At 36.0% G+C, this 72089-nt stretch overlaps 1 protein-coding gene across 6 annotated transcripts; it reads left to right on the top strand.

The window, feature by feature from the left end:
- The first annotated feature begins 12534 nt into the window (after nt 1–12534).
- On the top strand, nt 12535–64102 carry LOC140154894 (E3 ubiquitin-protein ligase RNF13-like). Of its 6 annotated transcripts, none has more exons than XM_072177549.1 (11): nt 12535–12660; nt 32901–33152; nt 34065–34179; nt 38378–38458; nt 39321–39452; nt 40733–40820; nt 41299–41383; nt 46415–46517; nt 53966–54059; nt 54822–54902; nt 57009–64102. In XM_072177549.1, exons 3-11 carry the CDS (start codon nt 34078–34080, stop codon nt 57491–57493), a joined length of 1251 nt encoding a protein of 416 aa, XP_072033650.1. In that variant the 5' UTR covers nt 12535–12660; nt 32901–33152; nt 34065–34077; the 3' UTR covers nt 57494–64102. The 6 variants fall into 6 exon arrangements, with proteins under 6 accessions (XP_072033650.1, XP_072033649.1, XP_072033648.1 ...); XM_072177548.1 differs by having other exon boundaries at nt 53966–54062; XM_072177547.1 differs by lacking the exon at nt 46415–46517 and adding an exon at nt 44651–44756.
- The last annotated feature ends 7987 nt before the right edge of the window (nt 64103–72089 follow it).

The following is a 72089-nucleotide window of genomic DNA, read 5'->3' as shown; positions in this document are numbered from 1 at the left end:
ACTGTACATGGGTATAGGGTATAGAGGCCCTGCATGCTTTTATCGATTGGCTCCAAACAAAGGATTTGAACCGGTGTCCTTCACCGTAATCACGGCGCAGTCCATTCAATCAAATGTCGTCAGTGTGCGAGACGAACGATGTATAAATCTGGAGGTCACATCATCACTTATCATGCTTATTGTAAAAAGTTTGTCCAATGCATATACTGTGTGTATTGTTCCCGGGTATTGTCAATGCAGTCAAGCAAACAGGTATTATATTTTGAAAAGGCCGCTATAGTATATTCACAGGGGTGTCTTGAATGGCCAATCATATGGGACATAATCAAATTGCAGTGACTGCTTCCTTTGTTACCACATGTCAGTCATCTTGTGATTATTGGACCATGTAAACCTGCAAAAAACGAGCCAAAGTGCAGGCCCTATCAGTACCCAAAATATGGTATTCTCTACCTTTTGGACCATTTCACCTATAGACATGTGTAAACATTTGAAATTGGCTTAATTTAGGGTAAGAAATTCATTTTTGGGATTGTTTTGGGAATCCGTAGCCATTTTGACCCTCAAATCCAAGATGGCCGCTGTCCGCCATCTTTAAAATGGGCGTTTTTACAACTTTTGAACCATTTGAGCTACAAACTTAAGTGACATACCGTAAACGTTCGCCTAATGGCGCTTTTGGATTCTTAGAAATGTGAGTGCGCCATCCTTGTAAAATCTCAACAGCATTAAGGATACGTGTATGTTAAATTGAGCAACCTGGAAATAATGCCTCAGAAAAAAATATCGTGACATGACCCAATACTTTAGGTCACTAGGTTAGTTGTTAAAGCAGCAAATGTTTTGGGGTTTCTTCAGGTATTCTTTCTCAAAGTGCCATTGGACTTAATTTGTAAATCGATTCATACGTTATACCTAACTCATTTTGGTAAATATTTTTATAACATTGTAATTTCTTCATATTTTTTTAATATTCTTCAGTTCAAAATTACACCCTTCTATTGTCTGACCCGTTAGCTCAGTCGGTAGAGGGTGCGCCTTGAATGGTGAATGGTACTTGTTCGAATCTTGATTTCTGCCCCCACTTTTATGTGAAGAAGGGTCAAGAAATGTTTTTGGATTTTGTCGAACGAATATTGTGACTTTTTTAAAATTTAATTTTAATTTTCTTATTTTTTTTTTTATAGATAAATAGGCACTGCGAACAAACGGCAACAAAAACCGCTGACAAAATTTGCACCACCTGCTACCTATCAATGCGTGATATATTCCACTACATTTAACAGTTAAATGACCTTTGAAAAATAGAACAGCCTCAATGTTTCAAATTGTGTAACTACATTACTTTATTCATTTATGCATTATAAATGATCAGCTATGTTTTCTTTTCTTAAGGGAGGTATAATGAGCGTGAACCTGGTTTGGATGCAGAGGGAGTGTGCCTGTAACAGACACAGCCACCAGAAAAGGACCAGCTCAGATCGCGCGCCAAATAAGTTTGCAGTCCAGAAATTTCATTTTTTCTCAGCCTTGCAAAAAATAGGCAGAGGTGGGAATCGAACCCGGGACCTCCGTGTTGTAAAACCTACTGCGTTACCACTGAGCCAACTGACAATTAGCTATGAGAAGTTTGATAGTAATCCTTGATATTGCTGAATAGAATAAATCAATACTGATAGGTCTATTTATCTAACGTACGATGCTATTCAAATTGGCCTATAAACTAGGAATATAATGTGAAATGACTATCAATCGATCAATTAATCAAGTTGTCAAGTTATCAACAATCAATAATAAACCGACGTAGGCCTATCATGGAATATTACTATTAAACTAGGCCTACTAACTAATATACCAAATAAATAAAATAAATAAATAAGTCAGTAAATAAATAAATAGGCATAGGCCAAAATAAATAAATACATAATACAGAATGCAGTTAGTATTTTAGTTGCAAAATTCCAAACATTCTATTCACACATTCTATTATAATTTTCTGCTATACACGCAAAGGACATGTGCCTTTAATATGTCCGCGCCTAATCAATAATGAGTCTTTCACCATGCTCACACACCATGTTAAAGGGGGTAACCCTATTGGTTTTGGATATGGATTGTCTTTAAAATTACATAATAATATCAAATATCTCCCCTTTATGCTGCTTTGTGAAAAAACGAGAGCATTTTCAGCGTAAATGTGAATAAATAGCCAAATTTGCAATCCAATACCTTGTATACGTGAATTGCATTCTGGGTAGGCATGCAACAACAACAATTCCCGTTCGTATGACGAATGCTGACATGCTGCAATGCCCGGCCCGTATTGAACGGAAAATATTTGGTTTTTTTTGTTTTTTCGTACCGTTTCAGAAAAAAAGGAAACAAAATATATTTCCCCTTGCAATATGTACATTTCAAATTTCAAATGAATATAAAAAAGTTTGGGTTAAAAATGGAGAGGAAAAAACCTTCCGATACCGGGTTTTGAACCGGGTACCTCTAGGGTAAAAGAACGGCGCGCTAGCCAATTGAGCTATTTCACCAACTGATATAATCAAGGAATTGTTTTAATTATATACGGCGGACCGTCTCCTCAGCACTTAGCGTAGTCTCGAGCCAGACTGTATGTGGCTATCGACGAGGATCGACGAGTGTCAGACCGACGCAAACTGGCTGTGTAGGAGACTACACTTAGCGTAGTTCGCTTTTTTCTCTTCCCATGATCCGAAGTAATTTTTATTGTTTACAAACTGGTATACCTGTAAAAACCGCTGTGATTCATGATTTCTCCGGAAATACATCGACTTGGAGCGTCAAATTTCAGGATAGTAATGAGAAAAATAGTATCTATTATGTGATACCAAAACCTCATCAACAATGAAAAAATCGGGGGATGATGCTGTCGATCGGGTTACGGACCTTTAAACTATTGTATCCCTGTATAGTATTATCTACTGACCAAGTCCTAACAAGTCAATGAAATGGATGCTATAACGTACCCAATCAAGCGAACATATCAAGGTCATATCAGGGCGTTATACAAAGAATGGTCAAAGGTCAACGTTTCCAAAGAAGTATAGTAATAGATGTAGACACAAGCTTTCGTGCGGGAAACATAAACACATAGTCGTCAGTCGTGTGGTTTTTATGAGATTTGATACGGCGCTGAAGTCTATGGCTGTCCCAAAATCAGTACCAGACCCGGTTATCAGACGGCAATGTGTGTGTTGTTACAAGGAATACAAACTCATTTTATTAATAAGTGAACCACATAGAGGAATACGACATCTATCGTGAGCCGATCTGCATTCTGTTGCCTGCAAAAGCCGACGATCAGGTAAAAATTCTAAAAGCAGCGTGACTAGATATTTGCGTTAATTTCATGATACGTGTAAATCGCATTGAAAACGCCAAATTGCAGTCATAAAATATATAATATTAGTAAATCACCCAATCGAATGTTAACGTAGGTATGTGGAAAAGAACTGCAATAACAATAACAAACTATGTGCCCAAAGAGTTGTCTTTGGCATGTCGCTTTTTTGAAATATCACCAAAAATATCAAATTTGGGAAAAACGCCCCAAAATTTAAAACAAACACGAACCTTCCAAAATAAATATATAGTAGCACTCGGCGGCCCAGTCACTACCTGCCGCTGTGATTTGGGGTAACTCATTGCTTCCTCTCCAGATACCGGTACTTCAAGGTCGCTCATACCCCAGCCCTTAAAAGGATCGAACCCAAGTAGATCAGACCATTGATCATATAACTATCAGACCACGAAGTACTACGTAACTCCGTGATGGTATCGGAACCAAGCACTGTTTGTATGGCGATCATTACGATCACGCTATTTTGGTATGCCTTTTTTGTGAACTGATTGTTTCGATCGTGGTTCATTACTTAAGCGCGTGATCCCGTTGACATAGTAACATTACGTAACTTCGATACCGGGCTTCGATACTGAATAGTTGTTGAGTGCACATAATATGGAAAGCCATTGGGGTATTGTGTACCTTCCAAAGCGCCTTATAACATGAGCTAACATGTTCTCATTGTGTTGTGGAGTCCTAGCCAGTATTCAATGATAGCTATAGAGGCCTTGCGTTTATCGATTGGCTCCAAACAAAGGATTTGAACCGGTTTCTTCCCCATAATCATGGCGCAGGGCAGTCCATTCAATCAAATGTTGTCATCTCAACCTATTTGATCGTAGTGCATTTGTTATGTGTGTAAGATGAACTGTCGCGGTAGATGCACTCATGCTTTTGTTGAATGCATTTGAGTAGTCCGCCATATTTACGGGATGATACGTCATATGCACAGCCTCTATTCAGTTGGTCGTTGTATGATTTTGTTCGTTCACTCATTCAAATTGTATTTATATCATTTGAAGACTGAGCCTATTATGATACATCCTCCGTGGAACAGTTTCAAACAAATATAGCTAGGGATTATTGGGGCAGAGGTTATCTTTTGAATCCTCTTAGAGGGTTACCATTTTTTTCGGAAGGGGGGGGGGGTCCCAAATTTACAAAAAGTCTGCGTCAATAAAATTGCGCACCCCCTATTTCGGCAACAAAAGTTTTATGATCCCAAACCCCAAAATTGTATTGAAATCAGTCTTTTTGAATAAAATAACACACTTTCTGTGGTCATCGTGTGACTCCCTATTATTCTTTCCAAGACTTTATGACCCCCGTATATTTGGGACCCCCCCTTCGAATAAAATGATATACCTCTTATGAATTGAATTCTCGCGAATTGAAAAACGTGTCGCACGCGACAGTTCGTCTCACACACACATAACAAATACCTATACAATCAAATGGGTTCATTACAACATTTGATTGAATGGATTGAGTTACTCTAAAATGAAACGATAAAAACAAAGAATCATGAAAAAAGACACATACAAGATAAAATAATAAAATTATATAAACAATGTTAAAGATAAAATCAAGAAAATAGAGAATAAAATTTCCTCAAATCAGAAAAAAAACATTGACAGACATCATAATCTGTCAGAACTTACTGCATGGGATTCGAACCATCAATCTTCTCCACAAGTTCTCTTTATCCTCGCACTATAGTCTAATGCTCTGCTCACTGGGCCACAATGTATCAGGTGAATGATTACCGTATTATCATGAACAAGTTTGTTCGATCTTGTTCATAATTGTATGTGTCGATAGGGTTCACCCTTTAACTACACGTACCCTTAATGATCAGTGATAATAGTCGGCTTTTACAGGGATGGCGCTCTCTCATTTCCATGAACTCTATAGCGCCATTAGGCGAACGTTTACGGTATCAATTTGTACTAATTTTGGCTGGGAAACTCACTTCTGGCACTGTTTATGTGATAGGAGGTAATTTGAAAAAGGTACAAGGGTTTTTAAATGTGAATTCCATGGTACCTGTCATTGTAGAAGGATGGACATTAAACTTATGTTTTAATATACCTTAATGTTTAGCACCATTGGGGACACACTTTATAATGCATGTTTGGTTTTTGAATTTTCAGTCCACTCTATTGATAGTAGCAAGCGTTATTTGATTTAAAATGACCAGTATGGATACATATGACTGGAATTTGTTTTAATTCTCCGTTAGTCAGAGATGAACCAATTAAGGATCCAGCATCATCTGTAAAATTATGTGGGCAACCTAAAAAAATAGAAGCTTGTTACACAGAACTGCTGAAATATATATCGGATATCTGTGAGTATGACATTTGCCCAGCTTTGTACTAGTAGATGATATTCGTGGTTGTGGTGGTGGTGCGAGCCCGAGCAGTGCAGTAGTAGATAGAGCCAAGGAAAACTAAGCTTATACCGTATGACATAAAAAAACTGCAGAAGCGCTGTCAACCAACAGAAGGTGAATCGGGCAAGCAAGGAGAAAGGCTGAGAGGACTACATTATACATACCAATAGCATAGCTGAATGAGCTTCCTTCATTATATAATGCCCTTATCCGATCAACAGAAAGGACATCAAAGGTCGAGAGCAGGACATTCAACTCCATCAGTTCATCATCAGATCCCTCCTGATGAAGATGTGTGTTGTACACATCGAAATATTGAGGTAAATATCTCAATATATTTGTGTTGAATGACAGTTTAAATCTACTTTGCTTGTTTATCTACCAACCAAATGAGCATACACAGTGATATCAGGCGAATGAGCTCTGGTTTGTGAATCCCAAGGGACAACAACTGCAAATAAGGATTCTTCTTAAACAAGGTGCTTCTATTGATGGGAGTCTGGAGACAAGAAGGACTTTAGAAAATCTTCTTATTTGGCACAAGCAGTCAAGATTCTGTAAAGGGATATTCTTGATAAAAAACAGATGTTTTTAACTCTCAAATTCCTCAGAAGCAGACTTTGTTGTTCCAACATTGAAATCTTTCCTACATATGCTAGCTGTTAGATGGAACTTGCATCGATGTCGCTATACGTCCTGCTTCTTCACAGAAGATTGTGTTATTACTGGCACAAACCAATATGTACACCTCCATATATGCAAAAAATCATCGAATCCCAGAGTGTGCCATGTCATCTGCGTCAGCGACAGGCTCCATTATCTCTTATAATGGTTATGAAGGTGCATATGAAAACGGTTATAAATGAGAATCTTGTTGACATGCTGGCAGAACGAAGACTTAAACCAGAAGTCTGCTTCGGGATGGAAAAGGATTGACCCCACTCTTTCAAGGGTTGATGAGCGGCAGCAAATGGCAAGTCAGGAGCAAGGCCTGTAGCAGCTATGAACAGCTGTGCCTGATACTTGGTGCACATATCTAGTCCTGCAGATGTGAGATGAACTAAGGAAGGACTATGCTCTCCCACTGTTTATTCATAGGTGTGGTTCCCTCACTGCCCTCCAACCTGTCACCTAAAATTTACCACAACATCTTTTAAAGTGTGCATGGCCTCAAACAAGACAAGGTAATTAACTTAAGTATAAAGTAATGTCTGTATCTGAAAACTTCCACTGCAAACGCTTTGCAAGTATGTACAGTAGCTGATCAGCGAGTGTCTGTCCTGGATTGAGGTACTCATACAGTGAAGCATATTGTAATAGGACTGTTTGCTGACTCTGTCAGCACTGGGAGCATAGAGGGCTTTGAAATGAATAAGGGGGGACCTGGATGAACGCTCTGCGTGGAAGGGAGCCCAAGAACCCCAGTCGTCACTATAGTCAGCGGCGTTTCCTAGTGATCATCTACATAATTCAACCACTGATAGCCATCTTGGAGGACCTGCTGCAGTGTCTGGATGCAGGTACTGGATGGCTGTTAATGTCATGCAGTGATGGAACATGAAAAATGTCATCCTTAGGCAAAGATATATCCACTGGGAGTGATCGCAGTCTTTTGGTACATGCTGATGCCAGTCCAATGGAAAACAAACTGAAATGACGCAGTTGTTGATGAGGGATTATAATCAATGCTGTTACTTCCGCCAGTCGTGAAGACTCCTTTGGTGGCTTCAAGAACTACAACACCATCCCATTTCCAATGAGTAATGAGTTGGCAATATCAATGCTCAGCCTCATTCTGCCGGCATGCCAACAAGACTCTCCTTTATACCGTCATCATAATATACCTTTATTACAATCATAAGGGATAATGTAGCCTGTTTCACGCAGATAGTGTGGCACACTCTGGGCATTTGCTGATCTTTTGTATACACCGTTGAACATCGGGTAGTTTAAGCCAGTGATAACACAAGCTTATCTGAAGCAGGATGTATATTGACATCGATGCAAGGGCCATCTAACAACATAATAGTAAAGATCTCAATGTTGAAACAAGAGAGTCTGCTTCTGAGGTATTTGAGAAAGAGCCTGAAAACATCTGCTTGACTGAGATCTTCATTAAACACCAGATCCCAACAACCAGATGACCTTTGTACTTCCTTGATGTCAGGGATCAAATTGACCATATCCTGTCGAAGAGGAATTTACCCGTGATCAAAGCAGTGCCGGCTAGATGATCAGGTTCAAGTTTCTTGAAACCTTAGGCTTTTATAATTTAGGCAGTGCGGGTTTCTTTCACCAACTATATCTGCCTTTCTATAAAGACTGCTAAAGGTATGCAATGTGGGATTCATAAACCATGCCACAGCTCATTTATCGTAGGGAGGCTATCCTCCTACGATACTTGAATTTGTATGTGGCCACGAGCTTGCTTCATTTTCAGTGAAATAGTGTGAGTGCTTGGGTACATGGTATTAGGTTTCGATAAATTGTGGTGTAGTAATTAATGGATATTGAATTGTTTTTTCTATTGCGATTTGTGTAGTGGAGCGTGACAGGGTAGAAAAATGTGTTTTGGGAAGAGTTGATGATTTAATGAATGTGGTGTTAATGAATGTTTGGACTGGTTTTTGTGGAGTTTCAAGGGTTAATATTAATTGGAATTTGCAGTGGGAATTGTTAAAGTTTGTTTAGTTGAACTTGGCCAAATTGTTTGTTATCAGTTGATGGAGATTAATGGAGAGTGTATTGACATATGGATTGATTAGGTTGTGAATGCACAATGATCCCTTGGGAGTAGTAAAAGGTGTTTACTAGAAGTAAACTACCAGTAGTGATTTTAGGAGTTGTAAGTGCAGCAAGTAAATGTGATATTGATTGAATGCACTTGAACCGAGTTCAAGGTTGTAGGAGGTTGTAACCAAATAATTTAGTTACTTTGAACTCAGAAAGTTTTGTAGATGACTTGTGTGATAGCTGCTGTAAGGTGAGTGGGTGCTGTTTGTGTTATTCTTAATTGTGCGTAATATGGGACGTTTGTTTTAAAGGAGCTGTTATATTAGTGGCAGGATTGGTGTGGCTGTTTTGTAATGAAGGGAGTGGTGTTCACACTAGCTAAGGGGTGTTCAGTTGTAAGTATGCGAAGGTACTTTCACACTAGCTGTATTGCGAGAGGGGTATTTGACTCGAGTAAACTGGGTATTTATACCTCGAGTAAAGTGCCCAGTTGTTGTAAGCGTGTGGTACAGTAGGCTTACCCCATTGACTCATTACAAAACGTTTGTTTAAGAGCTTTAAAGACAGATATTACTAGTACTTGAGGAATATGTCACTAACCATTTGCTTGCCTCATCAGGGTATAGATAGTACCCGGGAGATAGTAAACCTTAGAGGAGAAGGCCCTGTAAGAATGGGTGACCATTGGGAGAGTCTGTTTAATATTCAGTAGTAACACTAACATCAATCCCCATCGCACCAGTTCTTTTGCCCAATATTTCTGTACAATAATTGAATGACCTTTGAATGTGCTAGGTACAAAAACTCATATTCCAAAAGATGAGGTCAAATTTGAGCAATGATTGGTATTATGCTGGTGAACGATAGCCTTTACGGAGATGGTGTCACTGTACATACCCACAGATTATAGGGACTGTGGTATATATGAATATGAACTTGACCAGGTCAGTGACTTTCTCTGTCAAAACATATTATGGTATTGTTTCAGTGCGAAAGGGAGATATCTGAACAAAATGATCATAGTGCAATTATCTTGATTGTATCAAACAGTCAAAAGTCTTTTTTGAAACCAGTTTTATGATGTAAGTTGATGTAACAACTTAACCTTTGTTTGAGATAAAGAGGTATTGCAACAATGTTAATATGTCTTCACATCCGAACTGGATAATATTTTGATGGATTTGGACAGATTTGTTGGGTGATTTGTGTTTGTAATTTTTGCTATTCGTGATGTGTATTTTGAGTTGTGTTGGTGGAAAAGGTAAGCTTCTGAACCAAGTTTGAACTGATGAATGCCAATGGAACATGTAGTATGAAGTGAGGGAATCATTCTAAAAATTGTCAATTGATCAGAATTTTCAGCAGTAGGCCTATTGATCAGAATGAAATGGGGGAAATGATAAGTACAATCAAGATCGCTAGTTCTTATTGACAGAACGAACTCATAAGAGTCATAAGTTCTGAATATTGGGGAAAATATCTCAGGTTTGGGCATATAGCCACAAAAAAAAATGGTATTTATAAAGAAGCAACAAGTTAATAATAGGTCATCACTGGAGTGATTGGTTTCTGGCCCCCAAGTAAACCATAACAAAGCTATTGTGGCACTCGACTGCCCATCTATATGCTTGTTCAGACGATCGCTTGTAAAGTCGCTTGTAACTACATTCAAATGTAAACTTCTAAACGCACTCGCATGTAGCTACATGCAAGTTACAAGTGACGATTTTACATGTAAGATATCTTACATGTAGCGAGCCCGGGGGGCACTCCCACTTTGGAGGTCACGCATATGTAGGGCTGTTGAGACCCCCTTTTTCAGCGTCGCTCTACCCAAAAACCCCATATTTTTTACGAACACATGTTCTGTCACCCGAAGGCCCCTTATTTTTCCATTTGATCTGTCACCCAAAGACCCTTATTTTTCAATTTGAACAGCAATTTTCATTTATCACTGATTTTGTTACCTATTATTTGACAAAACAAAGAAATTTGAAGCCTTTTTGAACAAAAAATTTGATTTTTGAGGTTTTTTTGACACTGTTTCGGCTCTCACCCAAAGGTTCCAAAAGTCATGTTCTCACCCAATGACCCCATATTGTTTACATTTTGCTCTCACCGAATGGCCCTTACTGCGAAAGTGCCAGCCCTACACCTATATCCATTTCATATTGAAGTGCCCCCCCGGGGGTAGCGAAGTACATTTGAATGTAAGGCCAGTGTGAACAAGACTTGCTTGTAAACTCGCATGTAAGCATGACCTTGATGACCCAATTCTATTCTGATTGTGCATAATCATGGCATAATTTACCAGTGAAGGTCACTCTTACTTTTGAGTTGGCTCATAGACCATGTTGGCTTACAAGTAAGTCCCATGTGGACACACACTCCCTTGCAGCCTAGCTCACTTCCCTGGCATAATTTAATTGCCGGCTTGCTTGTAAGTAGGCTACCGTCTAAACACACCTAATTTGCAGTTGGTGGTGCAATAGGAAAGGTTTTGGGAAGGATATCAGCCTTTGGTAGGGCATTAGGCACAACTAACCACCAACATCCTAACAACCAAGCCCCAACCCCACCTCATCCCCGCCCCCATCCAGAGTTACAACAGCCATCACAGAAAAAACCTACGATATATGTGGCTCGAGAGCCACAGCGGCTCTAGTTCACTTTGTTTTCACCAGGCTGTTTCGGTATGTACTCCTCTCAGCCTTTATCAGCTTTGTCTGACCTCTGCAATGGCGCTACTACTACACTACTTGCACGACCGCCACAACCAGAGATACCATCTACTACTACAAAGCTCAGTGGCAAATCGCCATACTCACTGAGATTTGAGATATTTTTCTGCCGTTTTGTGGAACAAGCTTCTATTTTTTTTTAGGTCGGCCACATAATTTTACCGATGCGGGATCTGTGATTGGTTCATCGCTGACAAACTGACAAATAAAACACAAATTTCAGTCTCATGTATCCATACTGATCATTTTAAATCAAATAACGCTTGTTGCTATCAATAGAATGACTTGAAAATAATAGTTGAACTGTGTAAAAATATGCATTATAAAGTGTGTCCTCAAAGGTGCTTAAAATTAAGGTATAGGCCTACATAGGCCTATTCATAAAAAAAGTTTGATGTTCATCCTTCTACCATATAGCCAATGACAGGTACCTCGGAATTCACATTTAAAAAACCCTGGTACCCTTTTCAAAATACCTCGTATCACATAAACAGTGCCAGAAATGAGTTTTCCAACCCCCAATTAGTACAAATTGATATGTCACACAAGTTTGTAGCTCAAATGGTTCAAAAGTTGTAAAACGTTTATTTTAAAGATGGCGGCCAGCAGCCATCTTGAATTTGAGGGTCAAAATGGGCACGGATTCCCAAAACACCCCCAAAATGAATTCCTCACCCTAAAGTAAACCAAATTCAACTATTTATAGTTGTTTTTAGGTGAAATGGTCCAAAAGTTAGAAAATACCTTATTTTGGGTACTAATTAGCATAATTTATGCTAATTAGGGGTTTTATGCATAGAGACAGAGTGTCTCTTTGGATGAATCTTTTTCTCTTGACCCAAGGAACATCCATGCCAAGTGGGACCTTTGTTCTAAAAAATGCAGTGTTCAACCTCTTAGCAAGTCTACTATTAAGGCACTTTTTTAAACGTGTTGTAATTTTGCGACTTTTCTTCTTTTTTTTTAAGAATTCCAGCCGCACATCCCAAAACTTGAATCAAAACTCATGTCAGGAATTATTGGACTGCTTGGAACAAATGGGAGTTGAGATAAATGTATAAACTTCAGGGTCCCAATTCTTAAACATAAATAGGAATAAAGCAGGGAATAAACCCCCAAACCTTGCAAAAATATTAATTAGCGGGTAGAAAACCACAGCCTGCTGAAAATCTGTAGCCCTATTATTTGTCTCAGCTGAAAATGAAAATCAGCAGGCCTGAAAATCAGCAGCCAACGTGATAACGCCCTCTGTAGTTTATTTGGCAATGTTTACTCACGTGACCTTTTCAGGAAAATAAATCGCCATTCTGCTCATAAACTCTGGAGGAGGAGAGTTAATTTTCGTGTTTTAGTAAACTAATATCGTAGCTTTAAGAACAATGACTGTCTGGTTTTGGCAATCAGTGGATTAATAGGTAAGTTTTCTTTATTCAGTTCGTGGCATGGTCATTATGGAATAAGTTAAAAGCGTAAATTATTCAGTTGATCTCGATGCCGATATCGATATCAGCAACAATGTCATGTAATGAGATTTAAAGCTTAATAAATCATGATCGTCAACGTAGTCCCAGGTGAAACCTGCCGACATTTATTTACATTGGGTATTATCTGCTAATGGTTGGTCTCAGGAACCATTTTAATATGGGCCTATATAAATAAGCACACACGGTGAAATTGGATAGTGTACTTGTTGTTCTACAAATTCATTTCGAACGTTTGAGCTGAGCTGAGGACTTGTTGTTCGAAAATTTCTAACTTTCGTATGAACAACCGATAGCTTGTACTTGTGATACGAAGTTAGAACGTGCAAGGATTTGCGCTCATGTAACGTACCTTCACTGACCTTGTTTGGTACATGTACACGTACACGGTTGGCATACAGGTCCCAATATCATGCATATGAATAAAAACTTCTTCCTGAAGTTTCTTATTGTCTCAAAAATATGAGGATATTGTTCTTGACATATTACCGACACACTGTGCTATACTCCAGTCCAGCATCAGTTCGTCATTATTGTACTTACTAAAATCGTCATTTTGTGTAAATTTTTCTGGAGTGATCGCCGGACATAAACAACATGTAGCGGCCGCCATATTGTAATTAAATACATACACTGCAAGATTCTCATCTGTGTGACGCCGATGTCACCACAATGTCACTCCATCGGAAAGTACACCTCGGTTTTCCATATCGCCGGTCCGAAATAGCCGGGTAGCCAGCCTTCTAGGTTTCTACAGAGCATGAGAGTGACTTCGCGGCGCGTTGACTTCGCAGGAGAGTCACACCGGTGTGACTACGCGACTTGGCCTGGGTGCTCAGTACTGGCGTTGGGTTGCCGGTTTTGCTTTTATTGCCATATTTTTTATATTCTCTTGATTTATTCAAATAATATTCTTTATTTCTTGCTTTTTTAGGGGATTAGGCCTACTGATGAATTAAAATATTAAATGTGTAATAAATAAATAATTATAACAATAATAATTCATAACAAGCATTAATATTTGCATGATAAAAAATAAGACACAATTTCAAACAAACACGGCAATAGGCCTATACATGTATATTGATGTGACACCGATTTACAGGCATAAGTTGATAACGTAAAAAATCAACATGAAAAACAAATCAAACTAATAGGCCTATAAAAACACCATTTTGAAAAACGGAAAAAGAAAATAGCACAAGCCAAAGTTTTGCATAAACTTACTGCAGTAAAAGTATAAATTTGCAGTAGACCTTTCAGGAAAGTGACAAGAAGTAATTAGCAAAATGCATGCTAGGCCTATAAATCAATTTTAAATATAACAGAACAATTCTTGCTTCAAAATAAGTAAAGTTTTGGCAAATCAAAATGTATAAATTGAAAATGCTAGGCCTATAATAGGCATACTTTGTAACTTCGCTGAAAATTAATATCTCTTTTAAAACATTTAAAAACGCAATTCGTTTTAAATAAAAAGTTTCAATAGGCCTATATAACGTTATCATGCAAAATATGAAAAAAATAGGCCTAATTTGATAGCAAAACATGTCATCTAACCACTGAAGTAAACAAAGCAATGATGTAAGTTTTGTGGGAAAACAAGCAAACAAATAAACAAAATAAAAAGCGTTTGAAATGAAACAAACAAATAAACCAAGAACAAGAACTGCAAATAAAACACACACAGTTGATGAGATTATTAAACAGGCAGCACGAAAAGAATTAAAATATTATAAAAGAGAACAATAAATAAATGAAACAAAATGAATTGGAAGTCTCACAGTTGAAATATAAATGATAAAGAAAGCAAAATCACAATAAAAAACAAAGACGGCAGTAGAACCACAGACCCACTGTACAGCATGCATCAATCAATTAATTATAAAACCAACTCATTCCATTCATGCGCGTATACAAGCAGTAAACAAGCATGATACGCGTATTTGTCATCATCAGCGCAGTATTTGGTAGATATCGTGGCCCCCAGAGTGTTCGAACTCATAACAGGGTTCGGTCAACGACCTTCGCAGCGTAGTCACCTTGAAGTTCGCCGACTGGGCACCGAGCAGGCGACGCATGGGGCACTGGCTACGGAAGTCACTTTGATGTGACTACAAGATGTGGACCACTGTCGGAATCTAGTCGGTGGTGTACATCATGAGTCGCCGATGCGGCATCGAGCAGGTAACGCATCGGAGGCTAGCAGTTGTACATGTAGTCACTACGTGATGACACTGCTGCATAGTACCCTACTGCCCTGTTTCTGATGTAGTCACTCTCCTGTAGTGACTCTGTCGGCCACCATAGGGTAGGTTATTCTGGAGTGACGGCGGTAGTGACTTCAGAGTTCCAGTGCGATGTAGTCACTCTGTCGCCAGGAATTTTGCAGTGTACTTGCAACACTGCCAATTGCAATTGATGACGCGCAGCCAAATTGTGTTATCTATAATTTTTCACTATCTTTTGCAAGTTTTCTGAGGTAATTGATTACAAATATTAAAAATATTGTGATTAAAATAAAATAGCATTGGTATTTTCCTTTCTTTGAATTTACAAAAATTATTTTATTATAAGTTTTTTTCGTAAAAAAAACCCCAGGTGACCTATGGTACCTTGCAAGCTTGAGGCTCCATGAAGCGGGTGGGGAAAAAGTTGTGGGGGACCGGCGAACCAGTCAGTCGTCAAAACAACTGCGATCAAGAAAGATCGCAGAACTACATGACCTAAATTACCGTTTTCTAAATGGTCAGAATTTGTACTTCGGCACCTGTATTTCCGGTTAAAAGTAAGCAAATTATCTTGCGAAGATACATAAATGTTAGCCAAACTAAATTGTAGCCAAATTTGATAATTTAAAAAATTGTTTTAAAGCGTTTTAAAACAGTCGACGAATCTCTGACTCGGGCAGGTATCATTGCCCATTCTAACTTTCGTATCACAAGCTATCGGTTGTTCATACGAAAGTTAGAAATTTTCGAACAACTGAGGACTTGTTCTCTTGTTCGAAAATGTCTAACTTTCGTATGAACAACCGATAGCCTGTGATACGAAAGTTAGAACGTGGAAGGATTTGCGCTCATGTAACGTACCTTGTTTGGTACATGTACACGGTTGGCATGCAGGTCCCAATATCATGCATATGAATAAAAACTTCTTCCTCAAGTTAATTATTGTCTCAAAAATATGAGGATATTATTCTTGACATATTAGTGACACCATGTGCTATATTCCTTCATCAATTCATCATGACTTTACTCACGAAAAACATCATTTTGTGCCAATTTTTTCGAGTGATCGCCAGACATCGCATAGTCCCCATTGTAAATAGGTGATCAACACGTGTAGTGCTGGGCTCACATGTTCAAGAACCGGAAGGGTATCACCATCAGTTTGCAATGACAAGTCAACCTTTGCAAATCGGGAGATGGTTTGATTTGCCCAGCACTGGATTTTCTCAAATCTTTAATCACCGACGCAGTTGGCAGTTGTCAAAACATCTTTGATCAAGCAAGGTTGCAGAATTAAACAAGACTCATAATATGGTCGGAATTTGTACTTCAGCGCCTGTGTTTCCAGTTAAAAGTAAGCAAACACTTCAGCTAAGATACATAAATGTTAGCCAAGCTAAATTGAAGCCAAACTGGACAATCTAAAAATTGATTTGCTGCGCTTTTAAAACTGAAGACGCCTACGATGACTGACATGACCGTGTTATACTAGCAATCTCTATCTTCTATTCACACATTAACTATCGTGTCGTCGTGGATAGTAGATAGATTTCTCGATCAATTGTTCTCAAGTTACTATAGGCTAGCTAAAATAACAGTTTCTCGATCATGAGAGCTCAATAGGCACACAATGACAATTGCGTCGGCGTATAACGCCTACCACACACGCTTTGGGTATCGCTGCATTTCCTGTGCGTGCACAATCAATCGCGCTATCGTGTCATTTCACTAAACTTGCAACATTACGCAGTGCACGCAGTACATGTACATTCATAGCTAAATTGAAGCCAAACTGGACAATCTAAAAAATTGATTTGCTGCGTTTTAAAACTGAAGACGCTTCGATGACTGACATGACCGTGTTATACTAGCAATCTCTATCTTCTATTCACACATTAACTATCGTGTCGTCGTGGATAGTAGATAGATTTCTCGATCAATTGTTCTCAAGTTACTATAGGCTAGCTAAAATAACAGTTTCTCGATCATGAGAGCTCAATAGGCACACAATGACAATTGCGTCGGCGTATAACGCCTACCACACACGCTTTGGGTATCGCTGCATTTCCTGTGCGTGCACAATCAATCGCGCTATCGTGTCATTTCACTAAACTTGCAACATTACGCAGTGCACGCAGTACATATACATTCATACTCTCATGATCGAGAAACTATTATTTTAGCTATAGTTCCAGTAACTGTAGCTCGGCATACCGATGTCATTATGATAAAGATAAAGACCGAAGTCTTGCTGGCAGGACTACTCAAGTTACTAGAACCTTCTGTGCAAATGACTACCATGATGAGATGACTACGTTACGGCATGGAAATAAGAGAATAAGGTTACGGGATATTGCATTACTTTCAGTAATCTGGTAAAATATTAATATTGACCACCTGTATGACCCATCAAGTCATATCATACTTCAATGCAAGTTTTAATCATATTCTGTCGATCAGACATCCGGGCCGAACCGGCTTGACAGGATCACCAATGAAGGGGTGGAGAAATTACTCAAAGATCTGCAGCTGCAGAAAGCGCCAGGTCCAGATGGTATCACTCCTCGCATCCTTAAATTATGTGCTGCAAGTATTGCTCCGATCCTCAAATGTATTTTTCAAAAATTGCTCAATACGGGTATCCTTCCCGCAGATTGGTTGCACGACAGCTCCCTCCCATTGAACTATCGCCCGATCTCGTTAACCTCAGTGGTTTGCAAATTACTTGAGCATATCATCTGCCACACAATAATGAATCACTGGGAAGACAAGGAAGTTCTCGTGGATAACCAACATGGATTCCGGAAGGGGAGATCCTGTGAAACGCAGTTAGCAGCCACAATCGAAGACCTTGCTGAAGTCCTGGACCAGAAGGGCCAAGTTGACTGTATTATAATGGACTTCAGCAAGGCGTTTGATACAGTTCTGCATCAGAGACTGTTAAAGAAACTAAAGCACACCGGAATAACATGATCTTTACTCTCGTGGATGCAAAACTTTCTTACCCGGAGATCACAACAAGTGGTATTAGATGAAGAGTCATCAGAAAGGGTGCATACATGTGTCTTCTGGAGTTCCACAGGGAACTATTGGGTCCCGCCATGTTCCTATTGTACATCAACGATCTGCCTAGGAAGGTGAAGTCAACAGTTAGACTGCTAGCAGATGATTGCATTTATGTACAAGAGGATCAACTCATCAGCAGACAACAGTATGCTGCAACAAGATATTAATTCCCTGTGCTCTTGGCAAGACGATTGGCTCATGAGATTTAACTCCAAAAAGTGTTTTTCAATAAACATCACCCACAAGAAGAACCCCGTTACATTGTACGTACGCCTACAACATGGGAGGTGTTCCACTTCAGTCTACAGATAGTCACACCTATTTGGGGTTCAACATTAACAATAAACTCAATTGGAATCAGCATATCAATAAAACCACAACCAAGGCCAACAAAACCCTGGGTCTGCTTCGCAGAAACTTATATCACTGCAGTACAGCAGTGAAATCAATTGCCTACAAGACTCTTGTGCGCCTGCAGCTTGAATATTGTGGCACAATTTGGGATCCCTATCACCAAGTATCCATTGATCGCATTGAAGCGGTGCAAAATCATGCTGCCAGATTTGCTACAGGGAACTACAGCAGGGAAAGTAGTGTAACATCCATGAAGAAAGACCTTGAATGGGCCACATTAGAAGAGAGACGCCTGAGAGCCCGTCTTATCCTTCTTTACAAAGCTACAAACCAATTTAGCATCAAGGGGGGGGGACCAGTCATCACAGAGTTACTAGACAAACATCTGCTACTTCATTTAGGAAAATTCCCACTTAGAAGGACTGCTACAAGTATTCCTTTCTTCCTAGGACAACGGCACAGTGGTCAGTGGAACTCACGTCCACCTTCAATTAGGCATTCCCCAACTACGGAAAGTTTCAAACGTCAGCTGCAAGCTTGCAACCCTCTGGAGTTAACCAGGAGGGCCCTTCTTCGTTAATTGCCCGGTGCCTTGCTCCGCATCAGCGCCCTGTGTTGGACATCCTATTGGAGATTACACAGTAGCTAACAGATGCAGATGCACTGGAGTGAAAACAACATTCGAGTGTATCACAAGCTATCAGTCACTATTGTGCCAGGTTCGACTCTCTGCAAATAAAAATATGCGATAAGTTGTTTTCACGCCAATGCATGAATTGATGTGACGTGGTACATGGATCGAATCCATGGGTTCCTACAGTCAGATACATGTAGTGTTGTAAACTTGATTGCATAACATTACAATTGCCAACTGATATCCTTTGTATTCCAGAATCTGTGATTTGAGTTGTCATTTGATGGTATTAGAACTGTCACAATGGATGTAAACATTAAAAATGTCAACAAAACATGCTGCTGCAGAACTCTATGCCTGTGTGTGTGTGTCTGAGGGCCGATGACCGGGCCGATGACACACATTCGATGGGTGTAGTGACGTGGTCCCGACCGAGAGAATAGATTAAAAGAAAAATTCTTGAAAGTGATGTTTTTGTCCCTAATTCAATAATTAACCATATTTTACTGGTAGAATATAATGAATTTTTAATGGCGGTAAAATACTGGTAATTTACCATGATAATTTTAAACCGGATATTTACCGACTCACAACACTGCCCAATGCCCATTCCACTTAGTAGTAACTACAAATTTTGAATGTTTGAGGACTTGTTAGTTGCAGCAGGTGCCACTTCAGTGTTTAAAATTGTTTTCATTATAAATTTTGGAAAATATTAAGGGGGTACTACACCCCTCGATAAATTTGTGTCTATTTTTGCATTTTTCTCAAAAACTAATAACACAGTGGTAACAATTTTAGTTATGTATATTATAGGGGCAAGAAATCCATTTATTACACTGGAATTTCAGTGACCCAAGCCAAGCGGTTTGTTATTTATGACAAGAAATAAGGTACCGCTAGGATGTACCTTATTTCCGACCATATATACTGAACCGCTTGTCTTGAGTCACTGAAATTTCGGTGTAGCAATTTGGTTCCTTGCCCCAATAATATACATAACTTTTGTTACCACTGTGTTATTATTTTTTGAGAAAAATGCAAAAATAGTCACAAATTTATCACAGGGGTGTAGTACCCCCTTAATATTATATTGTCAGTAAATATAAATATTGACAATAATTAACAACCTGTTTGACCTCTCCATATACCATATTTCGTCAAATAATCGCCCCGCCTCAAATAAACGCTTCCCCACCACTTTTTTCAACCAAGATGTTTCAAAATGCCGATATTTCCATGCTATCTTGTGTAGTAAGCTTACCAAGTTGCCCACATGGTTGATATAGCGTCAATAATTGGCAAAAATCTGGATTGGAAACCCGGAAGTGAACCAGATGTCAGTGTTTCTAGTTCATAGTTTGTCATTTTAGCGTGAGTTTTAAGTTTACCTGATGATTTTAACGGGAATCATCGTTCTAAAATTGACCTTGAATAAACGCCCCCCCTTGGGAAATGTAACGCTCTAGGGCGTTTATTTGACTAAATACGGTATTCATATACATTGCTCACCTGTGTTTTCATATATCATATTTATATCACAATTACCGTACTGACGTTAAGTATAGTCCCACCCCATTTTGGGTGAACATTTTTCAAAATTGGGGGGTGGGACTATACTCGAATTTCTTTTTTTTTTTTAAAGTTACCGTATTCATTCCAATAAGCGCCCATGCCCCAATAAGCGCCCACCCAGGGTATTTTCAATTTGCTAAAGGCGGGTACCATCAATGTTGAAGTGACGGATAGACGTCGATACAGTGAAATAGCTGGAGGACTAGATTTCTACATCAGAAAAGCCAGGCAGAAAAGCTACTAGAACATTCTCAGGACCCATTTATAACATACATAAATTTGTCTCTAATAAACGCCCTAACAAAAAAAAAATTAGGTAAACCAGGTAAAAAATAAGCGCCCACCCAAAATGACTTTGTTAAGCGCCCTGGGCGCTTATTAGAATGAATACGGTATTTATTTTTTCGGCTTTGGACTGTCCCAGGACCTAGACCTAAATGCTAGGATCATTCATGGTTCACCTAAAAATAAAAAAAATTTCAAAATGTTTTGTATTTTTAATATGAAAATTGATAATTTGTATTCATGTCATACTCTATTATAATGATTTCTATATGCATTGAATTTGAATTATTATTTTTTTTTTAATTTCTGAAATTTATCGAAAATTTGGGGGTGGGACTTTACTCGAAGGTGGGACTATACTCGCGACAGTACGGTACATGTGTTTCTTGCAATCATTTTTGGAGCAATGGCTAAGTATGTACATGTATGTGAAATTGTGAATGCACATTAAACACACGTATATAACACATACTACACAGCAGCACCTGTTGGAACTCCCGGTCGGAGCCGTGGGTTTCAATTGGAACTGCCCGTCCCTACATGTACCTGTAATCATGTATGTCACAAGTTCCATTTCTCTCAACGACATCTCAAAAGTTTCTTTTAAAGTACGGTATGTCTATTGTTTTGCTCACCTTGATTCAGAAAATCATCTGTTTTTAACATTATATAGTTCAAATAAAAAGGCTTCACAAGTCTTGTGTCCATGTGTCAGTCACTCAGTGTGTCCGTCATGTAAGGCTTTTTGGTCTCACATGAACAGTTCAAATCCTACAGCAACCAAAAAAGGTCATTTTAGGTCAACTTGTAAATAGGCTGAAAATACAAAATCTGGTTTCACATAAACAATTTACATCCAATTGCAACCAAACGTAACCAAATTTGCATTATGGGAGCGTGCGTGTAATATGGTGTTCAAGGTCACATACTGAGGTCAAAGGTAATTTGATATCAACTTGTAAATAGGCTGAAAATACAAAATCTGGTTTCACATAAACAGTTTACATCCAATTGCAATCAAACTTGAGTCAAAACTGCATTATATGTAATGGTGGTATTCAAGGTCATAATTTAAGGTCAACTTGTCAAATTGGCTGAAAATGCAAAAATTATGTTTCACTTGAATATTTACTATCTGTAGTATCCACTACCCATATCTTCAGGCGACCTATCTGGGACCACCATCCCTTTTTTTACTGCGCTCGTTTGTTGTGTATTGTGTAAATGTTTACTCCAGAAGTTTTTACATTTTTTGCGATTTTCTGTTGTTTTATATTTTTTCTTTGAAATGTGAAAAAAATCCTAATGCGCAAAATAAGCCGTCAAAATCGAAATGTTTTGAACCCCTCGGTTAAAAAACTAATTTTTACCCCTGTGGAAATAATGGTTTGGTCGGTTGCTATGCATGCTTTGTTCTGATTGTTATGCATGCTTTGTTCTGATTGTTACCAGGACATCTTTTGGTGGGCCAATAGATGATTATGTTTTGATCATGCTCATCAGTCTTGTTTATCTGTGGGCCACCATTAATCTGGCAGAATTCACCCAGTCAAGTCATGTTGGAATAATTTTCTCCCACCCACCACTCCCAATTTTAAGGTGTTTGTTTTAAGCCATTGGAAAAGGTGTGGGGAATCGCTTTTATATTAAAAGTTGCTATGTTTTAGTTAAGAGGCAGTCTCCCTTATTATGTACGGATTTGCGATACAAAAAAAAATAGAATTGTCTCTAAAAAATAATTTTGGTACATATTAGCACCAACAACTCACATGTAAAATATGAGCGTGCACAGCGCCTCGTTCAGCTTGAAAAATTCTTGAAATTTCAGCCTCTCTGAGCCTTACTTGCAAATGGTAAACTTTGGAGGTGCATAACATCGTGCGCCATCATCATCCCAACCTGCATTTTGCATTTTTTTTAAAGTACCAAATGGTTACATTACAAAAACCAAGAAAAAAAATTGGGATCTTGATGGCGCACAAAATCAGCAAATCCAATGATTTGATGAAAAGCGCCCTCGTGCAAACTTCAAAGCATCATAACGGCTGCGCCATCAAGATCCCAAGTCCGAACAAGTTTGAAATTAAAGACCTCCATGGCAAGTTTCATTTTTCAGCAAAAATTTTTTGGGATTTCATTACGCACCGAGTTAACAGAGGTCAAAGGTCAAAATTTCCTATTTTTGCACGCCTATAATATCGCGCGCCAACGTCACCTGACTCTCCGAATAGCATTTCATCAAAGAAGAGTTAATTCTCTGCAAGAACTGAAAAAATTAGCTTGGGATCTCTTGATCTTCATATTTTTCTGATTTTTTGAAAATGGACTTAGCCTCATTTTGGAGGTCAATTTGACCTCTTTTTCCCACTCGCTGCACAATGTGGGCTTTTTACTGCATCACAAAAAGATGCGCCAACAAGATCCCAATTTTATTTTTCATCGTCTAGCTTCTTTGGCGACCAGTAGACAAAAAACAAGCAACAGCTAATTGGGATCATGTGGGCGCACTAATTTAAAAAGAGGTCAAAGGTCAAGCTTTGTGCCAAAGTGATGCATATTTGCCTATGTGCAGCACGAAAGTGGAACTTTGACCCGCAAAAAAAAATGTGCGCCAACAAGATCCCATCTTACTTTTTGGATGATTGGATAAAGGGGCTTATATATAACTGATAACAAGTAAAAAAAAAGTGGGATCATGTGGGCGCACTAATTCAATAGAGGTCAAAGTTCACGCTCATATTTTTACATGTGAGTTGTTGGTGCTAATATGTACCAAAATTATTTTTTAGAGACAATTCTATTTTTTTTTGTATCACAACCCTCTTAATCAAAAATTTGTTTCCATGTAGAAGAGAGATTGGGCATAAATTGTGAAAATTTTTAGCATATGGTCATTTTCACGGTAAAGGGTGTAACTTTGGATTTTTAACATTTTGATCCGTAGTTTTCTAATAAAGCCACAGAATTCCATGATTTTTGGCCACATAAGTCATCTAGTTAGCAGCTACCTTGGGTAGCATAATCATCTTCGGGAGTTACTGCGTTCAGTTTTAGCAGGCTTAAATGTACCTAATATTGCCATTTTGAAAAACTGTAAAAAACAGTAACATTTTTGTAAAACCCTGTGTTTTCTTCAGTTAGTTCATGGATAATTTTTCTTATCCTGAAAGTACAGTCATATGTTCAGTAAACACTGCCACATTAGATTTAATTGTGAACAGCCCTGTATTTTTTGAGAACCGGACTTCGATATTTGTCGTTTCGAGGCTTCATTTTCCGTTAACAATTGTTAACAAACTTTGTGGGTATAGCTTTGGTTCATAATTCTTGGTTATTTCTTCACTTCTTCTTGATTCATAACAGTTGATATCTTAACTTGAAATGGGTAACAAAAATTAGTTGATTTGCAAGCTTTTAAAATTTTTATAAAATCTTGACTTCAAAGAGCCGATTTTCCGTTAACTTTTTTGAAGCCTCCGAAACAAACTGTTCAGCAAGCTTGGGCAAATATAAATAAAAGAGCTCATCCAATCTATTGATCAAAATGTAGCAAAGTAGATCCTCAAGTCACTTGTTTTAAATCATGGAGATATATATCACCGTTTGAAAATGGGACCCAATACAAACTTTCCGTTAACAATTGAAGCCTCCAAACAAATGAAGCCTCCGAAACAACAGTAAACTTAATTATCATCTATGCATATCTAAATTGGTATGTTCCATATTGATATCTGCATTGTAATTGTTGCATGATATGTGCAGAATGTCATAAATTAAAAAAAAATTGATATTATGGTTAATGCTTGAAAAATATACTGATATCCAAGAAAGCCCGCTTCGGAGGCTTCACATGCAAATAACACCATACTTAACAAATGGGTGAAAAATTATCATGTTATAAATCTGCAATATCTGCAGCATAGAATCATTGATTCAATACACACAAGAAAATAACAGCTTAGATGATCCCAACAGTGTTGTTTTCAAAAAAACTACTTCTGCCATGTTTAACCATTGTAAACATGAAACCTCCGAAACAACAAAAAATCACTTGCTGTGATAATTTAATTTTTTTCTCAACTGAAATTCAATACTTAGAAATAAAGCATTAAAATTGCTAATTGTGATATTTTTTACCTATTTTTCATGTCAACTTGTAGTAGTTAGCCAAATATTTTACTTTTATGATCACCTGTGTTGTTAACTGAAGCCTCCGAAACACAAATCGCTTGAATTGCCAATTCTAAAAAATAACTCCAATTTCTGTGAAACTTGGCTGGGAGGTTCCTTTCATCAAGTAGTATTTGTACATGAAGTTAGACATTTAAATTATTTTAGGAACCCAACTAAAACTTTAAAAATATGTTTAAGGTTGGGAAATTTCCATTGCAAATGACCCTTGATGTTAAAAATTTTCAAAATTGCAATTACAAACATAGCAAAACATGGTATAAAATTTAACTTATATCTGTTGACTTACTTTGGAATGGGATTTCACATGTATTCCAGCTTTCATGTCATAATTTTCTGAGCTTATGTAAAATACATTTTTCTTAGATTTTAACCAAAATGTTATGGAAATGTCAAATTTTTATCAGAAATCAAAAGGTTTAAGCCTTGAAACACTATTTTACTGGAATTTAAGTTGCTTCTATGCATGATTACAGTAAACAGAAACATATTTAAGTGGTTTGAAATTTTGACCCTAAAAATCAAAAGTTACACCCTTTACTGTGAAAATGACCATATATATGTGCCATCTACATGAGTGTATTACTTGTTGTATTTAGAGCAAAGGTATCAATACAACATAGCTAGGGTATGAAATTGGACATATCCATCATTATATATGCTCCTTTTAACCTATATGATGTGGATATCAGTAAAGTTTGTGGTGATAAAGGTAAAATACTCACCCTATGCTTGGCTATATATTGAAGAAAAAATGGGATTATTTTGAAATTTTAAAACGCTTGAATTATCACAAACAAATAGGCCTATGTTAATAAATAATATAAATACAAGCTAAAACTGTTGGGGTTCGATAATGAACCCCACAAAACTAACCAAGTAGGCCTATATGGAAAATGCCATACGGCCGGGCGGCTTCCCAAGTTTTGTCGGCTCGATCATGCCATTCGCCGCCTGATTTTTTTAAAACTGTCAGATGAGAACCTTGGCCAATAAGTGTTCCCATTAAATAATGACAGAATTATGTTGCATCTTTTGTAAATCATTTTTTTTCTTTGTGAATAAAAAACAAAGTCATTTGGATCTGAATTGATACACACACACAATTACATACACATTTGATTAGAGTTCAAATGATAAATATCTGTGATGATAACTTGTCCGACGGCGAACCCGCTAAAAAACCCACTAATCTGTGATGATGTTTCATCTTTGATTCACGACCTTTGGACCAAAGTTGTTGTGCAACAAAAATATCACTGCTACCAAACAGTGTCAGGTACAACAAACGTGTTGTTTAGTCCTAGCTATTGATAATTAGATGTAGTTTCCTACACACTTGTCACGTGTACAATAACAAAACAAAAATCATGGCCTTTACAATCAATCAAATTTACCAAAATATACAGGTACCGGTATAGTCAAATCTAAAAAACTACAAATAAACAACTAAAAAATATTAAAGCAAAGAATACAAAACTATGATGAAGTAAAGGATAAAGAATTGGTATGAAACAGATGGTAATGAACCCTCAAAACAACTATGAAACGAATGCAAATAATACGAAATTACAATAATGCACAGATAGGATATCAACAAATTGGGTCATGATACTGCTATATATGTTGAAAGCTCAATCCGTCTAATATGAAAATCCCAATACATGAAATATTAAAAAATATATGGATATGTAATGTATAATAAGTATTATTTATCGGCACCCTCATAACAAAATTGTTTAAGTCATAATTACATGTTCCTCATTTGCAATTTTGATTTTCTGAGTAATAAACCCGTTAATCAAATTTCCAGCCGTATTCTTCATTAACTTGTGGAATACATCTCTTTTGATTTGATTAATTATGGGTTTATTACTCAGAAAATCAAAATTGCAAATGAGAAACATGTAATAATGATGTTATAATTATTTATCAATGTTTAATCGCATAACAAAAGCAGATTTAACATATATTTGATTTAAGGATAGAGACTATCATAGTCAGTAGCACACATACATCGTAATACGAATAAAAAAGTCCTGAGATATAACAATATCAACATCGGAAATATCGTGAAAAAGCTGTGGACGTAAATAATTGTACAATTTACACTTCATAATCATGATAATGAAGTGATATTCATCTTCGACCTCCTCAGGATCACAATATGTACATAATCGTTTGTCTATAGGAACATGATGTAAGGATAACCATACATGTATCTTCATGTAGAAATAAGTATTCATAATACACAAATTTTTGTAAAGAAATAAAGCAATTAGCAATAACACACATGACAATAATGACAAGAGCTAGGAGAAAATTATAGAATTTCCATTTAAAGTAATTGTACATCAAGTGTATTGTATTGTGTCACTGTAAAATCACTTGTTTGTCAGTCAAGTCTTGTGACCGACACTGACGTCAGTTGGAAGCGAGCAAAAATAGAAGAATTTGTTCAATACACATTTAATATAACACCACACAATGGCCTTGATCGGAAATGTATTAAAGGAAGAAATAAATTTGTCTTGTTATAGTGAATCAATGCATACAAATATCTGTATTATTTCTTTCCATTAAATACGCCCCATTGTAGTAACATCGCTGTTTTCAGAAAAAAAATTGGTCTTGTTACATGTATACTTCTGTATGTATCATTTCTTTCCATTAACTGTGTACATTTGTATGCCACATCTTAGTAATATTTTATCTCTGTTTTCAGAGAAAATATCACCAATTTCACATCAAATGTGTTAAGTTCATGTCAAAACAGATTATTTTTTTTAATTTAACCAGTATCAACTTCAAAATAATTATTTGGAGCAGTGAAAATGTTATTTTGATTGAAATTTAGTGCTACAAATGACCTGCAATACTTGAATGCACCCTCAGAATCTAATCTTAGATGGAGTTCTCGAATGACAGGTAGAATGTAGAAGGAATTACATTCCATTTGATTGAATTATAAGATTGCAAATATTTAGGTCTGTGGTTCTTAAGATGGGGTTCTTGATTGACAGGTAGAATGTAGTAGGAATTACATTTCAACTTCCATTTGATTGCAAGTCTTTAGGTCTGTGGTTCTTAAAATGCTGACTGTGATAACTGGTTGTGACACAATCTGATCAAATCATATTAAAAGGCAGCAAAATTGAGTACAGGACAAACTAGGGAGCAAGACACAGTGATATACTGTTAGAAAACGATAACAATAAAATATTTATCACAGTTTGCTTGTTGTAAAGTCACTGGGTGGGCGCTTATACGGGCATGGGTTGTTTAATGGAACAAATACGGTACATAATATTTTGTAAACAATGATTATGTGATTTTTTTTTTATCAGACTGAGACCTTGAAACTTACACGTACTTCGGGGTGAATGAGGTCAAAGTCAATTATTGTGTTTCAGGAACTGTTCAGATTGTGGAGGGTACTTTCTATTTTGCTAATAAATTATTTTAATATCAAGTCCATTTTAATTGAAAATTGTTCTATAGGCCTACACCTAGTACATACACCTGGTTCTTCATCATGTAGATGGTCCCTATTATTTGCTAAGCCTGGCTTAGCCTGCTTAGTGCATTTTGCATGGGTCTTGTGTTTCCAAGGACCAAAGACCAACCTAGAGACAAACAAGTTCATATTTATAAAAAAAAACTGGTTTTAATTATTTCTTATCAGAGTTATACTTCAAAGAAGGGAAATATATAAATAATAAGAATAATAATAATAATACAATTCTTTTATGTCTCTTAGCGCTTTAAAAAAAGGAAAACAAAATTATGCAAAAAACAGTAAATAGACAAAACCTGTACAAAACAAAAAAAATGACGAATCAATTATTACAAAATACCCGAGTGAATAAATTTGTTTGAAAAAGATTTAAATTGTTCAGGAGTTTCCGACTATTCCATGGATAAGGCAAGTGGGTCCATTGGCTATGATGTGCATTGCGTGCTTGCTTGCATGTGTTTTTCAAGTGTAACCATGTATACATGTAGGACGTGATTTTAAAAGATTTCCCTGCAGCCATGCACATACATGTACATGTGACATGAACATATTATGTACCGGTACTATATATCCATCGTATATTACATTGTACACTCACAGATCATCATGATCATATCACTGTACAGTATGACATGTAGATCAGAATATAGATAGTGAATGAGCCTTCACCTTCTTTGAAACAATTAACTGATCATGGGTGAAAGTGAACAAACCATACTCTATTTAGTGTTACAGTAGATGAACAAACATGACATAATGTATTTAGAGAATAAATGATAGGAATTTTTATTTTGACTATCCTCTACCGTGTGATAGGCGACAGGTAGGTCCAATATTTTGAGTAGTGGACGCAGCCGGCAGCCACTACGATAAAAATATTGGTCCTGCCTGTCGTCTATCATAGGTAGTGGATAGTCAAAATAAAAATTCCTATCGTTTATTCTAATTCTTAGTCAGTTAAATAATAATTTTAATAATTGTTAACTATTTTTTAAAGCAAAAATTAAGTTACCGTCATAAAAACTCCCTTTTTTTCTAAAATGAACGAAACTTGTTTACAACTTCACATCTTTTGTTGCGCGTACTGCTAAGCGCGTGCGCAGTATTCTGTACTGCGCTCACGCATACAACGCGATACATACGCGCACCTCTATGAGCGTGTTACGCGTTATCAACACTCATGATGATGTGGGGTCGTCTACGGCCTGATAGACGGCACCCAAAATCATGCGATTGTCCAATCAGATTATGTGTCTACGTAATAGACCACTCCCACTGACTAAGAATATAAAATAAAGCCTGACCAGTAATAAAGTAGTACATTGATGTTTGTTTTTAACTTATGTGCAATATATATAGCCTTAAGACTAGGCCTATGGTGATTGGCAAGTGGTGCATTATTTTAAGGGGTGTGCAATACTTTTTTAAGGAGAATGTGCAAAAATTATCTGTCCTCCCCCTCTCAGCATACCAAAGAAACATTGTCTCCCCCTCTTTTTTATTAATTAAGAACCACAACAGGTATCCGGGGTTTATTCCCTCAATTTTTGAACTTACAAAAAAATTCACAAGCTGCAAAAGCCAGTTCAATCCCCCGTTTTAAGAACCGGCCTTTCGGCAGGGACAAATTTTATGTGCAGCATAATTTACCAATCCTCTTATTATTTCTTATTCTGACAAAATAATGTCCAAAATTACTGGTGCTGTTGTGGGACTGTTGGTCTATTGTTTTCATTGTCTCCAAGGTAACATGTACATAGTCACTTTTAAATTAGTTTGATTGAAGTACTATTTTAATCATGGTCCATCACTGTAGTTTCACATATATTTCTCTTGTTTACTGATATTAGCCGAGTTGATCAATGTCACATTGTTGTATCAATCTTTATGCAGAGTGCTGTAATGCACAAATCAATTGTAGTCCCGGCCCCCAGGGGCCTGGCAATATGGGTCCGAGCCGGACTTGGCCGGGATGTAACAGTTAATGTGTCCTCGCAGTGCGGGACGAGTGGGGAGTGTACGGGATGTAATGCCTCTCAAACAGGCCGGGATCTATCCCGGGAGTGTATCCGGGACGTAATAGAAGAGCACTCACAACTGTGCCGGGTCGTATGCGGGGGAAACACTCGCGGGGACTTTGAACTTGGTGCCCGGGGCTAGGGGGGACTTGGCCGGGATGTACCCGGGATGTACACAGAAATAGTGCCCGCCCTCCGGGGACTAAGCCGGGACTGTAACATGTTTGTAACAGTTTCCAAAATTACATCCCCGGGTAGGTCCCCGCTATCCCCGGCCCCCAGGGGGCCGGGACTACAATTGATTTGTGCATAATTGTTTCCTCTTCCATATAACCACTAGGCCCTATATTATTTATGCTTGTATGAATCATGAAAAGAAAGGCTGTTCACTGGTTTAGCTATATGCCGAACTAAAGTCCGATGTATACTCCACTTCGCGACCGCGATTTCGCAGGCCGCGAAGTAATTTGAGCTGAAATTTTACGAGCAGGTTTCTTCGCTTCACGGAGAGTTGGATTTGGTTCAACTTTTGGGGGTAGGCCAGCGAAGTTTCTATATGAAAGCACAGAGCGGGCAACAATTCTTCTCGATACTCGGTGATATTTTGATGAAGTATACATGAATGCCTTCGCGCGAAGCTGCAAATTAATTTTCTCGCAAAGTGGAGTATACATCGGACTTTAGGCTTGGGCATCGCCAGGGGGTCAAACAATCTGATTACGTTTGTATAAAACTAGTTCAAATACTGGTCAAAGTTGATCTTTCTGGTTTTACATTTGTATAAAACTAGTTAAAATACTGGTTTCACATTTGTATAAAACTAGTTAAAATACTGGTCAATGTTGATTTTTCGGATTAGAACTGTCATGATTTCCCACTTGTGTTTTGGGAGGGAGGGAGAGAGTATTTTCATTTATAGGATGTCAATAACCTTTGGTTTGTTCCCTTTAGGTGACGAAAAAAAGAAAGCCTGTTCTACGGGCGGACGGACCTTTCAAGTAGGGTCGATCGGTCGGCCCTTTCTTTTTTTTGTTGAAATGACCGAAAAATAAATCACCAAAATCTATAAATAATTTGCAGTTTGAGAAAATACAAAAAAAAAATTGTTCCTGAAATTTCAGAAATTTGGGTCGGCATTCATTTGTACAGGAAATTTTTTTTCCAAATTTGTTCAAAATCTGGGTCGGTCGACCCCGTAGAACAGGGTTTTCTATTTTTGTCGCCTTAAAGAATATATTGTTCATCATGAGCTCTGTGTAAGTGCATGGCGTATATATTTATTCTTTAAATTAACCCGGTATTAACTTCCCCATTCGTAAACTAAATCTATTTATAAACTAGGTGATATCACAGTTTATAATTTTATTGCAGTTGTACAATTACTTGTTTTTATTTTGGAAAAAAAGATTAAGACTTAATTATCAAGTTAACAATTTGAATTTAACAAGTCTGCACATAAATCATACCAACATACTTGTATTTATAATTTACTTTGACAACTTTCAAATTACTTTCGACAACTTTCTACTGCAAGATGCCATTACCACTTTGGCTTCAAATTGTAGTACATGGAGAAACTTTGTAGTTGCCTGCTTCGCAGCCGAATGAAATGAATATTTAATTACTTCATATACATGCGAATACATTTGTGCGAATGGATGGATGGATGGGGGCTTGGTAGTCCAAGCCCTTAAGTGCAATTCCCTCTCCTGTCATATTGTCATATTATCATACATGTATCTTTTTATTATGCAGTCACATTGATATTTTATTAGGGTGAGTTTTTGTGCAATGGTATTAGTGTGGGAGTGCATTAGTGGATGGGGTGGGTGTGTATGGGGGTGGGGGGGGGGTGTGTGGAGGTGTGTGCAAGGATGTGTTTGAGATATGGTGTTGGGGTGAGTACGGTTGAGTCTGAGCTACAGAGCCTATTTTATTTTTGTCCTTTAATTCTGTGATTGTACTTTAAAAAATTTTCATTGAGTATGTATTGTGCAATAATCAAGTTTCTTTTTATGTATTTTATTATTATTTGCCTTTCTTTATAAATTTGATTGTAATGCACCAAGCAATTCAGCCATTTTGGCTGCTATTTGAGTGTTCAATAAAATATACCTGAAATATAAATAATGTATTGGAAAATGATTTATCCAATTTCCATCCCGCACAAAGTATCATTCAGGTACCGGTATCTTTTGTCTCTGAAAACACACACCCATCAATGTAAATCACAGAGAAATGTCATAGCCATATTAATGTCAACATCATAATTGTATTCCATTTCTGTTTTTTCATTTATCCAGTTGTAAGATTCACCAGATAGCACAAAGCACCAAAGCCATTTCTGTAAATAACACACAAAACAGAAGAACAAATGTAGTGCAAGAGGTACATGTACCACACAGTCACTTGACACCAGCATCACTATCAAGAGCTGAAAGAGTCTATTGTTTTGCCAATTATTACACCACTACCAAGGACCACCTGCTTCTCAAGCAGGGCTAAAAGCTGGAGACAATAGTAGATCATCTCCGCTTTTTCACCTTCTATCACCTGTGAGTTTAATTTTGTTTGATATTGGTTTGAACATTTGAATGCAGGAGCAGCTGTGTTCCAACTAAGATCAGTTGAAAGTAAGATAGATTTGTAATATAAATGGGGTCGGTGTGTATGTATGTGGTTGTGTGACATGCTTTTGTTAACACCAGCAAATGAGGATACACGCACAAGAAATCACTGTGTAAATTTGGATGCATTTATAGGAACTGTCAACTGTGGATGTCCATGGTTCCGCCAGTTAGGTATAGTGTTGCTAGATAAAAAAATGTATGTGTTTGAGCAATGACTGCATTTGGGGGTGTAGGGACAGTGGGATATTCCTCATTTTGATAGCGAGAACTTCATAAAACAAAAAACAAAAACATGTTAGTCCACAGTTATGGTTGCCTGTGTTTACAAGGGGGGAGGGGGCAATGTGTGTGTGCCTGTACTTATGATACAATATCATTGTATTTGCAACTCTGTGTTATGCAGTTTACCAAGTCTAAATGTATCTGTATAGTAAAAGTTAAGTCAATTCACACAAGCTGTTCTGAGACCAATTGTATAGATACTTTTTTGGTTTACCTGAAGTTTGGTAGCTAAATTATCAGAATTTGAGTCCACCAAAGTGCAGTTCTGAAACTCAATACAAAATATGTTACTTAAAAACATGGATAGTTATTTACTACAATTATATATTATTATGGAGATTAGCACTGAACAGCCATCAATTCTATAGACCATTATTGCACACTACTTATTGTACCTTTTAGTAATCAAGGCCACATCAACACAAATTGGCACAATAGAACAATTTTGTTTGTAAATTTTGTGAAAAAGTAATTGTTGGAAGCCAGAACTACACAAGTAGAATTTATTCATTGCTCAAATTTTTGAAATGTTTGTTTTTTGTGTGTATTTTTTAGGGACGGAGACAGAATGGGCTGGTCACAAACATTAGCGGTGGTGTGCAGGATAAGCATCACAGTATGTTTGGTTTTTGTCTCACATTTTTATGATGTGAGAGGAGATGTAATAGCAGTAAGTATGAAATGTTGGGTTCATATTGTAGTGGTTTTCTCACACTGATGAGATAAAAATGTCCTACTACAGAGGGTAATGCTATCAACTATTTTGTGGAGGAACTACCTTTTTGATATGGTCACCACCCGCACTGGGCGAATCACTTTTCAACAGGTTAAATGGGGCTGATTTATAGTACAGTATTCGTCAGGGTGCAAAATTACAACAATATTACTGGTTACTGATGTCGAAATATGATTGATAACATGCACACTTAACCTGCACAATGATGGCAGAAATGGGTAGAAAAGACTAGAAAATAAAATTTAGTCACAAAACATACCCCTACAAACCCCTACACACACACACACTGAAACAACCCAACATATTTGGGGTCCTCGGTCATGTGTACTGCGCCAATAAAGTATCCTTACACTTGGGAAAAATAATCACAGTTTCAAAACTAAACAATATTGGGGTAAATTTGTTTTTTTAATAGATGCACTATCAAATCCTGCACATTATAACACCACATTGAATCCAGTGTGACCTCAAGAAGTAAAGTTACAAGCAATTGAACAGGTGAAGGTCCAGTTTTAAAAGTGACAAACTGGCCTATACAAGACGCAAAAAGATTCCAACAAGCGAAACAAAGAGACAACACAGTTTCTTCAATGAAGCGTTATTTAAAGCAGTTTTATTTCAGTTTTTACTTCTCTGTACTTTTCATAACTTTCATTTTATTTGTCAGTTCTTTTGTTTCAGTTTTCTTTTATTCCTTTTGTTTAAATTAAAGGCAAACGCATAAATCAGCCATTCACAACTCAAACCAGATGTCTACACTGTGGAGTTTTGAATAGGCCAGTTTGTCACTTTTAAAACTGGACCTTCGTCTAATCAAATGCTTGTATCTTTGCTTCTTGAAGTCACATTGGATTCAATGTGGTGTCATAATGTGCAGGATCTATTAAAAAAACTAATTTACCCCAATATTGTCCAGTTTGGAAGTTGTGATTAGGCCTGGCAAAGTCGATTTTGAGTTTCCCGTCGCCCGCCCGCACTTCATTTTCGGGCCCGCACTTGAATTCATTATTGCGATTTTGAAAAATAAAAATAAAAACTTATCATTTTTGCAAAAAAAAACCGATGAAATCCGTGCATTTTTATTGGAAAAATCAAATTCAAAACATCGATTTCGCTACCGGCAGTAAACGCATTGCGGCCGGTTGATTGGCGTCTGATAGTGATAGCCTAGATCCTGTAGGCCCGGTTCGCAACGCTTTGTAAATATGTTGACGTCGCAGTCCTTTTCCACGTGCGTATCATATACTGGACTGATAGACTAATGCTGTCATTGGCAGATCAATGATTCTACAGTGCTGTTCGCGAAATCGCACAATGAATAGTGATGTTTGTGCGAATTTAAAAAATATATATTGATTCTGTTATTTTTGGATTTCTTTTCATAAATATCAATCATATATTTTAAAATAGTACTTGGTATCGTTTTACATTAATTTTACTGTACAAAAATGGCAAAATTTATATATTTCAACTCTGCTCTATTGTGACACTGTTGCACGAAATATGCGGTTTATTCTACAGTGCTGTTTGTGACTTTGCACAATATCGTTGTTTGTGGTAATTAAAGAAATATATTAATACTGTTAATTTTATATTTGTTGTCCCGATTGATCAATTATTTGTTTTTAAATAGTATTCGACATAGTTTTAAATTAAATTTAATATACAAAAAGAGCAATAAATTATATATTTCAACTCCGTTGTGTTTATGACATTGCTGCAAGAACTATGCGGTATTCAACATCAACAAAACACGCTGTGGGGGTTTCCCTTTAATTTTGTTGGCGCAAGATTCGATATGGAGTTGTAACTTGTAAAAACTTACCAATCCATGAATTGCAATTGTTTCGTATTTTGATTTCAATTTGATGGGACTTTGCTGACGTTTGTATTAAAGATTTGTCATGTACATATCAATTAAGATATGCGACAGTGGTCGTACTGTCATGCAGTGGACGATATCGCATGTCAACGTCAACTGGATAATTTGTACTTAAATCACACAAAATTTATAAATAAATAAGAAAAATAATAGTAAAAAGAAAGGAATTGGTACCAATTTTGACCATGCAGCCTCTTTGCAAGTTTATATCTTTGGTTAAACATCCTTTGAGTGAGTGAGCGGTAAATAACAATGTGTTTTACACTCGCATTTTGTCATAAAATGAAAGTCACGAAAATAATGAATAATGAATAATGAAAAAGTTACCTCACTTGTTTTCAAAAATTATGTGACGGGAAACTCAAAATCGATTGTTCGGGGCCTTATTTATCCAAGTGTAAGGATACTTTATTGGTGCAGTATAGTACATGAAATAGTTCATTGTCGGTGTCATCACATACAGAGCAAATTTAATACCATGTAATGTTGGACAAAATTGTTTCACAAGCTACAAGTTTAATACCATGTTTTAAAACAATGTTACTTGAAATTTTCACCTTTCAAGTGTTTTCATTATAAAAAAATATCCTGTCAAGGAAAATTAACTGAGCAATCTTTTGTTTAACATTGGTTAACATGGTATTAAACTTATAGTTCTGTTTGTAAAACGATTGTGTTGAGTCAAATGCATTAGTATGTGATGTGACCAACAATATTTCAGTGCTCTTTTCACTTGAATTAAACCCACTAATATACATGTATATATTTAAGTACTGTACAGTGTACATGTACATTCATCTTACTTTTGTATACACACTCGGTAAAGTTACTGCATGGAATATAATAAGGATGTCTTTCTGTTTCACATGTACATACTTTACCAAATATTCATAGAAATATACTAAAGAATGCACAGGAAACCTAGTGAATAAATGCTTCACTGAACATCCAGGAAGTTAACTTTCACCCAGTTAATCAAGTATTCTGGTTCTTGGATATGCTGGGTCAGATCTGACGTTGCTCCAGCTTTGGCCCCAGATAACCTTAATCCATTGTGTTTTGTCATAAAAAAAACCCAAAAAACAAAACAAAACAAAATTTTTTTCTCTACTGTTATTATGTATATTTGATTTCCTTGATGCTTTTGATGTAATGTGCAATCATATGACCTATGCCTTAAATGATGTTTTTATTGTATTGCTCTTGATGTAATTTGTTGTAATGTGTGCAATCGTATGATATAATGTTTTATATGCCGTTTTTATTGTGTATTATATATGAAGAGCTTTGTTTCAAAACCCCTTACATCCACTTTTGGCCAAATTGAGTTATTGGCATAATATTATAGTGTAGGTAAAAATACACATTTTGGTGGCTGTTTGACCTTCATACTACCTTCCCTTCCGAGTTATCGCATATTTCCGTTTGGGAAATCTTAGGAATTTCCGGAAATCTGAACTTAAAATGAATATAGAATTGTTTTGTTTTAAATTTTATAATGTATAATGGTAGCCTGGAATGTTCTTTACCTATTAAAACCAAAAGGAACTGTTTTTGGGTCACTATGTTTGAAAAAATCATTTTAATTAACAAAAGGTGTAGCTTCGAAATACCCAAAAATGCCATTTTCCGAATTTAATTAAAATTCATAATTAAAAAAGTAAATGAGATATTTCAATTTTTCTTTTTGATTTTCAAAGCATTAGTCAAGTTACATAATGTAGTGCAAACAAATGGGCTCAAATTTGATTGCAAAGGAGGTTTCTAGAACAGGGGTAAATTTATTTTGTTGCAAAACCCCTTACATCCACAAAAGGTGCGATATAAAAGAAATAATAAAATAAATAGGAAGCCTTGAAAATTGTCCCAAACCTATTCTTTTAGTTTCTATTCATCAACACTTTTACCCAATCCCAAATTGAATCAAATCGAACAAGTAATACTTGCACAATTAAAAAAAGCTGTTTTTCTCAAAAAGTCAAAAGTGGATGTAAGGGGTTTTGCAACAAAGCGCTTCATATGTATGGCCTTGTGCCACCTGGGAACCAAAGGAGAACAGTGCCTGGACTGCCAGTACATTGATTGGTCACCCCAGGTTCAATAATAAATAAATAAATAAATAAAAAAGTATAACTTTTGTGTTATGTGGACAGAGCTTAAATATCTGATTTCTTTTATTAATATCCTGCTCTAACTAACAATGAAGATACTTTATTTATACCAAATGTTTTACCTTTTTTGCCTTGATAGTTTAATGCAGAAAATGACACAGAAAGATTTAATTCGATGCCATCAAATTTTGGAGGCAGAATTCCTCCTGACGGTTTAACGGTAAGTTAATCGTGTTAATAATCTATGTTGAAAATAAAAATGTACAAAAGTATGTGAAACCAAGAAAATTTTGTTAATTATTTGAGCTGTGAGACTTCAAGGAATCAAGCAACATAGTTTTTTGCTCCTTTGCAGTAGTTCCGTATGGGGTAGAAACTGTGAAACTGAACAGGGTTGAACTACAAACAAGCCCATCAACAAAGTTAAACTTGTCTGAAATTACTTCTGAAGGTAGTGCTGTTGTCAAGGTGATTTTTTGATGTTGACATGTCGGAATAATGAGATCCCAATGTCTACATAATTTGGAATTGAAAGTGGGCCAGAAGTCGTTCAAAATGGTTCATATGAATAACAAAATGAAAGAAATCTGCATTCCCGGTGTATGGGCACCAAACCAGCAATCAAATGGCAACATAGGTCTACCTTCATATTACAAATACTATAATACAGCACTGTATGCAGGCTAAGATTGTTTAGCACTTAACCCGACTTTTTTCTGACATCTCCAAATTTATATCAACATGTCGGGATAGTACAAATGTAGTTATGTTGACAGCAAGTTCACTGAAAGAGGGCTAAAATTAATATTTTCCAGCTCAAGTGCTGAAGTCGCCTGAAAGTCGCAAAAGGTTGTGGTTGTTTTTCCTAGCACTATGGTTTAATTTAGCCTAATTTGGGCCATCAATTGCAGATTTTGAAAACCCCAGAAATGTGCGAAAATTTTGACTTTCACTGCACCACCTCCCCAGATGGCACAGGGCGCCCAGGGCAACGTGCCCTCCCCTAACTACACCACTGCAATAAGTGCAATTACTTGTTGGTCCATTGATTTAATGTGCATTTATTTAATTTTTCATGACAGGGCTTATTGGTCAATGCATTTCCATACGATGGTTGCCACAAGATGGAGCCACCACCAAAGACTAATAAGACAGAAGCACAGCCAATATACATTGCTCTAATAAGACGCAATGACTGTGACTTTGATGAAAAAGTAAGTGTTAATCCAAGATCGCAATTGTTGTATAAATTACCTTCTGGACCATGTCATAGGAATGGATGCCGGTGCATGCACATTATTTGTAGGGCTGAACTGAATTACTTTTGTCCACCAATATAGGCTGATATAGTTCTAGTCCAATAAAAACCACTTACTGTTGATGTTTCGAAATGTTATGAAATTAGTCTCTATTTTCAATAACAGTCCTGATGAATATGTTCAGTAATACCAGATACAATATTTTATTTGCTCGTAAAATATCATGAAAAAAGGACTAGGCAGAAATGGTGTACCAATATTATGCGGTACCAACTGCACATATGCTGCTTAAATTTAATGGATGCATGTTGTTGGTTCAGTGCAAACACAGAACCATCTACATAAGCCCCATAATTGTCAAACTAATGCATCCAAATGCACATGAAAACACGTTTTTGCATATAATCTGTAAGCATTATCGGTAAACGTTAATAATTTCTACCGATTAAGCATAATTGGGCTGATCTGATATCTTATGATAATAAGTTCAGCCTTAATTCTCATATCTCAGTCAGTTCAACATGATGTTAATAACTAAAAAACTAATTTTATTTAGCAACACATCAAATTACCATCATGAGAACTTTCTATATAGTTGTGTGCATATTGATAAGTACTTTGCCCTACTCAATTAATCTACTCAAGGTATTTTCTACTTTCCAGAAAATACTGTAAGAACAAAGTACACTTATCAATATGCATGTTTGAAACAAATCAGACATACAGTTTTCATGATACATCCATTTATGTTTTCTTTGTATCTTATTATCTTTTATCAATTAACAATGTAGTTAATGAGTTAAAGTGAAAGTGACTGAAAAGGCTCATTGACATGTATCTTTTACCTTTATTTTGCTAAAAAAATAAATGCATAAATATTAATTAAGGGTAGGCACATGTTCGCCTTGAAACTTTGTGTTTGTAATGTGTTCTTATGTATTGTATTGTCTAGATGCCCTCTAATTCGCATATTGTATAGCAATTAGCATTTATTTGAATTAGCTCAAATTACGGTATTCGTCAAGGTGAAAATTAACAAATTTGTTCTGCGGTCATTCCGTTGATATAGCCCGACAGCTAAGCGGTGCACGCTGTCCTTGTGTAATCTGAATAAATTGCACATTTTGTTCAAGCGAGTTTGGTGACAACGCGACCACTGTCACCCAGAAACCAATGAAATGCAAGTGTTACAATAATTTTTGGTCTAATATTCATTTGTTTCTTCCTTTTTGTAGGTATTAAATGCCCAAAGTGCTGGTTATTTAGGAGTTATAGTGCACAATGTTGGTTCTAATAATATACTGCCTATGAGTGGATCACAATGTGAGTATACTATCATTTACTGTTTTGTGTTATCAAACAGGGGTGGATCCAGAAAAAATACAGAAATATAAGTGCCCCCACCCCACTGAATTGCAAGCATGAAAATTATGGGTTGACCAATTCATTTTGAGAGGACCGGGTTCCCTTTCAAAATCAGAGATCTGCACCTGTTCGCAAGAGCCATAGAAAAGCTATCGGTCAATTAGTATAGGATTTTATTATATTATGGTGAAATAAACATGATTAAGTAGCCCTAATAGCTATTGTGGTCAAAGCAAATTAATTTGTTCTAGCTAAGACAATGCCTGCTCAAAACATACAGGTTAGGCTGCCCTAGTCCATACATTGTAAATGGTAGTGAAATCTACCCAACCAGATCTCTAAATAAGATATGTAATGGTGGTATTTGCAGGCATTAGATACCTGTTTATTGGTTTTTGTGTGGTTCATTTGTTTCATGTTTTTCTTCTTTCTGTAGTTGCTGGGCAAATTTCAATTCCATCAGTATTTGTGGGAGAACATGATGGGCTGAAACTAGGGTTAGAATATAATTATACAACTGGGTAAGTATTGTACAATTGTGTGAAATCCTAATTTCATGCAATCAGTGATTTTATCAGCAGTGTTATCTTTTGTTACCGTAAAAACTTGATAGTTTGCATGTATGTTCTTACTATCTAGCGCTTTTGAAAACATGAAATTGTACCAAAGTCTGGCGCTTTACCAACTGAGCTAATGGGGGTTGAGCTTGAGATACACATGTGCAGGTTTACTTGTTCGTATATAACTATTTGTATCGATGATTTGCTCAAAACCCTTTACACTTTTGTAGATGGGGCTCTTCATGTTTGCATGTTTTAAAAGCGCTTGATAGTAAGCACATATGCTAACTATCGAGTTTTTATGGTATTTGATCTGTATAGCATTGTTATTTAAAAACATGCCTGTAGAATAATTAAATGAGAATAAAGGAATTATATTTCATGTCATATTTCTGTGACTTCCAATAATGACACAAGAGAACATTATCTTTGCATATATCAGGCTTTTTATTCTACACAAAAGATTGATCATTAAAGAAAATCAACACTGTATTTGGATAACATAATTGGATTGAAACTTCTCACCGCACAACATGAACTATTAGCTGGTGAAAATATTCTGACCATCCAGGTACCTTTGGTTTACCTGTTCAATACTCTACCAACTAAGCTAGTGATTCAGCTGGGAAAGAGCAGATGATTTGTAAATTAAAGTATGGCTATTCCTGTTGAAATCCATACACCCGCTATGAAACACATGATCTTAATCTCCCATGTAGGGGGTGTAGGTTTCAAATGGAGTTACCCATTCAGGTAACCCCATTTGATATTCACACTCCCTATGTTGTAGATTAAGCTCATGTCTTCCATAGGGGGTGTATGGATTTCAACTAGAATAGCTTAATGAAGACAATGTTTTGAAAAGTCACCATTCAGATGTTTGTGTCACGGTAAAGATTTTTAATTGGCTTTATTTTGATGCAAATTCTATCAAAATGTGACATTTCATAAAATTGAGCATTTCACAAGATATATAAAGCATGAACACTATGGGAAACAGAACATTTCCCAGTACAACAAATCCTCATTTTTTCTGTCCTTGTTTTGATCTTATCTGTGTCTGTCCATTCTCTATATTATGTTAAATCAGTTTGACCGTGCAATTTTTGTACCTTATCCAACTCATCCATAGATTTGAATTTGAATGGTGCGATTGTTCCGCTTGACCAATCTGCATTGATGTATTAAACTACTTCTTCCATAGTTGTCTGTTTGATAGCATTGTGTGTAATGTTCATTGCACAGGTGTGCTGTAATTCATCATTTGATTTTTTTTAGATGTGTGATTGCCATGTCATTGATCTTAGAATTCAAAATGAAGATTTGCTTCTAATTCTTCTAGCCCAAAGGTTTTGTAAAACTATGGATGAGTTGTATTTATAAAGCAAATATCAACTGCCTTATATGATCACTGAGCAGGATATAATTTACCTGCCTACCAGCTTGTGAAATTTAACAATTAACTTAAAAGCAAGAAATGTTCACATGCTTGAAAATTTCATTAATTTTGTGATTGCCATGGATTTGAAAAATTGTCATGCTCGCAACTATTTCTATTTCTTATAGGCCTCACAAAAATTAAAAGCTATAAAAAGTATGGTTCTTTTTAAAGTGTGAAAATTTTGTGTTGTGAAAATATTGCACTTTTATGACTTTGTGATCACATTTCTACTATACTGTCAGTCTGTCAGTCACACTCACATCTCAAAGACAGTTGATATGGGTTTAGGTGCTATCTTTGCAACACAGCTAGTGAAAAGCCATATAAAATTCAAGGTCCCCTAAACTAATATGCAGTTTCAGATTGTGACCTCTGTAGCCACATTGCGAGATAATTATGCAAATTGTTCAGCTGTAATTTATTTGATTGACAAATAATTTTTGCTCCACTCTCAAATCTGTGATGTGGTACATGTACAGGAAATGTGACAGGAAAACAGATAGTTGCAATATCAGTATGTCGAGTTATGCATCTGCATCAAGATATTAATAAACCTACTTTATGCAACGGGAATTAAATGAATTGTGGATTTTGCTCTGCACAGGACATGTTTTTTCAGCAAAAATATGTTTCAATCTTGAACAAATCATATACCAAATGATATTAATCAGCAAGACAATAAAATAAATGTGGAATTAATAATCATACTACCTTATATTTTTTGTCCCCATTCATTTTGTCCTTTGCCCTTATCGTCATAGGTACTCTGTTGAATCACCCCAGGGTTTGTATTTCCGTACCATATATATTTGATCCCTTTTGCCGCTATAGTAGGGGTGTGTTTCATTCTTATGGTTGGTTTTATTTTTTTATCTTTCCACAGTATACACCAGGTACACCGTGCTTTTATTTTATCAGCAGGTTACATACAACGTAGCATGAATAATATAATCATAGAAAACATTATGATATGTGATATGTATAAACAACAATGCATTTGTACTCAATAAACATGATACGGTATACAATTATAATTATTTTACAAAATGGAGTTCCAACGTTTATGCCATTCATTTAACCTTTTGCCAGTACATGACATGCTTTTTTCTACATTAGCAGTCTTCTTAAGCCTCCTAATAAAATAAGAAATATTTAGAGAACCTTGTTTATACTTCACATCATAAATGAATTTTTTCCCATGAAGAACAAGGAAGTTGAATTTGGACACATCTGGGTCAAGAATACCTAACAAAACACTCTTCATGTCCAGGTAAACCTGTTTTTTATGATTTGATTTTGAACATCATTCCAGAAATTTCTTACAACATTACATTCCCAAAAGAGATGCTGTATAGTCTCAACTTCATGTTTACAAAAATAACACAAATTGGAATCAACATAACCAAATTTAAACATATTACTATTGGTACCAAGGTACCTATGAAGAATTTTAAATTGAAAATATCTAAGTTGGGTCGATCGGGAGGAGGACAATGGAATTTGATAAATATCACACCAATTCAAATCAATATTATCAAAGATATACGACCATTTCTCCTCAGCGATTGGTGGTTTGAAGAGCTTACTAATACAGATATCACTAATGGTTTTGCACACTTTAACAGTCTTCGTAATTCTGGCTAGCATCTCCTCCTGAGATGAATTAATATTATCATTGTCCTCCCCCCTCTTGACAGCAAGACAATAAAATAAATGTGGAATTAATAATCATACTACCTTATATTTTTTGTCCCCATTCATTTTGTCCTTTGCCCTTATCGTCATAGGTACTCTGTTCGAATCACCCCAGGGTTTGTATTTCCGTACCATATATATTTGATCCCTTTTGCCGCTATAGTAGGGGTGTGTTTCATTCTTATGGTTGGTTTTATGGTAAGTGTAAATGGTATATATGTGACTATAAACTTCCATGAATTTGAACTGTATTTGGCATAGTTGACTGACACTGTTAAATTTGTTAATACTACATCTTTAAAAAAAGTATGGTGAATGATCGGAAGCCAAGGAAAAGGTAATCATTATTATGATGTGAAAGCGATGAATGTGAAGATGCTTATTTAACGTTCTCGGAATAAATGTTGAATGTATCTTTAAATGAATATATAATGAGCAACAAAGAATTAAATAATTAGCACTTTGTATGAAATATGATGCACTTGTTCAAGATAATTATGCACCATTGTACAAGTTTTTGCCACTTTTTAGAGCTTGCAAGCTATCTCGGCTATTTGTGGCCATTTTTTGATGGGCATCATAGTATTTCAGATTGAGTCTTTTAATGATGTTCATCAGCATAGGCCATCAACTGTTTGATCAAACTTACTGCACTTGTTATGCAGTTTCAAATCACTAACTCCTTGTGGTAGAAAACCTAGGGTAGGTAGAAAACGGACATTCAGATGATTCAGTAGATGTGGTCAATGAAACAGCAGTCAGTGAACTTAGTCCAGAAGTGTTTATAAAACATGGAAGTTTATAGTTATTATGCTCATGAATTGAATAGATTTTTTGTAGTACATGTACAATATGAACTATGAAGACAGATTTGGTTTTGGCTGATTGAGTTAAGATGGTTTAAGATGCTGGACAAGATGAACAAGGAAACAGTATTTGCTTATTTGTGGTTTCAAACAGGTTTCACAGCCATTTATAGCTCCTTGATACTAATAATCATAATAAACGCACATTTGTTTATTATTGCATTACTTTTTAAGTGCTTTATTTATCATTGTTTATTGAATCATTATTTTATCTTCTAACTCGACCCACATAATGCTTTAACTGCAGTAGCAAGCAAATCACATGTTGTAGCTTCACCTTGTCCAATATTATAGACTATCTCAAACTACATCAGCCTAACTAACCTCTGTCACATGTGATCATGATGCATGCAGAGGAGTCTATCTCATTTGCATGTTGTCAAAAGTGGGCTACCTCATTGGTCAAAAACCAATCACTCAGTGATGGAGAGAATAAATTCAGCTGTAGAGCTTGTGTGTTGATATCCAGCTTAAGCGTGCACAAAAACTTTTGTGCTTAGCAAAATGCAGCATCAGATGAGGGAGCTCTAAAGCATGCATGTTTTCTCATCACAGCGAGTGACTACATTTCTCATATCTTGAGTGAAGACAGAAGGTGCCGTGTTGAATATATATATGTACCAACATTTAGACAGGGTAAAAAGAGTCCTCTTCAAACACAGCAGGAGTTTTAAAGTTGGCACTTCTTGTACAAGTAAGATATTACTCAGATGCAGAAAATTATCAAAGTGGAATATTCACATTTTGTGATTTTGAACCCAAGTCAAAATACCAACTTGTTGTAAAGAGATATGAGAATGTAGTGATTCTGTTTTGTTTGTTAGTTCTGCATGTAGATGGTATTCATGACCGATGTTTTGTTTTTATTTTGCTTTTTTCCTCCCCTTCCACTACTGTTCTTTACATGGTTACTTGTACACCTGTTACCCTTTCTACATCTTCACGCCTACTCTATTGCTGTGCACCCGCCTACCCACCCGCCCGCCACAGACGTGTGAAATTAACACCTTATATTACACTCCCGCCTGGATACTATATCTTCCCATTTATTACTGTGACCGGTACCTGCATACTCTTCTTTGCCATTTACACGGTAAGTAATTGGAGTCTGCAGGTTATCACAAAACATTATTTTTTCCTGGTATAGCAAGTAGGCCTGAACAAATTTTCTTGACGTGTCAAGAATCACACAGTCAGTGAGGCCAAGCTAAAACATATACTTTGATCAGCTCGTAATCGGCGGGTCTTATAACATCGCAGATTAATATCAATATATTTTATTTGGAGAATTGTCTTGTGACATCTTGCCAGAAGTATCACAAATTATTAATTCAAGTCCTACTTACTTGATCTACTTTCTTTAGCACACAAAATATAGATCAGACAGGTCAACTTATAGCACTCTTAACATGAGTCTATTTTTCGGGGGCAGTGATAAAAGCCTAACATTTCCGCCTAAACAAATTTTTTGGTACCAAAAGCTAAGGGCCAGAAGTGTAATACCTTCCTTTTTACTGGTGTACAGGAATGGAATTTGCTTCCAATTGATGTTAAACAATCCACAACTCATTCACAGTTCAAAAGGCAGTTAAAAGCCACTTTTTATCTTGATTTGATTCTGTTTTATCATAATTATGCAGTTTTGTCATATGCAGTTGTTTCACCAAATGTGCAATAATTTTTTATGTATTTAAGGAGGCACACAGGATCACTAATTATCCATTATTATTCACCTCATAACTCGAAAACTATTTATGTAAAGTATATAAAAGTATACATTTTTTGAAAGGAAATGAGCTCATAAATCCATTTAAAATGTCAGTTTTGGGTCAAAAGTACAATTTTTAGAAAATGCCAAAAACGGCTTTTTTTGACCAAAAATTTTGGTCCGCCATAAAAAATTATTTGAAAATCAAAAACTGTAAAACATGAATTTTATTAATTTAGACAAATAGATCTAGAAAGTGTTTTTTTATTTTTTCGAAATTTTGCTTAGTTTTTAAAATATAGGCAAAAAATCAGTAAAAACATGTGACCCGTGTTCAAATTTTTGAATCATGGGTGATAAAAAAAGTTCTAGGCCCTAATTTAAAAAAATGAAAAAACACTATCTAGATTTTGGCCATATCTAAACGTTTGACTTAAAAACTTACCTCAGTGATGCTTCATTTAGACGCTATGGCGGACCAAAAATGGTTAAAAGTGGTCAAAAGTGAACTTGCCGAAAATCGCGATTTAGAAAAATACAGCGTATTTTTGGTCCATTTTTGAAGATTATTCCATAAATATATAATCCGGTGACTTGTGATGTTTGGTCAAGTTAGAAAATGAGAAGGGGCGTCCAACTGCAGCAGATTGGCATTTTTTTGGTGATTTAGAAGGTAAAATTTACAATATGACAAAATTATCCGTGCACATTCGGCAGATGTTTATCCACATGGAGTCGCCATTTTATTTACTTTAGTCTTGTTTCCATGGTGCAGCAGAGCGTCCGGCAAGACCGCGGCGTCGCGTCGGCGTTTGAGGAGCGACAGGGCGCGCGGATAGACAGACAGGTTACGCGAATAAGTTGCACAGTACATGGTCGTGTTGCCGCGAACGAAACCATAGCACAATTTTGTCCTGTTCGGGCTGTTCCGTATAAAAAAGATCATGCTCTGCAGCTCTGTATTAAAATTTGCAGACATCAGAACATTAAAAGTAGCATAGAATAACTGACAAGCACTTATTTTAGCAGATAATCAGGAAGTTTTATGAAATGAAGAATAAATTGAGACATGATCATGATAATTGCGATTTCTGTTTTGTCCTAATTTTCATAATTTTGCTTTAAAAATGCAATGTTTTTAATTTATCGTTTTTGGTGATTTTCTTTTTTTTTTTTGTTTTGACAATTATTGCATTTTTATGTTCATTGTCCTTTTCTGAACCGCAAACATGATGTTGTTACTAGGCCTACTCGTTGCTTTTTTCTTTTTAGTTGGTGCTTGAGAGGCACCACATGCCCGTCCGCGCCAAAGATAGGCATTTTATCGCCCGTTATAGACAGGCCTACACTACAGGAATCCCAAGTAAAATTTTAAAAGATTCTGATGTGTCGCATTACTCAATATTCCGTTTATGTTATTGTAATTGTTTGTTGTTATCATATTTTATTTTTACTTTTTTACTTTTTACGGAATATCAAACATAAAAGTCATAGGCCTATTATAGGCTAAAGCCACAATAAAGTTGGAAAATATTTTGTACCGCATAAAAAGTGAATAAAATACAAAGTGTGTCTGTTGTTGTTTTCAATCAAATAAACGTGTAAAAAGTGGGGTAAAAGTTGTAATATGTCTTGAATAAACTTCTTGTAAAACGGAAAAAAGTAGGCCTATATATATACTATGTTAAACGGGCAAAACACGGAGAGCTCACAAGAAAACTGAAAAATACGGAAATTGACATAGCCTAACAAAACCGAATTTCAAAAGTAGAAAACGGAACACTTATGGCTTTAAATTAGATTGTGGTTTATGCAGTAGGTCTACCGTATTATATAGGCATCATGCATGCTATAAAGAGCGTTTTAAAACACTGCATGAAAACATTCACGAAAAATGCTTTAAAGCAGTTTACCTTGTAAAGTATGCAGAAAACATTATAAAGCGTGAAAGTTGAAAGCCAGACAAACATTGCAAATAAAAGGCATTCGCCAAAACATTCATAAAAAGTGTTGTAAAACCAAAAGCTTTTATCTCAATCATGGCATATAGTAGACCTAATAGGCCTACTAATGGAAATGTAGTTAAAATGGGTTATGAAAAAAAGCACGAATTTGCGTTTTCGATTATATTTCTCGTTTGAAATGATTATTTAGCATTAAAACATTCATGAAAATGCTTTCATAAACGCGTGCTCGCTATGCCGATTTCAAATACCGGTATGCATTTTTGACATAGAGTGTAGGCCTATATGCCTAGATCATGAGATGGTCGATATGATGTATTGAAATGTCAACGTTTTTGACATTGCGTTAATGGTCAATCAGGAGTAGAGAACGTGCTTAAATCCGTGTTTTAATAACACTTTGAAACATTATTCAGGGCCTTAGGTATCTAATAATAGGCCTACCGGTAGTAACTGCTTGCCTATTTTTATGGTCTTCAAAATTAAGACGAGACTGAACGACTGCAGAGGCCCCCGAACCAAGGCTGGGACTGCATAAAATATAATAGGCCTATATTCTTGTCCAACTACACCAACTTGGTAAATCAAATAATAACAATGAAATGAATGAATGAAATAAAACTTTTAACTTTTAAACATAAAATAATAAGCCTAATCATCGAGATAAAAAAAAAATCTATTTTTCATCTCGATGGCCTAATGATGTACTATACGGGCTAAGTCTAGCCTACTAGCAAAATATTTATGGCCTACGTTTTCTATCGTATCTACCAGATTGCGTCATCATTACAGGGCTTCTTACGGGTAACTACTTTTTACAGATAGCCTAAATTTCATCTTTTCAAGTTCAGAATGAAACTTGAAAAACAAAACAAAAAGAAACAAAAAATTCACTATTATGTTCATATAAAAAAAAGACTATAATTTATACCACTATACCAGCACTTTTTTTGGCGAAATTTATCGAGTAGGCCTACTGATTCGACGGGGACGGTGGTGGTCTGTCGGCCCGCAGTTTCGCAATGCAATGGTGCAAGCTTTACCTACCTTGCAAGAGATCAATACGATAAAATACGGTAGTGATCGCGATTGGCGACTCCAGCGCCTCAATCAGCAATCACCTCGCCCATCCAGTTTACCATGTGTGCGTGTCTTTGCTAGCTGTGCGCCGCAGATGCAGCGTTACGAGAACGCGATCTATTGGGGAAAACAATGATTTATTTGCTTTTGCATTTTGACTAATTTTTAATGAAAAAGGGTCTTTAAAATAGCTTTTCTTATGGTTCAATTTTTAAGATTTCTTTAAAATCTATTAATGACAAGATAAAATACGGTTTGAAGATGACATTAGTGATGAAAACTCAATTTTGGCCATGTAACGCTTCAGTGATCCTGTGTGCATCCTTAATGTTTTTATTATATAAAGGACCCCAATGGAAATAAGCCCTTTTTAGGGCTTTCTTGGGCTATCCTTGGCATTGTATGTTGTTTTATAAATATGTTGTGTGATGTATTTTAATGCATTTATTCTGTTCTGATGTATTGTATGTTTTTTGAATTGCCAAATAAAATCTATCTATCTATTACGAGCTGATCAAACTATACACAATCATTTTGATGGTTCAGGCACAAAAGAAGTATTTGGCAACAATGCCTCCAAATTTCTGATGGTAACACAAAGTTTGTAGTGAAAAATGAAGATAGAAAAATCAATCAAAAATAAGTATAATGACATTGTAGCTATTGTTTTCAAGTTCAGTAAACAAAAGGGATGTGTATTGTTATCCAGTGTGTTGAGTGGTTTGCTTGTGTCTTGCTGCACTACTTCCTTAAGCTTATGTTCATCATTTAGAACTCCAAACTTAACATTTGGCATGTAGAGGAATTAGTTATAGATTACGGGTGTTACATATCAGAAAGCATAATGAATTAGATATAGTTTAATTATGGTGCAAACTGCACAAATGTTTTGAAAATGTCCTCTGTGAAAGTGGTTTAAAAAAAAGTTAAATCCTTCCCAAGCCTTTTGGCCCATTGGGTGGCGCCTATCTCCGTTTCATAACCCTAGGCCACCATGTCTGCAAGCAGAAAATCTACAGCAGGGGGTTAGTCCACTGGTAGCCATGTGTTTAACTTTCCCTACTCCATTCTTTCAATGCTGAACGCCTGGCAAGAAGGCAGTAGGTACCATTTTTAAAGCCTTTGGTATGGCCTGGCCGGGATTCAAACCCGCGACCTCTCGATCTTCGACTGATCTTAAAATCTTACAAAATTTCACAAATGCTTGTTTTTAATTTGTACCACACAATTCGGATATATTAAAAATACTAGATTGACAAACCTTATAAACCATTGTTTACAATATTCTGTGGTGAACTTTTTTAAATATTTTATGTGGCAAAATATTTTTAATAAAGTAAACCAACCTACAGACCCTGACATTGGAATTTTGAGGCAACACAATCGCTTTTTAAGGCCTGACAGTGCCCTGGGATATTCCTGTGCCACAAGTTTCATCAATTACAGCAGAAGGAAGATATGTGCAAGAAGTACACTGGGGTACTCCCAAATGCATTTTGGATCCAAACAGTTGTGTTACATGATGTACATGTAGCCAGTACAGCCAAGCAAAAATGTAGACAATCACAAGATCCATTTTGATTTTTTTTTGATGGTCAGCCAGTGAGAGCCTAATCAGCCAGTGAGGTAATGGCATTTTAAATGAATTCTGGATTCAATTGACAAATGCATTGCCAATTGCCAATTTACAATAGCCAGCAAAATCTAAAAAAAAAACATTACCAAGATTGCAACAAATAGTTTTGTATCAATATGAGAGGAGATTTACACTTGCTGGCAGAGAAGAATGGCACTTTACATTTTGAGAGCATATACAGCATAATCACAGAAGTGGGGTTCTGATTGGCTAATTCAATCGCCGCACAATCATAATAACAGACTAGTAATCAGATTGGCCGATTACGCGTCAAAGCGCTGGTCGCTCGGCGCTAATGAAGGGAACACAAAGCTCCATGTATCAGGGTACTTGCATCAATCAGAACAAGAGAGTGTTGTGCCGTTCTCTTCTGAAAGCCAGTGCAGATATGATTTCAGACAATGAACGAGTTCACTGGTTGCCCCAAAACAAAATTATCACTGTATGCTGATTGGATCTGGGGTGATGCATATAATAGATTATCCCCAATACCACTCAGGAGTGTAGTATATTAAACATTTTGTACACATTTCTCTAAATCATTTTATGTTTCAAGTTGATGTTGGTTTTGAACATGCAGTTTTTTAGTGTTAAACATCAAATGTTATAATTGTTCATTACTTTTGAAAAGTTTTATTTTATTTGACAGTCTGAATTGGCTAATTTATCATGCATGTATCATGATGTCATGCATGGCTATTAAGCAGAACATATGCATAATTTGTTATTTGTTGCTTTGAGGGCAAGAACATGTTAAGATGCTGTTTGCACTGGGTAGTCAAATGCTAGATATACAAAGTGTCTGAAGATTGTTACTCGGTTTTTAGTTATATTCCCCCAAAATTGCATACAGGATTACTTCAATTTTCTACTCTAAACGATGATCAGCACAGCAGCTGATAGGTGTATCCCATCATGCTCTGCAGTACCATAGTAGAACTGCACATGCCATAGAAAGTGTACACAAAATCCCTCACTTCAACTTTCAATTACTTGCTTATATCAGGGGAGCTTAGACTTTTGTTTGAAAAAATATGATCTCTAAAGTATTGTGAAACTATCCATAGCTCTCAATATCTAAGCGGCTCTTGTTTATATTTTGTATACATTTGCTATGGAGCAAGCAGATAGACTGCAATGCATGATGGGATACTCCCTTTAGCTGCTGTGGATGATCAGTAACCAAACAGTTGTCCAACTGACACAACAGCAAAATTCACTGACATGGAACAGCTTCCTGGACCACATTCACAGCCCAATAGTTGGCACCCAACACAAGAAATCTGAGAGGAAGTTGGATAGTGTGGAACAAGACCTGTTTCTCGAAGAAATTGTGTGAAAAGCAGAAGCACTATTCCACTTACTCTTTGAAAATTATTACATGTGTAAGGATCTTGTACGCATTCTCACAGATTTCTTGTGCTGGGTGCCAATTATTGGGCTGTGAATGTGGTCCAGGAAGCTGTTCTGTGTCAATGCATGTTGCTGTTGTGTCAGTTGGACAACTGCTTGGTTACTGACATGTGTTTAGAGGAGAGTATTGAAGTAATCCTGTGTGTAATTTGGTTCATTTTTATTAACAGGATTTTAAGATATGACCTTGTGAATAATTATATTCTTTTTTTTACATGAGAAGTAATTTTGTAAAAAAATTTACAAACTGGGAACCATTTTAATCAGTAAATATTTGAGTAGGAACGAATCATGCTTAATTTCTCAATGGAATAGATTATTTAATTTTATGTTCAAAATCTAATAATGAAAGAAAACATAACAATTAACATATCGTAAGCACAGATTAAGCAGTTCAGTTTTGCTGTTGCATGCAAGACCAATGTTAATGGCACTTAAGATAGTCTTTCATGCTAAATTAATTTCTTTTTCAGTGTAAGATGGTCTTGCAGGCAACAGCAAAACAACTGCTTAAACTTCATCATATCTTATTTCATTAATTAAAACAAAATTAATCAACTTCACAACCTAAAACATGATTTAAAATGTGTGCTTTCATGTGCTCTTTCAAAATGCATCAAAATGTCAATTTCCCAGAAGATGTCACTTACGATAGTCTTGTATTCTGCTGACGAGTTTATACTAAGTGTTGTTTCCACCAGCAAATCATTCAATTGATCTACCTTACTTTGCTCCAACAGATTGCTAAATATGTTCGAGATAGACGTCGAATGCGACGGGCGAGGCTATCAAAGGACCATCTAAAGAAACTGCCAATTAAGAAATTTAAAAAAGGTAGTAAGTGAAGCAAGAACATTTTTATTTCTGATAAGTCAAATAATAGATTGAAACAGAAAATGAATTGAAGTCATTAGATAGTGTGTTGTAGTGGAGGGAATTCGCATGTGAAATATATTTTGCCGCATTTAAAATGAGTCTAGTTTGCTCAATCAGCAAGGCATTAGACTCTGTTGCATGAGTGCTTGACGGTACATACTTGTAAGCCTCGGCAGTATCTATTTCTGTTCCCCATGGCAAATATGAGACTATGGGAGCTGATCCTGGCTGTGATGGTTATTTTATATGTAGGCTGATTAGGGTGCTGCAGCTCTGCACTTGCCTAGAGTTGCACCCATGAATGATGCTAAATGGTTTCTAAGGTGTGGTATCTTGGGCCACAGTGGTCAGCGACTCTCTGTAAAGTGCAATGATCTCATGGAATTGCACTATATAAATCTGTGGCTTTTTAAACAAGATTTGCTTAGGCAATGAGTAGGAAAACACTATTTAAACAAAATTGTAAAATAAAATATTTTGGTCATGGATCGAAGATATTTTGTCGGCAGTTTAAGACTGGTAGTGGTACCAAGCAAATAATTTGAAAATACATCACATTTGAGTTATGGAACCCATGTGTGGAAATGTCTCTGTATGTACAGTGTACATCCTCAGATCGTGTACTCTTGATTTTAGGGCCCAATGCAGTAGTAAAGAGTAGGACAGTCTCCCGTTGGAGGTGAATTGTATTCTTATACATATGATGTTGTCTTCTTACAGGTGATGATTATGATATATGTGCCATATGTTTGGATGAATATGAAGATGGTGATAAGTTAAGAATACTGCCCTGTAATCATGGTGAGTAATCTACCAGTCAAGTTACTGGTGCACATTTGTAAGATATTTTGCAATTTTTAAGATAAAACATGTGAGCTGCTTGGTTATTTGACATGGTCATGAATCGTAAGTTGCTTAGTTGAAGTTGAAATGCTTCAAGCATTAGCTCTTATTGTATTCAGGATTAGATTTAGAGCAGTTAATCAAGACGTCAGGTGTATTATGTATTTATGCAACGACGGCTGTTGATTCTCGTGACATTTGGCCAAGATATTTTTAAATTGGGAGCTTTTCAGCTCAAAAGCATTTAATTAGTAATAAATTCATTAATTTGACGTATGTTGAGAACTCCATTTTATTTAGTTTTACATAGTGGTGTATTTAGCATCCGTTTAAAAATATCATAAGCATTGCAAGATCTTTCAAACACTATAATCAAAAAAAAAACTTATACAGGTTAAAGATTATAGTTGATTAACCCTGCCCGATTGCAATTCAACATTTTTCTCAAAAACTTACATTCTGGCTGAGTTCAACATCTTTCACTGTTTAATACACCTAACACACTGTCCCTTTTGAGCGCATATAGCAGCCAAGTCTGCCAAAGGGGACACACAGACTACACATCAGCACACTGGTTTTATTCAGCACTTGTCCCTTCTGTGTGGTGACAGCATGATCAACAAATTTTAGGGCAAGCATGAAGTTCAAATTTTTCCCCAGTATGAATGCAAGGGGTACCTGATTGAACTTTGAGCATACTTAATTCCTAGAATATTTGGTTTTGAAGGAATCTGTGCCCTTTAGTGTTGGCCGATCCAACCCAAGATCGGATCTGCCGATCTCCGATCTGAAAATTAGCAGATCGGGCCGATCCGATCCCGATTCAGATTCCTTAAATGTTATTCTACAACCAGTACAAGTTCATTCAAGTCGGGCCCCAGTTATGTTAACGGTCAAAGCTTAATTCCCCAAACCTGTAACTATGTAATATGATGACCGTTTTTAGAGGTTTTTCATATGTCAATATCAACCCAAATAAAATACCATTTTACACCCCAAGTCCCAGCGTTACTCACTCAGTGCCTCCGATTGTCGGAAGTTTAATCATTAATCCATTTCTCTTGATTGTTTTATTCTTCTTTCTTCTCCGCGAATCAACTTTGATTTGCGTGTGTACCAATTAAGTTAGGTGAATCACTGCGCGAATTGATTCGATGTTATAATAATTTATGCATATGACGTATTGGGGAATACCGCGGAATTCCCATCCTGATTGGTTGTGCAGAGTTGTTTACAGAAAGAATTCACGTGTTCGGAGATTAAGAGATGAAATCGTCCGTGTGAGGAGGAATAGTGAGAATGTGCGCGATTCTAAAAATAACATGCCCTCAAATTCACCTTGGGAAACCCGACATTGAAGGGTGCAGGGACTTCACGTGTCGAGTGTTAAAGTGTTTACAAATTTTTCCCAGGGACGCACTGTACAGTTGGGAGTGTTGTCACTGAGTGGATAATATTTTGTGGTTTTATTATACAATGGACAATGGAATGTAGAGGCGAACCACTTATGAACTGCTTTTTGGGGAGTCCCCTGCACACGTCATTACATCATCGCTGCATGCTTTCACTGTTGAATAAATTTGACCTTGATTGTTTGTTTACATTTTAATTCGGTCTATCAAAGGGTGGATACATACATAAAATACAGTATGAAACGACATGATTCTTGCGGTGGTAACAACGTTTTTTGGAAATATATTGGCATTAAATAGTAGTAATGTTACATAAGAAAGTAATGGTAAGCTTTAAAGAATTGTTGTGTACTTTTATTACTGTCAAATTCAGAGATCGGTAAGCTAGATCGGCAGCTGATAGCTCATCTGCCGATTCAGATTCAAGGCCATATCGGCACCGATCTCCGATTCACAGATCGGTATCGGCCAACATTAGTGCCCTTTGTGCTTGCTTGCACTGTCTTCTGATTGAATTGATCCACTTCAAGTTCTTTTGTACTTGATGTATTTGTAAATGATGAATGAAAATACTTTTTTTTTTTTAAAGAGTTATATTTATGGGCATTCATGTTATTTTATGTGGTATCATTTTGTTTTAATTTTCCCACAGCATTTCACAGTAAATGTGTAGACCCATGGTTGACCAACAATAAACGTACCTGCCCAGTGTGCAAGCGCAAAGTAGTTCCAAACGGCGTTGATGATTCATCTGACAGTGACAGCAGTGACGATGAAGGAGGACCCAATGAAAACACCCCACTGCTGACTGCTGGAGGCAGTGCCTCAGGAAGTGGACCAGATGATAGCCAGTCCGAGACCACAGGATCACCAGTTCACGTCGATGCTTCAACGGCGATGACCCCGGCGGAAGAGAGCGACGAGGAATCTGCTGTGTCTAGCTCGGATAGCTACGAGATGGCTCACACTCATCAGAGTGGTGAGCCGGGGAGTAGCCGGCCTTTACAGCCAGTGACTGAAATGCAAATTGAGCACGAGGTGCTTATTGAAAGGCCGGATGTGATGAGTGATGAATCTACTGATGAGGACAGTGATGAGGATATAACTGATGACACTAGTAGATTGCAAAAAGTTTAAGTTGATGTGAGGAAGGAGGACTGGATATAGTCATCATGTGCTTGTAACAAATGATCCAACTTTGTTTGGGCAACATGTGGTCACATAAAGCTCTGAATTCTTTTAAGAGGTTGATGATATTATCATACTAAGTAGTCCTAGTAGTAGCATAATTTAGGTTTTTCATGTCTATATCTGTCACTTGATCAAAGAAGCAATTGCTAATGTATCAGAAGTCAACAGCATGGGTTAGCATCAAATCATTACCAGGTGACTTCAAAGAAAACTCTCAAGCGACAGTAGCTAGCTGTGACTGAAATGCTGGCGATATTTAGCAGTCACTAAAGCCAACTACTACCAATTATTATGCTACTCACTATGACTGCTATAGTATGATATAGACATCAAAGTGTGTACTGAATGTCACCAGTATATCATTGGGCTATTGCAGTTGAAATCCATACACCTATGGAAGACATTACCTAAAGTTTCTACACGGGGGTGGGGGATTTCAACGGGAGTCGCCATTCACATAGCCACATTTGAAATTCACACTCCCTGTTAAGAGAGATGAAAGTCATGTCTTCCATAGGGGCTGTATGGATTTCTAGTGGAATAGCCCAATTAATTTGACCAGATTTGTATACCTAAGCACGTTGCTTGTAATTATACAGTGCTGCTCTATTGGGGGCTCACATGATCTTGAGGGATGTCCAGTTTACAAAAATAATTTTGATACTTAAAATGTAAGTGGAACCATTTTATTCGGTTTTGATTTGAGAAAAGGAAATTCTGCTCTTATCCTAAACTACCCAAATTGTAGTTAAGAATTAGGATTAATGTGGGGAGTGGCTGCATGCCAACCACCTTTGAATGTGAGGGTGGGATACTAGAGACAATTGCTGTGTTGCCCTTTATCATCAAAGGTATTACACATACAAATATAACACAATTACAATTTCATATGTGATGCGAGATAATTCAGCACTTGTGGTACTGTATTTCATGTTATACCATATGTCATGTTAGTGCTTAATCTTATATAAAAGTGCTTTGTCTCGCCAGTCTGAGGTCATTTTATATTACATGTTCTACCACACTTAAAGTTGGGACAGTGTTAGATTATGTATTGAAACTGTCATGAACTGTTGTGACAACTGTTAAACTTACATTTCAATTGCTTGTCCTGTTTTATAATTGAAAATACCACATGTATTTTTGGTATTACCTTAATGTAAACATACTCAAAGAGTTATGTCTCTGAAGATGATTTTGCTTCACTGCGCAGTCGCACTAGAAACGCTAGCGGTGACCATTGGCAAGCTGATATATTGATCACTCCACCACTTTGCTCAAGCGGCAGCATCACTGGGAGTTGAATTCAAGTCAACTCGGAGCGGTGCTGCTGTAACGTACAAAATACGATTTTTAAGCGGTGCTGAGCGGCAACAATGGCTTTCAGAGTCATGCCGCTACCGCTTGCAGATAAGTGCAAGCAGCATGATGAAGTATCACACCGCTCAGCGGCAAGCAGCAGAAAGTATGAAACCAGCATTAGCCTTGTATCAAGACAGTGGTGATACAGCTTATAGAATCAAGCCATCTAATCCCTCAATGAAGTCCTGGCAATGGGCATTTTGTGTACGCTTACATAAAGGATAGACCAATTAAACTTTAGTGACGTGAATCATATGGGCATAGATTTGACTACTTTGTGTATAAATTTTGTTTTGTGTCATGTCCAGTTGGACTACCTCTTACCAGCAAACAATGCAGGAAGTTGTCTCATGTTAATCATCAAACAAATTATTATATTGCACAATGTCATTTATGAAGTAGATCAAAAATATAACTGAAATTGTGAATTGAATTTCACCTCTTATACAAACCAGTATGCAGAAAGTAGATTTCACCAGAAAAAAAGTAGAATCTTCTGCTCGCCACTTTCTCATCTAGAGCTATATCTGAATCAGGTACCATATTCTAAAAGTGGAAATTGTTGCGCAATTTTATTTTTGCACATCACCAATTTTGAACTGTTATTGTTGCTTTTCAATCGGCAATTTTAAGCTTCCTCACATGGACGTATACACAAAGGGAATATATGCGCCATTGGGATTTTTTTGCTCTGCTTGAAGTGCGAACAAACAAAACTAAATATAGCGCGACAATTTGCACTTTGACAGAAGCTCATGTAAACACCTGCCACATGTTGTATTGCACACATTTATCATATATATTGTAACTTGATGAAATTTGTTATATAGTAATTAAATGCAAATGTCATAACTGTAACAAATTGTCTATTTTTGTATGTATACTATTTCAAAAATCTTTCGCTATTTCTGATCAATCGTAATTAAGCATTGGTGTAGCCATTTATTTACATTAAAAAATCCCATGGAATGCTATAGTTATGGGCATTCAAAATGGTAGCAGGACTTTTGGAACACCCTGTGGTTTAAAGTTCTGTGATAAACCATTAATAGCTCATTAAAAAATGGATTGCCCTGTATCACTACTGTTCAATTATGAAATAGTGATCTATCTTTCAATTCAAATCTGTATGGCATAATTTATTCATAAGCTCACATACACAGTAATTTTGGCCCAATTAGGAACCAGTATATGTCACCTATTTTATTGGCACACTTGCAGAAATGATACTGCAAAGTTGTAATGATAATTTAATTGGTGTATTAAGCAGTAATTGAGTAAACTGTAATATCACCTTGAATTAGAGGTTTGATAATATTTTTTCCTAGAACACCTGATATGGTTTATATATTGTGACATTTTTGACACTGTGCTGCATATATAGTAAGCTTATTATTTTTTCTAAAATAAATATTGCCCTTATTACACTGTACATGTTTCAGTGAATAACTTGATAAAATATGTTGATTGTTTAAGAATATCAAGTTACCGGTACCTTAAGATTTCAACAATCTTATAGTTTATTCTTCAAAAGTTGCTGAAGTTTTAATTTGTTCACAGAGATCAATCAAATCTTAAAAACCAAATCTGACTAACCCAGTGTGGTTTGAACAAGAAGAGACAATGGTGCAGTTTAAAGTCACCACCATAAGGTCACATGAAGTGTTTGCTGTACATTGATTCTGTTTACGGATTCTGTATTCTTTCAAAATATATACCTCCAAATTTACTACTTTAAGCATTTTGTAGAAAAAAAAGTACATTTTGAGTATAAGACAAAAGGGATCATGCATATTTGACATGCAAGTTTTTTTAAATTTATTTTGGTGTTTTTTTCGATCATTTTTGATAGCATCCCTGAAAAGACTTCATGGTAAACACATGTACATAGATAAATATTTATATTTTGTATAAAAGATTAATAATTGATAATGATTTGTTCTATATAAAAGTCACCATAGTCAAAGAAGGGGTTGCTGTTAATATGAGGAATGCTTATAATAACAAAATATGATTATAAAAAGAACTGCAGTTCTGTAGATAAGGAAAATAGTTCTGCACATTTTATACCTTCCATATCTTTAAAAAAAAAATGACATGGGTACTATAAAGCCCCCTTTTAAAATGGGCTTATTGAGGAAAGGGATAACATTTTAAGAGGCTTTGTGGTGTGTTCATTATTGTGTTTGTGAAGAAAAAGTTGAATATGAATGGTTTTGTCATTGATAAAAGATGCTACATTTGTAATTCAAATGGGTGAAAAAAAATCAGTTACAATGTGACAAGCAAGGTATCAAAGTGTGAAAAACAAAATTATCCATCAAAAATGTTTTCAACATATTGCCTGTCATTTGAAGTGCAATGATACAGGAAGTGTACAAGTTATTGTATTAATCAGGTCAAGGTACAGGCTTTTGGAAAGACCTTTCGCACTGCTGTTGACCGATAAGGTATATTGCTGATAGCGATCGATAGGCAAAAGTGATGCATGCTGGGAAGGAAAAGAGCTCAAATTTGCGATCTCGGGTGACGATTTCTATAGCTTTTGAGCCCTTTTTCATTCCCAGTATGCATCACGATCTCGATCAGCAATATATCTTATCGCGTAAAAAGAACTAGGTCATGCCTGTATCACTCAATGCTATATGATTGGCGAAAGAGGTGCTTATGTGATGATGACGTGATTCAATTAGCCAATCGGAACCCGACTTCATATTTACACCGTAAACTGCACCAAATCGGGTACTGCGAAAGGTCTTTGCAAATGGGTGTAGGGATTTGGATTCATGCTTCAGCCAGTTTGAATATTTTTAAATTAACATTGGTCGATACATTGTTAAATATATCTTTTGTATACTTTTTTCTTTCTTTCAAGTAATTTTCTTACTAAACATGTCGCATGTTGTTAGTTCCTGCCAGTCTCCCAGGCTTGTGTGTATATATTATGATTCTGATTATGACATTGTTTGTACAGTGGGTTTATTAACTATTAGCAACTATTCTGTACAAATATTTTTTAAGAAACCTTTTCAGCACTCCAGATCAGCGTTCACTATCTGTAGAATTTGGTGAAAAAAAATTCCAATTTGTAATTAAGAATGGCAATTATTTTGTATCAATTTCAGTATCAATCTGGACAAATGGCCTTAGTCTCAAGTGGAATCTCCGGAGTAGTGTTCACTCTAAGGTTGAACACTACTCAGGACTGAGAGCTCACTTGACCTCAATCTTGTAGACTTCTACCCTACCCCCTTGAGGTCCCCAGTTGTAAAAATCCCATTTTTGGCATATATAGAATAGGGTGGGGTTACGCTGTGCAAGTTAAACAACAGGTTACGACCCTGATTGTCACAAAATCCCCATTCGGTGTGAACAACACATAAAAAGTCCCCTGAATTGGGAAAAACAAATACTCACTTTCACACACACTGTACTTAATTGTTCACATTTTGTCTAAATTATGTTTTCCACCACTTTTTTCCCACTAGAAGTTTTTGTCCCTGAACGATGCACTTTGAAGTTTGCACTTGGACACAATTGTTATTAAACTCTTTGACAATTTAGTGTAATAATAATAATAATTACGTAGTGTGATTTTCTTGTTAGATGTCATTATGCAGTCCAAATTCTGTTGTGTATTTTACAAGCATGTCAATTTAATTGTACAAATTGTGCCAAAATAGGAAAACCAAGAAATTACGGTTTACACTGATGAGCAGAATTGTACCAGATCCTTAAGCTTCAAAAATAAAAAATAAATAAGAAGTTTGTATTGCTCTTTTTTATTGCATTTTTTTTTCATATTTCAAGTTGAATTTTCATATCTTTGGTATAAAGTTTGCAAAATGTTTTGACTGTTTGGAATTTGTACTGCAAATATTAAAAATCTGGCAAATCAAACAAATCATTGCTTACCATCATATTTTGTGGTGAACTTGTGTGATTGATATTGTACGTCGCAACATATTTAAAAAAAAAAAGTAAACGGACTGACCGACCCCAACTTTAAGCTTTTTTATAGGGTAATGCAAACTCTTTTTAGGTCTTGAAACAAATTCAGGACTGAACGTAATGTAAAAAGGAACAGTAATTCTTAATTGCAACTCGGTTGCTACAATGGCGACACACACATACAATTGACTTCACTAACTTGAGGACTTCACTAACTTGAGGTGAAGTAAAGTATAGTAACTAGGTTGCAGAGTGCAGTGTGGGTGTCATGAGCAGAGCATGTTATAATAGAGCAAGGACTTGTTCATATGGGCTGCATAAGGCTACCCACTCTGCGAATTACGACCACATAACCTCCACATCCACTATTTGCCTAAATCTTGTCCTGCATGTCAACTGTTCAGTGCCAGAATTGGGTACAATAGCTGCCATGTGTAGATCAGTACAGTACACTGTGCGTACATTGCCGAAAAGCTTATTTAAACACATTCCACATGTAGAGGAAATACAAAATTTATGTTTACTTGGGCTGGGTATGATATTATCAAAATATTGATTTTTCATTTATATGCTGCATGTTTGATATGAAAATGGTTAGGGTGAGATGATTTGTTATGATTGATGAATTTCACCAGAGAACATTACATTTCAGTATTACACAGCATATCACATGATTTGAGAGTGAAATGAATATTGAGGTGTATGTATATAAACTGAATTATATAAAAGTGGTAACAGTTTTTTTATTTGATTAATATATAATTTGTATCTTGAAAAATGCCATACTAATCTATTGGGCTGCTGATTTGTCACATGAATGTCATACTGAACTAAGAAACATGATTCCTTTAACAAAATACTTCAAATGTGTAGCATGTGTTTATGCAGTGCTGCTGACACGATCTGCAGATAGTCAGCAACATAATAAACCACTCTGTTAGCGGATGCTGCTGACATGATCTGCAGATAGTCAGCAACATAATAGACCACTCTGTTAGCAGATGCTGCTGACACGATCTCCAGATAGTCAGCAACATAATAGACCACTCTGTTAGCAGATGCTGCTGACAGCAAGTGTGTACACCTTGTGAAAGGAATCCTGCTTCCTACCTAACTATACTGGGAATACGCTTCATACATGTTTGCATTCTTATATATGTATATTTAGCTTGCTCTCAACTTTGTGTTTGGAGGCACAGTGTTGCATGCTAATATAGCCCTGAATAAAGTATTTGTATTGTACATGGAATAAGTCTTGTATTGTTTTTTATTTCCCTTCAAAATGGGAGGTAACCAGTAGCTACTGACAGGGCTTGGACACCCCTACTATTTGAGCCCCAAACTACATCAGGATCCCTCTTTTATCTTGCAGGTATACAAATATTTAATTTGACCCTGATGATGAGAAACAAGTTCGGGAGGGACTATGAAATGAGTTCTGTCTGCCCATGTGTGTGACAAAAATGCTCCCACAAAATGAGCATAAAGTCACATGGGCACCATAAAAGCTGGAGGGAATATTGATTTTTGAAGACCAAAGCAAAGAGCCATCCTAATCACAGATTCTAGAAGCTGTGTCCTAACATGTTTGGTATGGTTTTAAAGGGTATAAAATAAAGATTTAGAATAAGTTGTTTTGTCAACTTGATGCTTATTTTATTAGAGGTCACAAATGTTAACCCTACATCTTGCTTTGATGGATTTCATGGGGCTTGGACCTTTTCTGGCAGAGGGGAAATAGGGCAACTCCCCCCACCCCCAAGGTACTCAGCTCTACGTCAGGAAAGGTAGATGCCCTATTTTCCTGATACAAAAACCATGTGGTGTTTGTTTTATTACACAAAACTTTGGCTATGAGATTGTCATGCAGATACGGAAAACTATTGCACAGTGAAATAGGTCATGTTGACCAATAAAGTGGCATGATTTGCTTGTACTTATGAGGTGTGATGTAAATTTCCCTCCGCTTTTTTATTTAGGAATTACTTAATGGGGCACTTTGTGATCCACAGCCTCATCTCCTAACTGACTCAAAAAAAAAGTTGAGATTTTTAAACCATCTGAAACCTGGGACTACATAATATCTGTGTGCTTTGCAGATTTGGTCTTTTTGATAAAAACATCCAGTTGTATTTCTTATTTGTCTAAGGATGAAAATGACAACACAGTGGCCTATGGGATATGGTAATTAATGTAAAAATAATTATGCATAACTCACACATTCATGCATTCAATGTTCAACACAATTTCTGATGTACCGTAGTGAATCATGTAGTGCCTTTTGACAGGAATTGGTGCAAATATGTCCCGAGCTTAATAAGAGTACATTACCACACTTAATGAATACAACAAAAACAGCAAGACTTACAAAGAACAATGTCAAACAAGTTGCTTGTTTTCTTTTTATTAAGGAAGCCTAGCAGCAAAACATGACACTTTTATAAAAATTGTAACAAACACTGTAAACAACAAACATATAAATTCATTCTTTATAATATTTCCATTGTTCGAAATTGCCATACTCATTCATAGTTGATCATAATATTTCATACAATCCCCTGATCTCTGTTTTGAGCCTAACAGAAAATCAAATACATTAAAATTTATATTTTGTTTAGATACACTACCAGTACAATAAAGACTAAAAAACTTGTATTGCCCTGTTTGACCAACCTGAAAATTTGAAAAAATAGGGTTTTTTTTTTTTCATATTTGAATTGCCATATAATTATTTGTTAAGCAAAAATCACAAAAATGTTTTGCCTGTTTGTAATTCTTACATAACTCTGATTGTATATTACAAAAATGAGCCTTACAAACCTTTTCATATCATTGTTTACCAGCATATTTTATGGTGAACGTGCATTTTTAAATATTTTATTTTATAAAAAACCTGACCGCAACACTGACTTTGGAGCTTTAAGGTCAATACAAACTTTTTTAAGGTGCAACAAAGGTCCACATGTACCAAATTCTCATTAGTAAATAATGAAGCTTTCTGACAATGACTTCTTGCAATAAATGTAATATTTTTTTAATGGGGCGTTTATTTCAAGAGTCCATGATGTCTATAACAACATGTAGGTACTATCATACAGCATTAAAGTAAACTAGGAATATTTGGTCAGACATCTGTATTGAGAAGAATGTACAACAAATTGTGTTTCATACAATTAATAATAAATACAATATAACAATCTGAATATCGCTTTGCTTGTTTGGTTAATTCAAATATCCAATGTAATCATCAGAATTCAACTTAATAGTTGTAAACCTTTGACAAGAGCGTATTTGACTACATATGTCGCGTATCCACTGTGCTAAAAGCACTTGTCTTTGATTGGCTACTGACATTATCTGCTGTTGTAAAGTCACGGAACTATGCGTTGCACATATTGTTATTGTGCACACAGTAATACGCGGCAAGAGGAAGGAATTAGGCAAAACAGTCTTGTGTTCTAGTAGTAGTAGATCTGTGGTTCCTAATTCCAGTGTTTTAGCATTGATTTGGACATGGAAAACGGTACATTGTTATGAATATTTGGCCCACACACCACTCAATTTCATTGATATAGTGCTACATACTGGACTACCCTATAATGAAAGATAAATTTAGAATGACTTGACTGTGGACATAGTACTTAAATGCCAATGTTATTATCATTATACATGGAATGGGTTATGGATCAAGATCAGGGCACAACATAGCCGGTATCGCATCGCATTTGCAACATAATCTAGCTATGGAACTCAGTGGGGGGATGCTCAAATCTGGTTGGAGTAGGTGCCGATTAGAATCTACGTAGACCCATCACTACACTAATTTTCAGCCAAATTTAACATAAATTGTCACTGTTTTTACAACTTTTCTCCAACATCTTGGTAAATTGAGAAAATATTGGCTACAGTGAGGCAAATTTTTGCTACTTTCTGAAAACAATGAGAACATTTTGAAAAAAAATGACCTATCCATACACCAAAATATCTGGAAGAGGTCACTGATATACCATGAGGCCGAAAATGTGAATCATGTTTAACCTTGGCTCATCTCTGTATGGTCAATTGAGCAAAATTGCAACATTTCAATTGTATGTATAGCAATATGGCATACTTGTACTTGCATTCCATGGGTTAGTTGGTATAAGGTTCTCGGTAGTTGCATCCCATCTCTTGGTATAAATGACCAATTTATACAGGGAGTAAACTCTGGGATGAAACTACAGAGAAGCATGCAATATTGCTATACATATTGCTATAAAACTGAAAACTTTGTAACAATTTTGCCATGCAAAAATTCTGACACTAAATTATGCCCTGATCAAGATACATAGATCTACATTTACCGTGATTTCCAGAATAAAAGTTTTCAAATTGAAGTTTTCTAAAGACAGCTGCCATTTATTTAAACCAACCCAGTTTTATAATAACATTCTGGGTCATCACGCAGCTGTTAGGTGCAGCACTTACGCTAGTTGCGTTTGGTGTAATGCATGTCACTGATGAGTGATTATGTGAATTTACAAAAGCATCACATATGCTTTATTATGCTGCATACGCACCTGGAGCATGTCACCTGGTTTTCCGAACGTTTCTGATGTTGATTTGAAAAGGTCTAATAATAAACCCTGACATATATCCATTATGAGCCAGGCCAGATTCAACTGTCAGGGCATTGCATACAATGTACAGAGGCATTTATTTATATTGTAAAACATACATACTGCTTGTCTGGTAACATGCTTACATGTAATTCTGAGTTGCATACTATATCTTGATTCTTGAACATTTTGATATATCAATGAAAGACAATTTCATTAGCTCAATGTGCATGGGTTTTATCACACACCTATACTTTCTTCCTTCACCTATATTTAGATCCCAGTTAGCCCTACTGCATATGACATAGGACTTTTACTGTGGCCTCTGCAAATCGCGATCCAACTGAGAACCACATCGCCTGAGAAAATAGGGAGCCATAATAACCATGATAACTCAATTTGTATTGATAAGAGACAAAGTAGGGCTACATATGAGTGTATAAAAGTTCCATACAGTGTTTAAGTTTAAATATTACAATACTGACTTCAAAATATTCCTTCTCCCAAAAACAAAACGAAAAACACAAATATATCAGATAATACTATTTTTTGAGTTGTTTGAAACAATGATTGCAGCTGCTCCCAAAATGGATGAAAACAACATCACTTACATGTTGTAACATATATCCAGTTTTTGTTTATCAATTGTACTGTAACATGAGTGGGAATTTTGCAATTATATTTCCATCACCTCTCATACTTTGTCATATTTAATTTGGTCGATTGACAATACGATGTGCCTCCAGCAGTTGTTGGGTAGAGGCCAAAATATGCAGTGCATCATGGGAAAAAGTCAACACCCGCGTAATAAGAATACAAAGAAGGAACATACTTATGTCATTGTGTGTAACTGTCAATATAATGATGATACATGCGAATGCACACTAAACCAGCAATTAACATAGTATATTGGTATCTATTGATCACACAGAATCCTTCATGGAGCTGTTTTCAACATTATTATCATGCTCGCCTGAAAATCCAATGGTTATTGGACGGTGATGTCGACCCTGGAGGTCAAAAATTAGACTGGCAACTGCTGGTGGCACATCGTATTGTGAATTGTGATAATTCAACTATAGTATAAGTGAATCATGAATGTACTTTTGGCAAGAGATCAAACAATACATGACATGATCTGATCCATTCAGGGCTAAGTCAGAAATTTTGAATTTGAGATGAGATAAACTGTAAACAAGCAGAAATATAATAGAAAACATAGCTAGAGTATACGGGGGCATAGCATGTGATAAGCAATTAACATGTGACAAAGCAATTTATCATCTCTTTTTTCTTCAAAATTACTTCCATAGGCTTGAATGGATCATATCATTTTACAGATCATGTGGACTTAAATATTCCATACATGAAAGAAGTGGGAACAAAATAATGCAGTAAATTATGGAGTATACATATTCCACCAATTTGGTAGACTTAACCTGAGGTTACCACTTGATGGCAACTAAGGTTAAATATTTTGCTTTGAAATTGCCTAGAATATATTTCAGAGTTATATGTAATGCACTGAATACAAAACAATTGTACAGAAAATTACATGACTAAATATAAATCTATTACTTACATGCATGTAAACAAAAATCATAATAACATTAATACACTTATGTTATAAGTAAAACACAAAAATACTGGAAGCTCAAAAAATAATGTCAAAATCCAGGGTGAGCAATAAATAAAACTATTTTGGCAAGAATTGTCCTACATACTGTTGCTTTTTAATCAAGCTACTCCTGATATATCAGAAAAATTCAGAACTCAATTTTTGAACTCAAAATGTGTATTTTGTTTTGCTATGTGATACAAACATGTTGCTCCATCCTCACCCTTTAGTTTGACCTACTGGGAATAAAGTAATTTTATAATATTAATTAATTTTCTGAGGACAAAAGGTCAACAACCATTATTTTGCATGCTTTTAAACAAACACAAGCATTCAAGATTATGAGAATTGGGTAAAATATCACTCTTAATTGTATTCCTCTATTTTATTAATGGATGTAAATGTCAATAAGAAGCACCTTAGCTGGCATACAACAAAAACTTGGATAAAAAATCATGGCATATGGAATTTGAACTTTTATTTACCATTAGGTCCAACTTAAGGACTAGGATTCATCTGGCAAAACAGTTTTGTTCTGTATTTTTCTGGGAGTAGAAGCTCATAAAAATGTATCTACTACAATTTATAACAAAACTTACAATTTGTTAAATGGCTCATACATATGTATCTTTGGTAATACTACAGATAATCTAACATGTCCAATTTCTAAAGGGCAAATGGTCCAATTTTTTACAAACCTTTGTAAAGAAGGGTGATAGAATGACAGCAGCACAATTATAGTATGTTCAAATCTACACTAGCAAGCATGGCAATACACTGTACAAACCACATATTTGAATACATTGATAATAGACTATAGAAAAATGGCATAGAGAGATAGTAAGGCATATTTGATTCACATCTCCACATATAACACAGACTCATTCAGCATACTGTATTTCCTAATATACTTTCATTCAACAATTCTAACTACACTCTAATGAATTTCATAATGCTTCACAACGTTAAGAACAATTTTCCCATCTCATATATCTTTTAAAGTCTTATTGCTTGTGGCACTGTGAAATATTCACAAATGATTGAATGTAGGGCAATTTGAACCTGTTAAAGCCCAATTTGTAAAAATCATCCCTTACTTTGCCTAAACCATATCTATAATTTAGTACATGACACCAAGCATTAATTTGTTTCCAATTTCTGTCTCTCCCCATTTTTATCATTTTAAATTCGTAAACTTTTTTTTTAATACTACCTTTTACAAGATTTCAAATCTGAGTTTTCAACAGTATGTAATTACTGACAGACCTGCAGATAAGAGAGATATAGCTGAGTGACATGGATCTACAGGGATTCATCTTCAAATGTCTCATCACTGATTTTCTCAGCATCAATGATGACAAATGGGTCCAATGCTGGATGGATGAGGCCTCCATGTACCAAGCTGCAATATTAATTACAATGTCGGTTTCATCATATAGATTTACATTGTGCAAATCATTGGCTTTTTGATGTTGAATCTTGAGTCATTGCAAAACTGTAGCCCTGATTTTTATTATTTAATACTTCTGGTTCTGATCAAACATTATGCATCATGCCTAGTTCTTATTATTAGTTGTTTGTAATCAAACATAAATCTAACCATAATAGTTAAATTAATTAATTTCTAATGAATGAGTGTATAACATTTCGTCAAGTTCACAGCTTTAACTTGGATGTTTTTAGGCATATTTGCTTAGTTATTGTGCTCAAAATATGATTCACCTTTGCTGCAAATTAAAACATTGATGTACATCAAACAGACTATTGTTACCTATAAGGTATACATATTTTTTAAAGAGCAAGCTACATTTGTTTAAGTTTTAAGAATTTTTGTTATTTCACAGATGTGTTAATTCCATCTTTATTTAAAACACACAATATTACATACATACTAGCTCAAATCATAGATCCTAAAAAGGAGGATCTATGTATGCACAAATCTCATGCACTCGCATTCATACTTTTCTTCCTTTGTACAGAAATTTTTACAAATATACAATGAGTGAAAGCACTAACATAACAATGGATAACAGTAATTCTCCCATCAAGTTCCATAAATTTGTAAGGAATGGAGCTTTATATCAGATTATACCCTATTCTTTTTTATTTTTGAAAGAGGCACCAAAAATGTTACAGCTCCTCTATTGTACGTCTTCATTCTTTATTATTTGTTTTCATTTAGATAACATCGCTAATACTTGGATGCAAATTAGTTATACAACTTAAACATCAAATGTTTTTGGATGGTGGAGGAAAAATAGTGAATAGGGAAAACTTCACCCATTCTTATGTTGTCTTCCATCAATTATCTGGTGGGGACTTTTGGATACAAATTATTGTCACTTTTCAGTATTCTATACTTCTATTTCTATTTTACTCAACATTATGAAAAATACAAACTTGTTGTGACATAGGCATCATCAGGGACCTTCATCAATCAGCCAGAGATACATACAACACAATATTGAATATGACATGGATGATGGAAGATATTCAAGATAATAGCAGTTTGGGAAATTCAGCAAAAATAAAACTATACCACAGCACAAGCTATAAAAAATGTAGTGTTAAAAGTTACATGTGGACTAAAAGTTACTTGTCTCATCTTTTTATTTCTTAAAAAATTGGTTAAAAAATAGGGCTCCTTTTGGAAAGAATCCTTTCAAAATTCCTCTGAACCAAAGTATACAAAACAAAAGGTGGAGGGGGGTTTCACTTTGGGCGATGTGTATTGTCCACTTACGTATCAAATTCACCCTAATTTTTAGAATGTTGCAGTCATCATAAGGTACATTTTCCTAGTTTCTCCTTCACTATCTACAATGTATGGTTTATCTTTAGCTGATGATGAGAGTGGCCACCTGTTCAAAGCACACATGAGGCATAGGTTTCAATTTACATGACACAAACAATGTATATACAAGACAGCTGCTGAAAAGAAACTAACATGTGTAATACACTAGGAACAAAACATCTGCCATGAAAAAAAAGAAGATGGTATCAAAATTGGTCT

Source organism: Amphiura filiformis, chromosome 6 (assembly GCF_039555335.1).
Source record: "Amphiura filiformis chromosome 6, Afil_fr2py, whole genome shotgun sequence".
Classification (NCBI taxonomy): Eukaryota; Metazoa; Echinodermata; class Ophiuroidea; order Amphilepidida; family Amphiuridae; genus Amphiura; species Amphiura filiformis.
The sequence above is the reverse complement of the archived record's forward strand: the minus strand, read 5'-3'. Positions and strand labels throughout refer to the sequence as shown.

Bases quoted from the DNA above. Each gene is read 5' to 3' on its own strand.
- LOC140154894 (XM_072177544.1), top strand. From the start codon at position 34,078: ATGGGCTGGTCACAAACATTAGCGGTGGTGTGCAGGATAAGCATCACA. The intron at 41,384-44,650 runs GTAAGTATTGTA...TTATCGTCATAG, and splicing joins GAATATAATTATACAACTGG to GTACTCTGTTCGAATCACCC. The intron at 44,757-53,965 runs GTAAGTGTAAAT...TTGCTCCAACAG, and splicing joins TTCTTATGGTTGGTTTTATG to ATTGCTAAATATGTTCGAGA.